The sequence below is a fragment of the Apium graveolens genome, chromosome 5, assembly GCF_009905375.1.
Source record: "Apium graveolens cultivar Ventura chromosome 5, ASM990537v1, whole genome shotgun sequence".
Classification (NCBI taxonomy): Eukaryota; Viridiplantae; Streptophyta; class Magnoliopsida; order Apiales; family Apiaceae; genus Apium; species Apium graveolens.
The window spans coordinates 286,092,186-286,164,274 of record NC_133651.1 but is presented as its reverse complement, the minus strand read 5'-3'; the positions used below and the strand labels follow the sequence as shown (position 1 = coordinate 286,164,274).

Here is a 72,089-nt window from a genome sequence, read left to right as displayed (position 1 = left end):
GTTGAATAATAGTTTAACCGTTTACCCGATTTGAGCGAAACGAAAGCCCTTCGACTCAGAAAAATGATCTGTTTTCATTAAAAATAGTTTTAAATCCTAATTTTTTTAGAAGCGAATCGACTTTCGATATTTATTTACTTATAAGCCTTATTACGTATAGAGACGAGTCCAATAAATTCCGAAAAAATAGGAAAAGAGGCAGATATTGTTCAGTAAAGCGAATAGCGAGTCAAATTTGATTCTAAAAATTATTTTAAACCTAGAATGACTATGTGACTTATGTGCTATGTGAATTATGTGGTTAATCGAGTCCTAATGGTTATTAATTATTATAAGTGTCAATAATATGCGTACTGTTAGACGATAAGGGTTATGTGAAGTTGGTTTCAAACGCGATTGAAATGCGAGATGACTAAATAAGCCTCTTTCTTTGATGGAGACGACCAACAAAACGGACCGAGTCAGGGTTAGAGAACGGTGAATTGCTTGTGGTAGATCGCGTGAAAGGCAAGTTTTTCCCCTATTTTAAATTAAGAATAGTGAATTACTTTGGATTCATATCACAATTACACACTGATAATTCATGTTCACAAACACTGATACACATTCCTTATTCCTTAGTTCATGTTTCATTTCGATTCCTGATTTTTCCTAGTTCGTTGAATCCTCTATTCATATTCCAATAATATATATATATATATATACATATACCCTGATATATTCCGATTTTGGGATACATTAAAGCATACCGATTTTTCCGATTGCTCCTCCATGGACTGGATGGTGACGATTAGGATCAGGTATATACTTGATCCTTGAGACCAGGAATTAACCGGATCCTTGTGTTGGGCCGTATAGCCTGGGTACCCGAATGGATCTATACATTGAGGTATGGATCTGCACTGTATCATGGTTGATCAGTAGGATATAGGTGTGAACTTGTGTGTAGTTTAATTTATTGATACTCGCCGATAATGGCATTTGTTCTTTTCTTGCGAGGTTATATCTTTGCAGATGTAACCAAATTACCGGTTCATTTAGTTTATTATAACACTGCTTATATAATATGGACTTGTTGAGCAACTTATGGCTCTCCCCTTTTTGTTGTTATTTACCTTATTGTTTTCAGTTAATAAGGAAAATAAAACCTATCAGAACTCGAGTGGTAAAGAAACGAGTCAAGCCACGGGACCCTCTCATACCAAAAATGCTGATCCCAATTCAGGATGAAAGTTTTGAGTTGCCTGAGCATGTCTAGTATAGATAGACAATGTTTGTGTTGAATAAAGAGAAGTGTAGTTTAAAACTTGTTAGATAATGATTTGTAATAAAGAGAATTGTGTGAGATTGTAAATTTGGTTTGTAATAAAGTTAGAATATGATTCTTATTTTCATACTTTAACCTAAAAAAATTCGGGTTAGTATTAAAGGGGTTAAATATATATCTGCCTAATTATTATACAGGTTGTACATGTTTGGAGATTAGCTAATAACCCCCTGACTTATACCCCGGGTTTGGAGGGCGTTACAGGTTTGTCATCAGAGCTGTAGGTTTGGTCCCTGAAAATAAGAACATTAGGATTAAGATAAGATAGGAAGATCACATAAGATAGGAATAGGAGTGTTAGGGTTTAGATAATTTTAGATTAGGAATGTATAAGTTTTAGGAATGCTAAGTGACCCTCTTCTTTCCTTGTTGTATTATCAGATGGCATCATCAACGTCTTTCGAGAGGACTTTTATCGGGCCGGTTGCACTAGTTATACCGCTAGTGTCAGCTGAGATACCAGTACATATACCGCCGCCACCTCCACCACAGTTACCCCAGGAATCAGCTCCACCAGCTCCTGAGTAGATACCAGATCCCATGGAGATGTTTGATCCTTTAGAGTTCTTTGAGCCGTTGCTTCCACCTCCCTTACTTGTATAATATCAGTTTATAGCAGAGGTTGAGGTAAAGTTTCCCCCAGCCGCAGTGTTACCTCCTATACCAGTATATGCTCCAGAGCCAGAGATATTCCTGATGGCCTTGGTCGAGGGGATGAATGACCATGACGTGGGATTACAGTTAGGTTTGCCACAGCAGGGTGTTGCAGGGATACCTAGGGTTCCAGCCCAGAAGTCTGTGGGACAGGTTGCAGAGCCACATATGATACCGTATCATGAGTACAGTATTGTGAGAGAGGATGTTCAGTATTGGAGATCGCAGTGCAGAGAGATCATGGGTTTGTTTGACCAGAGAGATAGGGGACCGTTAGCTGCACTTCAGCCAGATTACATGATGAGGCAGCGACTACAGCGGACAGTTTATAGTGCTCATCTTGAGTTAGATGCCTTAATGCATGATGGTCAGCATACTTACGCAGAGTTTCATAGAGCCACCTGTCTCGCACATTCAGTTATCGAGATGCTTCGTGAGTAGCTGAGACGCATCCCGCCAGGGTTTTGATGTTTGACAGTTGGGGTTAGTTATTGTATTATATGTGACATATTAAGATAGAGAAAACATAGTATGGTGTGTTTAGATATGTATGTGTGTAGTATTCAGTTTTGACATATATTAGCAGTAGCTGTGACAGATCTAATGTAGACCTTTTTGTACCAAGCACTAACACCTGAAACTGGTGTCATATATATAAAATAATTTTTCAAACTTTTTCTTTTTATTTATTTAAATTCCAGTCTTTACAGCATTTAAATTTATTTTATTGCTTTATAGTTTTCCATATCTTAAATTTTGGTTAATTTAAAATATTGTTATATTATTATCATTCAAAACTTTAAAATCATTTCAACCGATTTGTTTAAATTTTGAATCATTTAAATTTCTTGTTTTAATATTAGTCAAATTATTTTCTTTCCATTATCCATTGCTTAAATTTCATGTTTTAATATCAGACAAATTGTTTTTTTTATCTATTATCAACTGTTTAATAAATTGTTAAAAAGAATTATTTGTTATATTATCTAAAAATGGCACCAAAAAGAAAGATCAGAACTGAAAATTCTAACAGCAATTCTGAGGGACAGAATAATGATATCATGAACCAAATATTCCATCTGATGCAACAACAGATGGTAATGATGCAGCAACACATGCAGCAACAACAACAATAGATTCAGCAACAGATGTTACAATAGCCACCTCGTCCTGAACCTCAGATACCACCAGTTGTGCCTGTTGTTATCTTTTAAGCAGTTTTAGTCAGTTAAACCTCCATAATTTGAGGGTACAGTAGATCATACTAAGGCTAGGGCTTGGTTGAAAAAAATGGAGAAAGCATTTGCGCTTGTGAAAGTGGAAGAGGACTAGAAGACTGATTTTTCTAGCTATTTCCTGAAGGGAGAAGCAAATTATTGGTGGGAATCCAAGAAAGCTTTAGAGGGTGAAGGCATCGTGACTTGGGATAGGTTTACAGAGTTGTTCATGAAGAAGTATTTTCCTCGCTATATGAAGAACCAGATGGAAATCAAGTTCATAGAGCTGAAGCAAGGGAATATGTCAGTAACGCAATATGAAGCTAAGTTTACTGAATTTGCTAGGTTTGTTCCGGAGCAGGTTGATACTAAGGAGAAACGGGCTAAGAGATTCCAACAGGGATTACAGTCATGGATTCGTAGCAGAGTGGCGATTTTTGAATTGACGATTTATACCGCCGTGGTTCAGAAAACCATGATTATTGAAGGGGAAAGTGAAATGTCCCAAAAGAAAAAGGGACAAGGAAATTTTCAGAAATGTTCCAACAGGAAGCCGGGATTTCAAGCCCGGAAAAATATGAATTTTAAAAGGACATGACAAGGTAATCAGAGAGCAGATAATCATTTCCAAGCTCCCAACCAGCAGGGAATTATTAGACCCCCATTGCCATACTGTAAGACATGTGGTCAGAAACATACGGGCATCTGCAACAAGGAAAATGTGACATGCTTCAATTGCAAGCAGAAAGGCAATTACTCCAATGAATGTCCAGCAGGAAGAACCGAGGTTACTTGTTTCCAATGCGGAAGAAAAGGGCATGTAGCCAAGGATTGCAGAGGACCAGCTATGGCAGCTAGTGTTCCGAAAGTGATGGCATTACCTCCACCACCACAGCACAATCAACCTAGAGCAAAAACTTTTAATATGTCTATGAAGGAAGCTGTATAGAGTCCTAGTGTGATTGCAGGTATGCTTTCTGTGAATTTAGTAGATGCAAAAGTATTGATTGATTCTGGAGGTATAAGATCTTTTATTTCTGAAGAATTCATTGATAAGATCTGTTACGAGGTTCAACAGTTGGGAGAGACGTTAATTATAAAATTAGCGAATGACGACCAAGTACCTGTGAATCGAGTATGTCCCGAGTGCGATATTGATATAACTAGACATCATTTTTCAGTTAATTTGATACCTTTCAAGTTAGGGGAGTTTGATGTTTTTTTAGGAATGGATTGTTATCTTGTCATAATGCTAAGATCGATTGTGCAAATAAGAAAGTGAAGTCGCGAGCTGCGGAAAATGCAGCGGTAATATTTAGGGGTGGGAAACAGCGAAAGAAATTTCTAACGATGATGCAGACTAAAAAATTGCTACGACAAGGATGTAAAGTTTATCTAGCTTATGTGTTGGATACTGAAAAAAAAAGTCCAAGAATAAAAAACATCCCAGTGGTGTGTAAATTTCCTGACTTCTTTTCAGATGAACTTTCAGGATTACCGCCAGATCGAGAAATTGAGATTACTATTTATTTAGCACCAGGAACAGAACCAGTTTCGAAAGCTCCGTATCGGATGACACCAGTTGAAATGAAAGAATTGTCAACGCAATTACAAGATTTTCTGGACAGCGAAATTATAAGACCCAGTATATCCCCATGGGGTGCACCGGTATTGTTTGTTAAGAAAAAGACTACAGCATGTGACTATGTATCGATTATCGTGAGTTAAATAAGTTGACCATCAAATTTTTTTTTACCACGGATCGATGATTTGTTTGATCAGTTAAAAGGAGCCGCATGGTTTTCTAAGATAGACTTGAGGTCGGGATACCATCAATTGAAGATCAAGGTTGAAGATATTCCCAAGACTGTTTTTCGTATCAGATATGGACATTATGATTTTCTCATAATGACATTCTGTCTGACTAAAGCACCAGCAGCGTTCATGGATTTAATGAACAGGGTATTCAAGATGTACTTGGATAAATTTGTGATTGTATTTATTGATGACATCTTGATTTACTCGAAGACTGAAGAAAAACATACTGAGCATATGAGGATTGCTTTAGAAATTATAAGAAAATAATAGCTTTACGTGAAGTTCTCGAAATACGAATTATGGTTAAAAGAAGTACAATTCTGGGCCATATTATCAGCATTGAAGGAATCAAAGTTGATCCAGCAAAGATTGAAGGTGTACTAAACTAGGAAAGACCAAAGACACCGACAGAGGTCATAATTTTCTTGGGATTGGCAAGTTATTACAGAAGATTTGTCAAGGATTTCACCAAAATAGCGACACCACTAACCAGGTTGACTCGAAAGAATGAAAAGTTCGTATGGGATGACAAGTGTGAAGAGAGTTTTGAAGAACTAAAAAATTGATTGGTGACTGCACCGATACTTGTGTTACCAGATGAGTAGGGAGATTTTGTTATTTACAGCGACACTTCATATCGAGGACTGGGATGCGTACTGATGCAACATAGGAATGTAATTACATATGCTTCTAGACAACTAAAACCTCATGAACAGATTTACCCCACGTATGATCTGGAACTAGCAGCTATCGTGTTCGCACGGAAACTTTGGAGACTTTATCTTTATGGCGAGAAGTGTAAAATTTACACGGATCATAAAAGTCTAAAGTATATCTTTACGCAATAGGAACTCAACATGAGACAATGAATATGGTTACAGTTGATCAAGGATTATGATGTTTCAATCAGCTATCATCCAGGAAAAGCGAACGTCGTGGCAGATGCGTTAGGTACGAAAGAAAGATTGAATAGGTTGACTTCCTCATAAGAATTGGTCAGAGAATTCAAGAAGTTGGAAATTGAGGTTCGTATTCCAAGGGAACCTACTGAAGTGATCTATGCAATGACCTTTCAGCCAGAACTTTTGGAAAAGATTAGAAGATGTCAAGAAGAGGTGATGAGTCAAGAAGACGACAACTTAACAAGAGAAGAAATCACAGGTCAGAAAGATGATAAAGGAATTCTACGATTTTCATCAAGAGTCTGGATACCTAATGTGCCAGAATTGAAAGAAGAAATATTACAAGACGCTCACAATTCAAGATATTCCATACATCCCGGAATCACAAATTGTATCAAAATTTTATAGAAAACTTTTGGTGGCCAAATATGAAGAAGGAGATAACAGAGTGGGTAAATAAATGCTATACGTGCCAACGAGTCAAAGCATAGCATCAACGTCCAAGCGGATTACTACAACCACTGGATATTCTAGAATAAAAATGGGAACATTTAGAAATGGATTTTATGGTAGGATTTCCAAGAACCAAAGCAAATCATGACGCTAATTGGGTGATAATCGACAGATTAACCAAGTCAGCACATTTTCTTCTAATCAATAAAATATTTTCACTCGACAAGTTAGTACACTTATAGCTTAAGGAAATTGTGATGCGACATGGAGTTCCCGTATCCATTGTATCTGATCGAGATCCACGTTTCAATTTAAGATTATGTAGACAGTTTCAAGAATGCCTTGGTACCAAATCAAATATGAGTATCATTTATCATCCGCAAACGGATGGACAAAGTGAAAGAACAATTCAAACAATTGAAGATATCTTACGGGTGTGTGCAATTGATTTTGAAGGCAGTTGGGGCTAGCATTTACCGTTATTAGAATTTTGAACAGGGTATTCAAGATGTACTTGGATAAATTTGTGATTGTATTTATTGTTGACATCTTGATTTACTCGAAGACTGAAGAAGAACATGCCGAGCATATGAGGATTGCTTTGGAAATTATAAGAAAATAATAGCTTTACGTGAAGTTCTCGAAATGCGAATTATGGTTAAAAGAAGTACAATTCTGGGCCATATTATCAGCATTGAAGGAATCAAAGTTGATCCAGCAAAGATTGAAGTTGTACTAAACTAGGAAAGACCAAAGACACCGACAGAGGTCAGAATTTTCTTGGGATTGGCAAGTTATTACAGAAGATTTGTCAAGAATTTCACCAAAATAGCGACACCACTAACCAAGTTGACTCGAAAGAATGAAAAGTCCGTATGGGATGACAAGTGTGAAGAGAGTTTTCAAGAACTGAAAAATTGATTGGTGATCACACCAGTACTTGTGTTACCAGATGAGCAGGGAGATTTTGTTATTTATAGCGACACTTCATATCGAGGACTGGGATGCGTACTGATGCAACACATGAATGTAATTGCATATGCTTCTAGACAACTAAAACCTCATGAACAGATTTACCCCACGTATGATCTGGAACTAGCAGCTATCGTGTTCGCACGGAAACTTTGGAGACATTATCTTTATGGCGAGAAGTGTGAAATTTACACGGATCATAAAAGTCTAAAGTATATCTTTACGCAATAGGAACTCAACATGAGACAATGAAGATGGTTAGAGTTGATCAAGGATTATGATGTTTCAATCAGCTATCATCCAAGAAAAGCGAACGTCGTGGCAGATGCGTTAAGTACGAAAGAAAGATTGAATATGTTGACTTCCTCAGAAGAATTGGTCAGAGAATTCAAGAAGTTGGAAATTGAGGTTCGTATTCCAAGGGAACCTACTGAAGTGATCTATGCAATGACCTTTCAGCCAGAACTGTTGGAAAAGATTAAAAGATGTCAAGAAGAGGTGATGAGTCAAGAAGACGACAACTTAACAGGAGAAAAAATCACAGGTCAGAAAGATGATAAAGGAATTCTACGATTTTCATCAAGAGTCTGGATACCTAATGTGCCAGAATTGAAAGAAGAATTATTACAAGACGCTCACAATTCAAGATATTCCATACATCCCGGAAGCACAAAATGTATCAAAATTTTTTAGAAAACTTTTGGTGGCCAAATATGAAGAAAGAGATAACAGAGTGGGTAAATAAATGCTATACGTTCCAACGAGTCAAATCAGAGCATCAACGTCCAAACGGATTACTACAACCACTGGATATTCTAGAATAAAAATGGGAACATTTAGAAATGGATTTTATGGTAGGATTTCCAAGAACCAAAGCAAATCATGACGCTAATTGCGTGATAATCGACAGACTAACCAAGTCAGCACATTTTCTTCCAATCAATGAAATATTTTCACTCGACAAGTTAGTACACTTATATCTTAAGGAAATTGTGATGCGACATGGAGTTCCCGTATCCATTGTATCTGATCGAGATCCACGTTTCAATTTAAGATTATGGAGACAGTTTCAAGAATGCCTTGGTACCAAATTAAATATGAGTATCGTTTATCATCCGTAAACGGATGGACAAAGTGAAAGAACAATTCAAATAATTGAAGATATGTTACGGGTGTGTGCAATTGATTTTGAAGGCAGTTGGGGCTAGCATTTACCGTTATTAGAATTTTGAACAGGGTATTCAAGATGTACTTGGATAAATTTGTGATTGTATTTATTGATGACATCTTGATTTACTCGAAGACTGAAGAAGAACATGCCGAGCATATGAGGATTGCTTTGGAAATTATAAGAAAATAATAGCTTTACGTGAAGTTCTCAAAATGTGAATTATGGTTAAAAGAAGTACAATTATGGGCCATATTATCAGCATTGAAGGAATCAAAGTTGATCCAACAAAGATTGAAGTTGTAGTAAACTAGGAAAGGCCAAAGACACCGACAGAGGTCAGAATTTTCTTGGGATTGGCAAGTTATTACAGAAGATTTGTCAAGGATTTCACCAAAATAGCGACACCACTAACCAAGTTGACTCGAAAGAATGAAAAGTCCGTATGGGATGACAAGTGTGAAGAGAGTTTTCAAGAACTGAAAAATCGATTGGTGACCACACCAGTACTTGTGTTACCAGATGAGAGATTTTGTTATTTACAGCGACGCTTCATATCGAGGACTGAGATGCGTTCTAATGCAGCACGAGAATGTAATTGCATATATTTCCAGACAACTAAAACCTCATAAACAGAAATACCATACGTATGGTCTAAAACTAGCAGCTATCGTGTTCACACGGAAACTTTGGAGACATTATCTTTATGGCGAGAAGTGTGAAATTTACACGGATCATAAAAGTCTAAAGTATATCTTTACGCAATAGGAACCTAACATAAGATAATGAAGATGGTTAGAGTTGATCAAGGATTATGATGTTTCAATCATCTATCATCCAGGAAAAGAGAACATTGTGGCAGATGCGTTAAATCCGAAAGAAAGATTGAATATGTTGATTTCTTTAGAAGAATTGGTCAGAGAATTTGAGAAGTTGGAAATTAAGGTTCGTATTCCAAGGGAACCTACTGAAGTGATCTATGCAATGACCTTTCAGCCAGAACTGTTGGAAAAGATTAGAAGATGTCAAGAAGAGGTGATAAGTCAAGAAGACTACAACTTAAGAGGAGAAGAAATCACAAGTCAGAAAGATGATAAAGGAATTCTACGATTTTCATCACGAGTCTGGACAAATGTGCCAAGATTGAAAGAAGAAATATTGCGAGACACTCACAATTCAAGATATTCCATACATCCCGGAAGCAAAAAATTTATCGAATTTTGATAGAAAACTTTTTGTGGTCAAATATGAAGAAAGAGATAGCAGAGTGGGTAAGTAAATGCTATACGTGCCAATGAGTCAAAGCAGAGCATCAACGTCCAAACGGATTACTACAACCACTGGATATTCCAGAATAGAAATGAGAACATTTAGCAAAGGATTTTGTGGTAGGACTTCCAAGAAGCAAAGCAAATCATGACGCAATTTGGGTGATAATCGACAGACTAACCAAGTCAGCACATTTTCTTCCAATCAATGAAATATTTTCACTCGACAAGTTAGTACACTTATATCTTAAGGAAATTGTGATGCGACATGGAGTTCTTGTATCCATTATATCTGATCGACATCAACGTTTCAATTCAATATTATGGAGACAGTTTCAAGAATGCCTTGGTACCATATTAAATATGAGCACCGCTTATCATCCGCAAACGGACGAACAAAGTGAAAGAACCATTGAAACAATTGAAGATATGTTACGGGTGTGTGTAATTGATTCTGAAGGCCATTGGGGCGAGCATTTACCGTTATTAGAATTTTCGTACAACAATAGCTATCACGCAAGCATTGGAATGCCACCTTATGAAGCTTTATACGGAAAGAAATGTCATAGGGATGAAGTTGGTGAACGCAAAATTTTAGGACCATAATTGATCCAGCAAACCAAGAAAAAGATAGAACTTATCCGAAAGCGACTCGAAACAGCGCATAATCGACAACGCAAATATGCAGATCAAGCCAGGAAGGATATGGACTACCAAGAAGGAGAGCATGTATTACTCAATATATCGCCATGGAAAGGGTTGACCAGATTTGGCAATAAGGGTAAACCAAAGCCACGATACATTGGTCCATTTAAAATCTTGAAGAAAGCCGGGAAAGTTGCTTACGAGTTAGCCTTACCGCCTCACATGCAGCATATCATAATGTGTTTCACGTGTCGATACTTAAGAGATATAATCCTGATTCTAGACATGTAATAGAATATGAGCCGATAGAGATTCAACCTGATTTGTCTTATGTAGAGCAACCAATAAGAATTCTAGATCGACATGAAAGGTTGTTGAGAATAAATCTGTACCTTTAGTGCGAGTTTCATGGAGAAATCCTATGGTTGGAGAGTCAACCTGGGAACTTGAGAGTGAAATGTTGGAAAAGTATCCCCAATTATTTTCTTAGCGAGATTCTGAGGACAAAATCCTATTAAGGGGGAAGGATGTAACGACTGAGAAAATTACATTTGTATTATATCGTAATAAAGATAAATTATGTGCTTTATTATGTCATTTATGTGTAATTATATATAAAACCCTAACTGCTATGTGCTACGTGTATTCCGTATCGTCAGGGCATTTCTCGGCTATTTATCAGATATTTTATTTTGTATTAAAAGCTTTTATATCAAAAGTTATACGACCCGAACTATGTTTTAATAGCTGATATTTCAAATAAAATAATTGGCCTTATTTTTCTTAGAACGACTTGTACCATCACATTATTCTAAACATCTAGGTATTTTATAAATTTTCTTGTTTCGCGAAAAATGACTTTTTCGGGCCTTATTGGGTCTTAAAAACTCCACAAAAATCACATTTTGATTTTTATAAAATTATAGGACTTTCAAATATACCATTTCTTTGCATTTTTAAATTATTCACAATTTTTGGCATATATATTGTATATATTAAATATTTAAAAATTAAAAATTAATACTCAAAAATTATAAAATTAAGGGCCAAATAATTTTAATAGATGTATGATTAGGGCCTTAATTTTAATTAAGAGTATTATTTTACTTACTATAAAGAGTTTAATTTTTATTTAATTATTATCAATTAATTATAAAAACTCTGTAAAAATTCTGAAATTCTCTGAAGAACAGGTCGGGTTTCAATTCGGGTCGAAGAATTAAATGTTGATTTTGAGCTGATTTCTGCACCAAATCGAGTGATTCAAGTACTCAAATCAAAGATTTTGATCCGTTCTCTCTGTTTTTTATATCAATTTCAAGTTTTAATTCGTATATTTTGATTTTCGATTTCTAGGAATTATGTTCGGATTAGGTCTTTTTGATTCTAGGGTTATTAGGATGATTTGATGATTGATATAGCTTCATATGATGATTTACAGTCGATTCATGGTATTTAATTGAACGAACTATTCCTTTATATGTGAATTCGATTTGTAGGGTTTATGTTCAATTTTGATTTATACGTTTTTGATTTTGATGAATATTTGGTTCCTTAGATGTTAGGGGTTTGATTGTAGAGTTCATAGGCTTTGATTTGAGCTATTAAAATCGAAGTTTCATGTACAAACGAAGAAAATCGATACTTGGTCGGAGTTTATGTCGGTTTGATCAGGGGTTGATATTTAGGGTTGATGATTCCTGTGATTGAACGATGTGTTTGTGATGTTGAAGTGATTTGCAATCGATTTAAGTCAAGAAATAGACCAAACGATGTCGATTTTGGCCTGAAAATGGGCCACCAGAATCTGTTCCTGTGATCGGATTCTGGGCAAAATCCGGCGTGTTCTTCACGACCCGTATTTTGACCCGTTTGACCCGTCCAGTTTTTGTCAGAAGATTTAATTCTGACAAATGTTTCAGAGTTTTTATTTTGATTTTTATTAATTATAAAATTAGTTTAATTTATTTTATAAATTGATTAATTTTTTTTCAATTAATTAATTAATTTATATTATAAATAATTCTGAAATATTTTCTAAAAATCTGAATTATTTATTTCATTACTTATTTATTTATTTATTATTAATTATTTAAAAATGATTAACTATTTTGATAATTAATCAAATTATTTTCAATAAATCATAATAAATACATTTTAATTCCAAAAATAATGAAAAAATCATTATTAATTCTGATTTTTCCTAAATATTTATTTAAAAATATTTTTTAGGTTCCAATAATTAGGAATAATTAATTATAGTGAATAATAAATTGATTTATTCTTATTTGTTGAATAATAATTGAACCATTTAACAGATTTGAGCGAAACGAAAGCCCATCGACTCAGAAAAATGATCTGTTTTCATTAAAAATAATTTTAAATCCAAATTCCTTTTAGAAGCGAGACGACTTTCGATATTTATTTACTTATAAGCCTTATTACGTATAGAGACGAGTCCAATAAATTCCGAAAAAATAGGAAACGAGCCAAATATTGTTCAGTAAAGTAAATAACGAATCAAATTCGATTCTAAAAATCATTTTAAACCTAGAATGACTATGTGACTTATTTGCAATGTGAATTATGTGGTTAATCGAGTCCTAATTATTATTAATTATTATACGAGTCAATAATACGTGTACGGATAGACGATAAGGGTTATGTGAAGTTGGTTTGAAACGCGATTGAAATGCGAGATGACTAAATAAGCCTCTTTCTTTGATAGAGCCGAAACCAACAAAGCGGACCGAGCCAGGGTTAGAGAACGGTGAATTGCTTGTCTAGATCGCGTAAAAGGCAAGTTTTTCCCCTATTCTAAATTCAGAATAGTAAATTACTTTTGATTCATATCTCAATTACACACTGATAATTCCTGTTCACAAACACTGATACACATTCCTTATTCAGTATTTCTTGTTTCATTTCGATTCCTGATTTCTCTTAATTCATTGAATCCTCTATTCATATTCTAATAATATATATATACATATATCCTGATATATTCCGATATTGGGATACATCAAAGTATACCGATTTTTCCGATTGCTCCTCTATGGACTGTATGGTGGTGATTAGGATAAGGTATACACTTGATCCTCAGGATCGGGAATTAACTGGATCCTTGTGTTGAGCCGTAGAGCCTGGGTACCCGAATGGATCTATACATTGAGGTATGGATCTGCACTGTATCCTGGATGATCAGTAGGATATATGTGCGAACTTGTGTCCGGTTTAGTTTATTGATACTCGCCGATAATGCCATTTTTTCTTTTCTTGTGAGGTTATATCTTTACAGATGTAACCAAATTACTGGTTCATTTAGTTTATTATAACACTGCTTATATAATATGGGCTTGTTGAGCAACCTATGGCTCACCCCCTTTTTGTTGTTATTTACCTTATTATTTTCAATTAAGAAGGAAAATGAAACCTATCAGGACTCGAGTGGTAAAGAAACGAGTCAAGTCACGGGACCCTCTCATACCAAAAGTGCTGAACCCAATTCAGGAGGAAAGTTTTGAGTTGCCTGAGCATGTGTAGTATAGATAGATAATGCGTGTGTTGAATAAAGAGAAGTGTAGTTTAAAACTTGTTAGATAATGATTTGTAATAAAGAGAATTGTGTGAGATTGTAAATTTGGTCTGTAATAAAGTTAGAATATGGTTCTTATTTTCGTACTTTAACCTAAAAAGATCTGGGTTAGTATTAAAGGGGTTAGATATATATCTGCTTAATTATTATACAGGTTGTACATGTTTGGAGATTATCTAGTAACCCCCAGACTTATATCCCGGGTTTGGAGGGCGTTACAGGTTTGTCATCAGAGCTGTAGGTTTGGTCCCTGAAAATAAGAACATTAGGATTAAGATAAGATATGAAGATCACATAAGATAGGAATAGGAGTGTTAGGATTTAGATAATTTTAGATTAGGAATCTATATGTTTTAGGAATGCTAAGTGACCCTCTTCTTTCCTTGTTGTATTATCAGATGGCATCATCAATATCTTTCGAGAGGACTGTTACCGGGTCAGTTGCACTAGTTATACCGCCAGTGTCAGCTGAGATACTAGTACAGATACTGTCGTCACCTCCACCACAGTTATCCCAGGAACCAGCACCACCAGCTCCTGAGCAGATTCCAGATCCCATGGAGATGTTTGATCCTTTAGAGTTCTTTGAGTCATTGCTTCCACCTCCCTTACTTGTATAGTATCAGTTTATACCAGAGGTTGAGGCAGAGTTTCCCCCAGCCGCAGTGTTACCTCCTATACCAGTATATGCTCTAGAGCCAGAGATATTCCCGATGGCCCCGGTCGACGGGATGGATGAGCATGATGTGGGATTATAGTTAGGTTTGCCACAGCAGGGTGTTGCAGGGATACCTAAGGTTCCATCCAAGAAGTCTGTGGGACAGGTTGTCGAGCTACATATGGTACCATATCATGAGTACAGTATTGTGAGAGAGGATATTAAGTATTGGAGATTGCAGTGCAGAGAGATCATAAATTTGTTTGACCAGAGAGATAGGGGATTGTTAGTTGCACTTCAGCCATATTACATGATGAGGTCGACTACAGCGGACAGTGTATAGTGCTACTATTGAGTTAGATGCCTTGATGTATGATGGTCAGCATACTTACGTGAGTTTTATAGAGCCACCCGTCTCGCACAATCAGTTATCGAGATGCTTCGTGAGGAGCTGAGACGCATCCCGCCAGGGTTTTGATGTTTGACAGTTGGGGTTAGTTGTTGTATTATACGTAACATATATAGATAGAGGCAGCGTAGTATGATGTGTTTAGGTATGTATGTGTGTAGTATTCAGTCTTGACATGAATCAGCAGTAGTCGTGACATATCTAATGTAGACCTTCTTGTACCAAGCACTAACACCTGAAGCTGGTGTCATATATATAAAATAAACTTTTCCAACTTTTTCTTTTTATTTATTTAAATTCCAGTCTTTACAACATTTAAATATATTTCATTGCTTTATAGTTTTCCATATCTTAAATTCTGGTTAATTTAAAATAGTGTTATATTATTATCATTCAAAACTTTAAAATCATTTCAACGGATTTGTTTAAATTTTGATCAATCATTTAAATTTCTTGTTTTAATATTAGTCAAATTATTTTCTTTCCATTATCCATTGCTTAAATTTCATGTTTTAATACCAGACAAATTGTTTCTTTATCTATTATCAAATGTTTAATAAATTGTTAAAAAGAATTATTTGTTTTATTATCAGAAAATGGCACCAAAAAGAAAGACCAGAACTGAAAATTCTAACAACAATTCTGAGGGACAGAATAATGATACCATGAACCAAATGTTCCATCTGATGCAACAACAGATGGTAATGATGTAGCAACACATGCATCAACAGCAACAACAGATTCAACAACAGATGTTACAATAGCCACCTCGTCGTGAACCTCAGATACCACCAGTTGTTCCTGTTGTTACCTTTAAGCAGTTTCAGTCAGTTAAACCTCCATAATTTGAGGGTATAGCAGATCATACTAAGGCTAGGGCTTGGTTGAAAGAAATGAAGAAAGCGTTTGCGCTTGTGAAAGTGGAAGAGGACTAGACGACGGATTTTTCTAGCTATTTCCTGAAGGGAGAAGCAAATTATTGGTGGGAATCCAAGAAAACTTTAGAGGGTGAAGGCACCGTGACTTGGGATAGGTTTACAGAGTTGTTCATGAAGAAGTATTTTCCTCGCTATATGAAGAACCAGATGGAAATCAAGTTGATAGAGCTGAAGCAAGGGAATATGTCAATAACGCAATATGAAGGCAAGTTTACTGAATTGGTTAGGTTTATTCCGGAGCAGGTTGATACTGAGGAGAAACGGGCTAAGAGATTCCAACAGGAATTACATCAATGGATTCGTAGCAGAGTGGCAGTTTTTGAATTGACGACTTATACCGTCGTGGTTCGGAAAGCCATGATTATTGAAGGGGAAAGTGAAATGTCCCAAAAGAAGAAGGGACAAGGAAATTTTCAGAAATGTTCCAACAGGAAGCCGGGATTTCAATCCCGGACAAATATGAATTTTAAAAGGACAGGACGAGGTAATCAGAGAGCAGATAATCATTTCCAAGCTCCCAACCAGCAGGGAATTATTAGACCCCCATTGTCATACTGTAAGACATGTGGTCAGAAACATACTGGCGTCTGCAACAAGGAAAATGTGACATGCTTCAAGTGCAAGCAGAAAGGCAATTACTCCAATGAATGTCCAGCAGAATGAACCGAGGTTACTTGTTTCCAATACGGAAGGAAAGGGCATGTAGCCAAGGATTGCAGAGGACCAGCTATGTCAGCTAGTGTTCTGATGTGAATATGAAAGGAAATTTGGTTGAGGATCAGCCTATTAATCTGTTGCTCACTACAATGGGGTTTGACAATGACAAGAGACAAATATGGGTCACAAAGCTTACTTGGACAACAAAGCATGATGAAGGAATGGATGAAGCTTTGCCACACAGCTCAACAACCAATATGGGCTGACCTATTTTGGCTTATATAATTAATAATTCGACTTTTGGCTTACAAGTTTTTACCTTTCAGTTGAAAGGGTTTTTCTTGCTTTAAGCACTTAGGATTTTAGTTTTCTATTTGGATTCTGTTTTTATATGTTTTCTATTTAGATTTTAAATTTGTTTCCTGAAAGGATTCAGATATTGACTAATTCAAGCTGATATTGAATTTCTCTTAGAATTCTGTTGGGTTTAGGTTATTGGTTAAGCCTATAAATACCCCTCTCATGTAATCTTTTAAGATATATGTGATGATTATGTTTTGAGATAAACTATGATTAGTTTTCTTTCTTCTAAACTTCAATTACTGGATTGTTTTGAAGGTTAGATTCAAATTACTTAGTTTCTGGATTGATCTAAGGAATTTGAGATTCAAAGTTCACGTTTCTGGATTGATCGTGTTTGTTGAAATATCCTTTTCTTCTTGTTTTTGTTTCTTTGTGGTGCGATCCACATCATGTTCCGAAAGTGATGGCATTACCTCCACCACCACAGCACAATCAGCCTAGAGCGAAAACTTTTAATTTGACTATGAAGGAAGCTGTGTAGGGTCCTAGTGTGATAACAAAAGGGGGGAAAATCATTATCTCAAGTTAGTCAAGCAGAGCAATCTAGTGAGGGGGAGAAAGTGGTAAATGTACAAATCATCCAAGTAATTGTACCAGAAATTACTCTGCCAAAGCCACCAGTATTGGACAACATTGATCTGATCCACATAGCAGATGCTAAGCTTGAGTCAAAGTCAATTCCTAAGATGCTTGATATTGCAGCTGTGGAGAAGGAACTAGATGATAAATGGAGAAAAATAGATGCAGAAATTCAACAAAAGTTTGGGCCAATTCAGAAGCCAGACAAAACATTCATTCATCACTCTCAAGTAAAGAATATTTCTGTGAGTGAAATGAGTATTAATTATCTGGAAAAAGGCCAAACATCTTATATCAAATCTCCAAAGGCAAATATGATCATGAAGCCTAAAGGAACTACTCAAAGTTCTCAGACAAAAATCATATGGATATTGAGTATGAGACACCTAAGCCAGATGAGAAGAAGTTGTTGGCCAGGTAAATTGCATTTTACAAAGATCCAGCAGATTCAGTACTCAAAAGAAGATTAGCCAAGATTTACAGAAATGGTAAGGAAATTTGTGTGGTGGCTGAACACCCTATGTTTGTGGAAGCTAAAAGGGAAGAGAAGGAAAGAATAAGGCAAGAAAAGAATCAAGCAACAAAAGAAGAAGCAAGTTGCTATCTTAGCCAAACTTCAAGCTGTAAAAACCACAACTGAGATTTCATCCCTACCATCTGTAATTGCTGAACCTCAAGATCAAAAAGTGCAAGATGAACCACAACAGAAAAGAAGATTCAGATATAAGTTCCACTCCAAAAGAAAATTGGACTTCAGTGATGAGGAAATGGAAGACTATATTCCCAAAAGCCTACAACTTCAACTCAGACATCAAAACCCTCAGTGGTATTTGAAGAATTCAAGGTGGTGGATCCAACTAGGAACATTCATGGTGAGCCCATTATTCCTAAGGATGAGCCAGTAGACTGGGATAGTTTTCCAATTCCTGAGCTAAATTTTCCTATCTTCAACAAGCCAAAGAAGACAAAGACTAGAGCAAGCAAGATAGTGAAGCCTGTAACTCTCAGATCCAAGATCCAAACCAAAACTCAATCCAGTCAACAAGGAAGATTTATTATACATCTGTGACATCAAGGAGTTATCTGACATAAACCTCTACTTAGATGAATTGGAAGAAGTAAGAGGAATTGATGCTCACAGACATCTTTCTGAAAGGCTAGTATTTAAATATAAGGGAGGAAAAGAGATAATATGGCCACTTCACATGATTCTTCTAGAAAGCCAATCAGTTCTAATAAAAATATACTCATCTTTCAAAAAGAACTTTGGATACAATGTGATTGGAAGGAGATTAGTTCTAAAGAAGATTGAGGAGCCGAGGAGTAATAGAGTCAAAGATGCACTACCAAAAACTCTATCAATTCCCTTCACAGGAAAGAGAGTGCATTTGAGGCCCTATTGGGTGATGGAATTCAGGGATGAAAAGGGAGTAAGAAGATTCTTCAGATTGGAGGACCAGTTGAGTATCTCTAACAATGAGACTTTATTGGAAATTCAAGAAATGCTAGATCTCTCAGAAGCTGATGAACTTGAGTTCCACAGACAACTCCAAAATTAGATAGAAGAGAATAACAGGAGGCTTGGGAAGAAATCCAGACAATCAAGGAAATAGACTTATCTGCTCAGTCTAGAGGAGCACCTTGATAATGATTGTGAGCGGCTTCTTTGTATACTTTGCTTTGTTCAATTTTCAATAAGATTTGTAGCACTTATCAGTTTTATCTACTATTTTTTTCTATATCTTTTGGATGTTTTGTTATCATCAAGTTTCTCTTAATTTATGGCTACAATTCCAGTAGACGTAAATTGGGGGAGATTGTTAGGAATATGTTGTGAACTTGATGATAAATTAAACAAAACACCTTAGTAGATTTAAATTAGTGAATTTTGCAGCACTTGACAGATGATCAAATATAGTCCCGATGGATGATTCAATATAGTCCCGACGGATGATGATTTGACATCCACTGGGTGAGCAGCTTATGTAAGGATGTAAAGTTTATCTAGCTTATGTGTTGGATACTGAAAAGAAAAGTCCAAGAACAAAAGACATCCTAGTGGTGTGTGAATTTCCTGACTTCTTTCCAGATGACTTCCAGGAGTACCGCCAGATCGAGAAATTGAGTTTACTATCGATTTAGCACCAGGCACAGAACCAGTTTCGAAAACTCTGTATTGGATGGCACCAGTTGAAATGAAAGAATTTTCAACGCAATTACAAGATCTTCTGGACAGAGGAATTATAAGACTCGGTATATCCCCATGGGGTGCACCGATATTGTTTGTTAAGAAGAAAGACGGTAGCATGCGACTATGTATCGATTATCGTGAGTTAAATAAGATGACTATCAAAAATAAATATAATTTACCACAGATCGATGATTTGTTTGATCAATTTAAAGGAGCCGCATGGTTTTCTAAGATAGACTTGAGGTCGGGATACCATCAATTGAAGATCAAGGCTGAAGATATTCCCAAGACTGCTTTTCGTACCAGATATGGACATTATGAATTTCTCATAATGGCATTCGGTCTGACTAATGCACCAGCAACATTCATGGATTTAATGAACAGGGTATTCAAGAGGTACTTGGATAAATTTGTGATTGTATTTATTGATGACATCTTGATTTACTCGAAGACTGAAGAAGAACATGCCGAGCATTTGAGGATTGCTTTGGAAATTCTAAGAAAAGAAAAGCTTTACGTGAAGTTCTTGAAATACGAATTCTGGTTAAAAGAAGTACAATTTCTGGCCCATATTATTAGCATTGAAGGAATCAAAGTTGATCTAGCAAAGATTGAAGCTGTACTAAACTGGGAAAGACCAAAGACACTGACAGAAGTCAGAAGTTTCTTGGGTTTGGCAGGTTATTACAGAAGATTTGTCAAGGATTTTGTGAAAATAGCGACACCACTAACCAGGTTGACTCGAAAGAATGAAAAGTTCGTATGGGATGACAAGTGTGAAGAGAGTTTTGAAGAACTAAAAATTGATTGGTGACCGCACCGGTACTTTTGTTACCAGATGAGCAGGAAGATTTTGTTATTTACAGCGACACTTCATATCGAGGACTGGGATGCATACTGATGCAGCACAGGAATGTAATTGCATATGCTTCTAGACAACTGAAACCTCATGAACAGATTTACCCTACGTATGATCTGGGACTAGCAGCTATCGTGTTCGCACGAAAACTTTGGAGACATTATCTTAATGGCGAGAAGTGTAAAATTTACACGGATCATAAAAGTCTAAAGTATATCTTTACGCAGTAGGAACTTAACATGAGACAATGAAGATGGTTAGAGTTGATCAAGGATTATGATGTTTCAATCAGCTATCATCCAGGAAAAGCGAACATCGTGGCAGATGCGTTAAGTACGAAAGAAAGATTGAATGTAATAACCCCAATTTTTGGAAATTTTTGAAACCCTTATGAATAGTGTTTTTGCTGAATGAGAAAACTTTTCATGCCACGCTATGTAGGGGTTCTGTTATTGATCTTATGGGATATTATTAGTACTCTATGTGGTATATAAGTGTATGTAAAGATCGTCAGAATCCAATTCTGAACACTTTGATTTTCCCGGAAATCCACAAGATACGGAGAGAATTGAGTATAAGGTAACAGGATAAAAAGGATTTAAATTAAAGGATTATAAGAGAGGATCATAAAAGGAATACAATATATTGAGAAAGGTTAAGGGAACCTAAGTAATAAGATCCCGGGTATGATCCCTCAAACGATAAACGAGAACGAAAGATAAGCGAACCGTAAAACAAATAAGTGACCAAGAGACAAGCTTGTACAAGAAGCCAGGGACTGTGACATCATCAAACCACAAGGTGTGGACAAGTGGGAGCATTATGACATGTGCAAGGTGACATAGGCATGACAAAAAAAGGAGGGAGATGTGGTGACTTTTTAACCACACAAAATCAAGGGCAACTAGGTAATTTACTAAGTCAAACACAAAAATCAAGCCAACCAAGCCAAGCAAAATCATTTTCATCAAAATCAAAAAGAAACCAAGGCATGGTTCATCATGCTCTCGGCTTTTACTATTGCAAATGGGCAAGAATTTCAAAACTCAAGATCCAAGCCTCCTAAATTGGTAAGATAATTCCCTAATCATCTTCATGCTTAGTTAGGACTATATCATGAGTTTAAGCCATTAATTCCTTCTCAATCTTCTTCATTTAATCAAAGAAGAAGACTATGAATAGTGTTTTCAAGTTTTTAACTTGAAGTTTTTCTTGTTTATCTTGAAGATCCAAGCATTCTTAAGACTTCTCAAAGCTTCTTAAGGCTTCCTAGCTCCTCCCACCACTTCAAGGAAGGTATACCATCTCCAAACCCTAGATTCCTATATAATATAAGATGATTTTGATTATTAGGGTGCTATGGTAGCTTGTTGTTGTGATTAGAGTTTGGGATTTGAAATGGTAGCGAAATGGAATGGTAAATGTTGTGGTTTTGATTAAAAGAACTTAAGTATGATTAAAGTTAAGTTTAGGCATAAGTATGAATGATTAAATTAAATTGGTTGGGGTTTTTATGATGTGATAAGGATGGATGTTTGTTGTATGATGGATTTGAGGTTGGATTTGAGGTTGATTTGGAATGGGTTTGAATGGTTTAAAATATTGGAAATCGCGTAAACATAGCCGTCGTAACGTCCGATTTTCTTTGGACTGTTTTTGTGCATAGCATTAGGACCCGAGAACCCCCTGCTAGATTATGACCACTGCCATGTTTAGATAGCTCATGTTACGAGCTTCGTTTTGATATGTAGTTCGTTCGATTCCGATGCACGGTTTAGGAGAAACGACCGTTTCAAGTAACGGCGTTTCGCGAACGAAACTTTTTCCCTCGCCTTACTTTGAAACATAGGTTAAAGACCAAAAAGGGTTAATTAATGTATGAAACATTTATGGTAAGTGTGTTAGGCAGTTGGTAAGACACTCGCGAAGGAATCGCTTTAAAACTCGTAAAGGTTAAATTATTAAAAATGGTGGAGCCGAGGGTACCCGAGTGACTTAAGCGAATCAGTGAGCGCAAAACAAGCGTTAGAGTCTAAGTTAGTTAAAGTATAGATTTACAAGTGATTTTGGTTTAATTCCAACTTACTTGTTGTTTATAGGTTACCAGACTCGTCCCGAGCCTTTTATCACCCCAAGTCGCTCAGGCAAGTTTTCTACCCGTTATAACTGTTGTTGTGATGTATATATGTATTTGCATTATCTTGCGATAGATGCATGTTGGTTAATTAGCAAATGTTGCAATATATTGAAGCATGCTGCTATGGTATATATATATATGCATGCCTGTTTCGTATTCTTTCCATATATATCTGTTGATTCAGTTGATAATACCTATGCTAGAGGATAGCGGTAATTTGCATATACCCTTAGTATAGGGACCCAAAGGTGAAAATATTTTCTAAAACCGGGAGTCGAGGATCCCTAGTAGATTTTGTATATATGGATATATATATATATACTTATATATATATATATGGTCATAGTTTTCAAAACTATTAATCGAATAAGGTTTATTCGATTACTTTAACTTTATTTTATTATTGAATATTATTTCGAATATTATTCGAAGGCGTATGACTCCTTTATATTAAATGAATATTATTTTGAATATTCATTCGAGGACTTATGACTCCTTTTATTTATTTATCTGAATATTATTTGAATATTCATTCGAGGGCTTATGACTCTTTTATATTATTTATTGAATATTATTTGAATATTCATTCGAGGGCTTATGACTCAGTTTATATTATTTAATGAATATTATTTGAATATTCATTTGAGGATCTATGACTCCGATTATTTGCTGAGGTATATTCTTTATTTTATTAAAGAATAAGGTGTCAATAATCAAACTTATTTTCGATTATTCAAATAAAGATAGTACTTTCATATAAGTATATCTTTGGTTATTTAATACTCGTTTCAAGTATAAGTTTTAATACTTCTACTTCAATTATTTTTATAAAGATTATTCTTTATGGGAATATTATTTAAATAATAATATTCAGTCATTTTCTAAATATTCTGGGGACTGATTTACTGCATTAAATCATCTTTACTCCAAACACTCTATAAAGTATTTTCGAGTCTTCAAAATGATTTTTAAAAGTTAGAGCGGATCCCAAAACTCATTTTTATATTTAAGATCTTCCTTTTTAAGGGGATTTAAATACTCGCTTAAAACCTGAGGGATCCGGCTCTGTGGTGTATTTTATATTCGCAACAAGGTTGCAGTTTTGGTAAATGAATTGATTACTTACCCAACGTTCGGGAAGTAAGTCCATCTATTGAGTCGGCATAAGCAACATGGGCTCAGTGGGCGTCCATGATAGTGTAAGTGGCTCAGTGGGAGTCCATCAAATGCATAAGTGGCTGAGTGGCAGTCCAGCATAAGGTCCTATTGAGACCAGGGTGATGACCAGTGGGGAATTCGTCCATCTACTAGTAGAAAAGGTTACTTATGGGTATCTTTGCCTGATCAGCAAGATACCTGGTTTATGCCAAAATTCTTTCCTTTCCAAATTTATTGGATATTGCAATTCTGTTCATACTTTACATGACAGAGGTTTTCAGGAAACGTATATATATATATAGGTGTATATATATATCGGGACTTAATGAAGTATATCATAACTTCATTTCCTTCAAAATATTTCAAAGATTGAATCTATTCAAATCTTGTCTTGTAGTCTCATCTATGTGATGAACCTTTGAAACTGATTATAACTTGAACGGGGGTAGTTCAAGTAGTATTTGGGAAAGATATAAGTATATTGGAGTACCTTATAACTTCATCTTTTAAACTTATATCTAGTAAATGATTATCTTATGCATGACAAAGATTTTCAGAAAAACGTTGAGACAAGGTTAGATATATGAGATCACCTTGCAACGATATTTTTTATACAGTTATACACTGGAACTCTGTGTATATTATGCATGGAAGAGGACTTCCCATATTTTGAAAAGTATATATGTATATATATATATACTGAATATTTTGTGACTTCATCGCATTAAGATATCAACTTGGTTCATTTCTTTTGACCAAGACTTTCATGAGTACTATGAGAAGGCTCATATACTAGTAAGTATATACTAGTAATTATCTTACACACGATAAAAGATTCTAGTAAGTATCCATTTAGATACTTATATTATTGTTATCACTATATATTATCTTGCGAGCTGTAAGGCTCACTCTTGCTTTATTTCTTCATCACGCAACAACAGTTAGGAAAGATGGCCAGACTCCAGCAGACCCAGCGCAAGCGCGTGGGAAGCGTCCCGCGTCTTCCCGATGATGTTGTGGCTGCTATAGCTGCAGAGGTAGATCTATTGGTAGATCAGGCATTCTATTTTTGAGAATCAATTATGTATAATTATAACTTGTGGCAGATAATGGCAATTAACTGTAAATTATCAAGTAATCATTTTGGGTTGTAATAATTTTAAATTGTGGATTCAAAGACTTGTACTTATTTCAATTTCATCTCTGAGACTATAACGGGTTGTGGTGTGTGTTAGTGTGGGGTCACAGCATAAGGTTATTATTATTAATTAAGTGAAGTGATATTGTGGAAAGAAAGACCGTGACGACCCGGATCCCCGACCCCGGATCTGGGGGTGTTACATTGAATATATTGACTTCCTCAGAAGAATTGGTCAGAGAATTCAAGAAGTTGGAAATTGAGGTTCGTATTCCAAGGGAACCTACTGAAGTGATCTATGCAATGACCTTTCAGCCAGAACTGTTGGAAAAGATTAGAAGATGTCAAGAAGAGGTGATGAGTCAAGAAGACAACAACTTAACAGGAGAAGAAATCACAGGTCAGAAAGATGATAAAGGAATTCTATGATTTTCATCAAGAGTCTGGATACCTAATGTGCCAGAATTGAAAGAAGAAATATTATAAGACGCTCATGATAAGTGGCATTTTATACCACTTAGAACGTCTTAAAATGGCTTAAATTGGTGTCTTGAAATCAAGTATTTTGTGTATTTGATGCATTTTTCTAGTGTTTATGCATTTCAGGGTTTTAGTTGCATTTCGGGGGAGGAATCATCAAGAATAAGCCTTGGCATGTGTTCACCATTGCGAGAGGAAAGAAACGGGCAGATTACGGCGAAGAAACGGAGAAAAATCAGATTTTTTCCAGTAGAGGTCTGAGCGCCCGCTCAGCATTGCTGAGCGGCCGCGCAGCAAGCTGAGCGCCCGCTCAGCTATGCTGAGCGGCCGCGCAGGGTCGGGAAAAAAGACAAATTATTTTAGGACTTCTACTTCTGTTTGGTTTCCACTTCTATGTAATCTGAGTTTTATGGGACTATTATATAAGTAGATTTGAGACGTTTTCATAAGTGGGGATTAAAAGAAGATTGTGTTTTTATGTAAGAAGCGAAGGAGATAAGGAAGAAGACCGATTTAGCACACCGCAACGAAGAGGAAGCATATCTTCTTGTGATTCTTGTTTCGTTGTAACGTTGGATGCTAGTTTTCTTGCTTTGAACTTATTTACTCTTGTGACGTACTCTGTTTTAATATAATTAGTTTAGTTATTATTTTCTTGTGTTTGTTTATCATGATTTCATATGAACCCATGATGACGATAAGTTCTATTATGGGCTAATCGTGATCATGGGGTTGCAACGGATTTATTATGGAATTCTTTAGTTAATCGTTTAATACTTTAGTGTGTGATGATTGCATGATATCTAGTATTGGTTGTGCGTATTCGTCTTATGTGCGTCGCGAACATATAAGATAGGGTGTTAATCTCTTGTGAAGCGACGGTGGATCTTGAGATTTAGAACTTGCCATGCTAGCATAGGTTCATGTACGTTGTGCATGATTAGTGGGTAACTCTAACAGTTTATTTGCCCTATGTAATCAAAAGGAATAACTTGTGCTTAAATCGTTATGTTGTCAATTTCTGTAGACATATAGGAACTCAACATAATTGATGACTATTCAACTTCTATCTTAATTGTGGATGCTTGGTAGAATGGTATTAGTACAATGAAAGTTGGCTTTTATCAGTTTCGTGTTATTCGATTAATATCATCAATGTCACATGCTAAAGGTAATAACAATGGCTATAGAAGGAAGTAATAATGAAGTTGTGATTTCATGAGTATTTTATTATTGATAAATTGAAGTGTTAGTTAAGTGATTAATTAAGTAGTTAATTATAGTTAATATTTAATCAACAATTTTAAGTGTAATCATACATTGGTAAGTGAGTTTAATTAGACAATAATTTAGTCTGAGTCTCTGAGGGAACGAACTAGAAAATATTCTATATTACTTGCGAACGCGTATACTTGCGTGAATATTAGCGCGTGTTTTCGCCCTAACAAGTTTTTGGCGCCGCTGCTGGGGACTCGGCGTATTTGTTTAGTTTATGTACTTACCATCATTGGTCATTAGGACTCAGTGATTAGGACGTAGTAGTTACTTATTTTTTCCGGTTGTGTTTCAGGTACTTTAGCAAGCGTTTATGCAAACTCGTTCTCGTGCTCGCAAGAGGACTTTAGATACAGCTGAGGAGACAGACGAAGTTCTTGATATTCCGGAGAAGTTAGATTTTGAGGATTCGGATTCAGGAACTGAGCAGAAAGAACCAGTAAACATGGGAGATCGTATTGTTCAAGCTGATCCAGCTCTTATGGATTTTTCTCGGCCTAAAATTGATGACATTCAGTCAAGCATCCTTCATCCGGCTATTCAAGCTAACACCTTTGAAATCAAGCCGGACACTATTCAGATGGTGCAGAATTCTGTTTCTTTTGGAGGAGCGGCAACTGAAGACCCCAACATGCACATAAGGAATTTTGTCGAGATCTGCAGCACTTTTAAGTATAATGGTGTGACTGATGAGGCTATCAAGTTGAGGCTTTTCCCATTCTCACTGAGGGACAAGGCTAAAGGCTGGTTACATTCTGAACCAGCTGGGTCCATCACTACGTGGCAAGATCTTGCGCAAAAGTTTCTAGTGAAGTTTTATCCGATGGCAAAGACTGCTGCTATGAGGAGTGCTCTTACTCAGTTTGCGCAGCAACCTACAGAATCTATGTGCGAGGCTTGGGAACGTTACAAGGAAATGTTGAGAAAATGTCCACATCATGGAATGCCGGATTGGATGGTGATCACTGGTTTCTATAATGGTTTGGGGGCCCAATCTCGGCCCATGCTCGATGCAGCAGCTGGGGGCGCCTTATGGGCTAAAAGCTATACTGAGGCGTATAATCTTATAGAGACGATGGCTGCAAATGAGCATCAAAACCCAACTCAGAGGATGACGTCAGGCAAGGTAGCAGGTATTCTGGAAGTTGATGCAGCCACCGCTATTGCAGCCCAGCTCCAAGCGCTATCAATAAAGGTTGATTCTCTGGCTACATATGGAGTTAATCAAATAGCTATGGTTTCTGAGCTTTGTGCAAGTTCTCATGCTACGGATCAGTGTTCTCTTGTCAACGAATCTGTTCAGTATGTGAATAATTATCAGCGACAACAGCAGCCTGTGCCAGCGACCTATCATCCTAACAACAGAAATCATCCAAATTTCAGCTGGGGGAATAATCAGAATGCTATTCAGCCACCATATCAGCAAGGAGTGAGTAAACAGTTTAACCCACCTGGATTCCAGCAACCACAACAGTATGCTACAAGGCAATCATATCCTCAACAGGGAAGTACAACTGCACCTACTAGTGCTGATTTTGAGGAACTTAAGCTGTTGTGCAAGAGTCAGGCGGTTTCTATCAAGACCTTGGAAAATCAAATCGGTCAATTAGCCAATGCAGTGCTCAATCGTCAACCTGGCACTCTTCCCAGTGACACGGAAGTACCAGGCAGGAAGGAAGCTAAAGAGCAAGTCAAGGCTATTACCTTAAGGTCTGGAAAAGTGGCTGATGCTGAAAAGGCAAAAGAAGTAGAAGCTGAAATTAGAGATGAAGAATCTAAGCAAAAGGAGAAAACGGCGGAACCAAGGAAGACTACTGTTGAACACACTCTGCCTGAGGCTAATACAGGGGAGAAACAGCTCTATCCTCCACCACCTTTTCCTAAGAGATTGCAGCAACAAAAGCTGGATAGACAGTTCGGGAAGTTTCTGGAGGTGTTCAAGAAACTTCACATCAATATACCTTTCGCTGAGGCTCTGGAACAAATGCCTAGTTATGCGAAGTTTATGAAGACTATTCTTTCAAGGAAGGTGAAACTGGATGACCTTGAAACCGTTGCTCTCACGGAAGAATGCAGCGCTGTTCTGCAGCAAAAGTTACCACCAAAACTGAAAGATCCAGGAAGCTTCACCATTCCTTGCACCATTGGCAATCTGACTTTTGACAAGTGCCTTTGTGATTTGGGAGCAAGCATTAATCTGATGCCGTTGTCGATCTTTGAAAAGCTGGATCTGCCTGATCCAAAACCCACATATATGTCGCTACAATTGGCTGACCGTTCCATTACTTACCCAAGGGGCATAGTTAAGGATGTGCTCGTCAAGGTGGATTAGCTCTTCTTTCCTGCAGATTTTGTTATTCTGGATTTTGAGGAAGATAAGAAGATTCCCATAATCTTAGGAAGGCCTTTCTTGGCTACTGGCCGTACCTTGATAGATGTGCAAAAATGTGAACTTACTATGCGGGTCCAAGTTCAGGATGTGACCTTCAACGTATTCAAGGCAATGAAATTCCCTACAGAAGATGAGGAGTGCTTAAAATTGGATGTGATTGATTCTGCGGTTACTTCAGAACTCGATCGCATGCTAATGTCTGATGCATTGGAAAAGGCCTTAGTGGGGGATTTTGACAGCGATGATGAAGATGGCAACGAGCAATTACAATATCTGAACGCTTCTCCCTGGAAGCGAAAGCTGGACATACCATTTGAATCTCTTGGTACTTCTGACCTTAAGAATGCTGAAGGGAAGCTCAAACCATCAATAGAGGAAGCACCTACCTTGGAGCTCAAGCCATTACCTGAACACTTGAGGTATGCTTTTTTAGGTGATTCATCTACGTTACCTGTTATTATTTCATCTGACCTTTCAGGTAGTGAGGAAGACAAGCTCTTAAGGATTTTGAGAGAATTCAAATCGGCTATAGGATGGACCATAGCAGACATCAAGGGGATAAGTCCTTCATATTATATGCATAAAATTCTGCTAGAGGAAGGTAGTAAGCCAACTGTGGAACAGCAGCGAAGACTGAATCCCATCATGAAGGAAGTGGTGAAGAAAGAAATTCTGAAATGGCTGGATGCAGGCATCATTTATCCTATTTCTGACAGCTCGTGGGTGAGCCCCGTACAATGTGTACCTAAGAAAGGAGGTATCACTGTGGTCGCAAATGAAAAGAATGAGCTCATCCCTACTCGAACAGTTACAGGATGGAGAGTATGCATGGATTATAGAAAATTGAACAAAGCCACAAGGAAGGATCACTTCCCTCTTCCATTTATTGATCAGATGCTTGACAGATTGGCGGGTCATGAGTATTTTTGTCTTCTGGATGGTTATTCCAGGTATAATCAGATTTGTATTGCACCAGAGGATCAGGAAAAGACTACCTTCACTTGTCCATTTGGCACGTTTGCTTTTCGCAGAGTTTCGTTTGGGTTATGTGGCGCCCCGGCCACTTTTCAGAGATGTATGATGGCTATATTCTCTGACATGATTGGAAATAACGTCGAAGTGTTCATGGATGACTTCTCCGTCTTTGGACACTCATATGATGAATGTTTGAATAATCTGCGCGCCGTACTCAAAAGATGCGTGGAAACTAATTTGGTGCTCAATTGGGAGAAATGTCATTTTATGGTGCGTGAAGGCATTATCCTTGGGCATAAGGTCCCTAGCAAGGGTCTGGAGGTGGACAAGGCCAAGGTGGGAGTCATTGAAAATCTTCCCCCACCTAATTCTGTGAAAGGAATCCGTAGTTTTCTTGGTCATGCGGGTTTTTATCGGCGATTCATCAAGGACTTTTCAAAGATATCTAAGCCGTTGTGCAATTTGCTTGAGAAAGATGTGCCTTTCAAATTTGATGATGAATGTTTGGCAGCATTCGAGACTCTCAAGAAGAGTTTGATCACTGCACCAGTTATTACAGCACCAGATTGGACAGAACCGTTTGAGATGATGTGTGATACGAGTGATTATGCGGTAGGTGCAGTTCTGGGACAGCGCAAGAAAAACCTCTTCCATGTGGTCTACTATGCGAGTAAGACTTTAAATGGTGCCCAATTGAACTACACCACTTCTGAGAAGGAGCTTTTGGCTATAGTCTTTGGTTTTGAGAAATTTCGATCGTATCTACTTGGTACGAAAGTAACAGTATTCACTGATCATGCAGCTATTCGCTATCTAGTTTCCAAGAAGGATTCGAAGCCGAGACTCATTCGTTGGGTGCTTTTACTTCAGGAATTTGAGTTAGAGATCAAAGATAGAAAAGGTACTGAGAATCAAGTAGCTGACCATCTCTCTAGATTGGAGAATCCCGATTCTACTTCACAGGATAGGACGTTAATCAATGAATCTTTTCCGGATGAGCAGTTGTTTGCAATTCAGGAGGAAGAACCATGGTTTGCAGATATTGTAAACTATCTCGTCAGCAATATAATGCCTCCTAATTTGACATCCGCTCAAAAGAAGAAGTTTCTGCATGAGGTGAAGTGGTATATGTGGGATGAACCATATTTGTTTAGACAGGGAGCTGACCAGATCATCAGGAGATGTATCCCGTTCTGTGAGACGGAGGGGATATTACTAGACTGCCATTCCACGGTTTATGGTGGACACTATGGTGGTGGGAAGACGGCAGCTCATATTCTGCAAGCAGGTTTTTTCTGGCCTACTTTGTTCAAGGATGCTCATCAGTTTGTTTTAAGGTGTGATCGTTGCCAAAGAGTGGGAAATTTATCAAGGAAGGATGAGATGCCATTAAATGTGATGCTTGAAGTCGAGGTCTTTGATGTGTGGGGAATCGATTTCATGGGGCCTTTTATCTCGTCTTGCAATAATCAGTACATCTTGCTGGCAGTCGATTATGTCTCAAAATGGGTCGAAGTTAAAGCTTTACCGACAAATGATGCAAAGGCAGTGCTAAATTTTCTTCATAAGCAAATTTTCACAAGGTTTGGAACACCTCGGGTAATCATAAGTGATGAAAGATCGCATTTTTGCAACCGTAAGTTCACTTCTATGATGCAGCGTTATAATGTGAATCATCGAGTAGCTACTTCCTATCATCCGCAAACAAATGGTCAAGCGGAAGTGTCTAACAGAGAGATAAAGCGCATTCTAGAGAAGGTTGTTTTTCCGTCAAGGAAGGATTAGTCTTTAAAGCTCGATGAAGCAGTTTGGGCTTACAGAACAGCATACAAAACTCCACTTGGGATGTCACCATTTCAGTTGGTGTACGGTAAGGGATGTCATCTACCTGCGGAGATGGAGCATAAGGCCTACTGGGCATTGAAGAAGTTGAACCTGGATTTAGATGCAGCTGGTAAGAAAAGAATGCTGCAGCTTAATGAACTTGATGAATTTTGACTTCAAGCTTACGAGAATAACAAAATGTATAAGGAAAAGGTGAAGAGGTGGCACGATAGGAAGCTACATCCTAAGTTATTTGTGCCAGGGCAACAAGTTCTTTTATTTAACTCTCGGCTCCGACTTTTTCCTGGGAAGTTGAAATCAAGATGGTCTGGACCTTTTATTGTCAAAACTGTGTTTCCACATGGAGCGGTGGAAATTTTTTAGAATGATCCGGACCAAGCATTCAAGGTTAACGGTCAGCGGTTGAAGCACTACTATGGGGACATGGCAAACCGAGAAGTGGTTAGTGCCATTTTGTTGACTACTTGAGAAGGGTACGAAACGTCAAGCTAATGACGAAAAAGAAGCGCTGCGTCGGAGGCAACCCATGAATTGTTGTTACAGGAACCCTTAGAAGTTAATAACCTATCCAAAAACACAAAAAAATCAGAAAACAGGGGCTGAAAAAAAAAATCCAGTGACCCCCTGAGCGCCCGCTCAGCTTTCCTGAGCGACCGCTCAGGGGTCGAGTACCAGAATTTTTTTTTACAGTTCAGAAAAAAAAACACAAAAACAGTTTTAGCCCATAAACCCACGATTTGTTCCCACTACCCCATCATTTTACCCCTTAATTCCCAAACCCTAATCTAATCCACACCCTATATATACATACACCTATCCTACATATCTCCCACAAAACTTCCTACACTTAAACCCTCTCACAAACATCAAAAATCAGTTCTTACACACTTTTATTCATGAATCAATGGCACCCAAGAGAGCACGCACTATTGACAGCAGCAGCACAGTTCCTACTACTGATTCATCGAGGGGTACCGCTGTCAGGCCTCGGTTAACTGACAGAGCCGCGGAGGAGGAGTACACTAGGCTGTTGGGGAAGCCGATTCTGAAGGAGAGGGGGTTTTTACCATCGGGGAGGGATGGTGAGTTGCTGCCCATGATTGCAGAGAAGGGGTGGATAGCTTTTTGTGAGTCACCCGAAGTGGTACCGATGAGCGTTGTTCACGAGTTCTACGCGAACGCGAAGGCCGAAAAGAATGGGTTTTCTGTGGTCCGTGGGCTGACGGTTGATTATCATCCTGCGGCGATTCGCCGTGTGATTAGACAGCGAGAGAGGAAGCCCGAGGAGGAGAACTGGAATGAAAAGACTGCTGAGGATTTTGACTTGGATTTGATTTGTGCGACTCTCTGTCGACCGGGCACATTTTGGACCTTCAGGACCGGCACTAATGAGTATCGTCACTTTCCGGCGATCGCCATGAACAGGTATGCCCGTGCATGGAATGCATTTATTTGTGCTAATATTTTGCCTTCTTCGCATGCACACGAGGTCACAGTTAAGAGAGCATAGTTGTTGTGGGGAATTCTGAATGAGGAATACTATGTGGACCTTGGTGAGTTTATCTACCAAGGAATTCTGAAGTTTTTGAGGGGAGCGAAGCATATGAACATCCCTTATGCATCTACGGTTACGAAGCTATGCCGAGCAGTGGGAGTGAACTGGCCAGCTCATGAGCAGTTGCAGTTGCCAGCAGCTCCGATTGATTCTGGCACTCTGAATGGGATGCAAGAGTGGACCGGTGGTGAGCCTGAGGAGCATGGACTGGGTTATCGTCTTATGGGAGGGCGTCCAACACGAGGTGCTACTATGGCTAGGCCAGGGTGTGATGAGGCTGGTTCTTCGAGAGCTCAGGAGGGTGCTGGGATGGTTGATGCCCAGTATAGGAGGCTTTCACGGCGGATGGATGCCATGTATGAGATGCAGAGCAGGTTTGCTCAGGAGCTCACCCTTGCGTTAGGGACTGCTTTTCGAGGCCTTGGAGCTGATATCCAGTGGCCAGTTTTTGGTGAGGACTCTGCATACCCGCCGCCTGATACTCCACCCACTGAGGGTGATGATGATGATGACTCCGAGTAGGTATACCCTGTGTTCCTTTCTACTACTTTCACTGAGGACAGTGAAGATTTTTAGTTTGGGGGTGGTAGTTAAGGAATATTGTGTGTGTGTCATATAGTTGCATATTCATGATAGTTTAGTTCATATAGTTGCATAATTTATGCCATATAGTTTTTTTTGTTATGAATGTCATGTAGCTCATGCATTTACCATGATCCCTTTTGTAATGATTTATCGACTGAATTGTGATATTGATGCGAGTGTAGTGATAGCATTAAAGTGATATTAAGTCGTGTAGGTTGATATGCATGCTAGAAGCAATTATAAGTCCACTAAGTCTTAGAGAATGCGTAAGGGCTAGATTGTTGTTATGATTTGGTTGTTTTCAAGGTCAATCTACTTATTATGCTTAGAATTCGATTATAGGTTCTTAGTGATAAAGGCATGAAAAAGAAAAAAAAAATTGGAGAAAAAAATATGGAAGTTGTTGCTAGTTGTGGCTAGGCGTCAAATGGCTAGTAGTCGGCTCGCATATGGTGCGAGTAGTCTAGGGTTGAGCAAGATGGAGCGAAACGCCCTTGCTCAGAAGTTATTAAAAAATAAATAAATAAATAAATAAATAAATAAAAATTTAGTTTATGCATAATTGATCAAGAGTGTGCTCTTTGGTATTCGAGTTATTAAGTTCTTAGGGGACTTTGTGCCTAGTGACCTAAGGCTTTTAGAGTCTGGGATCCGCTAACCTAACGCTCGTTACATAGATACCATTGTATAAGTCTTTTGTGGACCTCACTCATTGCACGGTCAAATAAGCATTTGAGTTGTAAATAAAAAGCACGATTCCGTAATAAGCTCCAGAGTTCTTGTAGTGTTGTATATCACTTTGTGCCTAGAATTTTTTATTCTTTGTATAATCGTAGGATTGCCTTGAGGATAGTCTAGTCATAGTAATTGGTCTAGTTCTGAAGCATATCTGTTAAGCATTTGCACACACCACGTTTCTGGCTGTATGTCCGTTTGCATGAGTTTATTGATCTTTAGTTGTCTAACTGCATTCGTTGAGATGTGGCAATTTGGTTGGTTAATTGTAGTAAGGGGGATCGCTGCATTTTCATATAGATTGCATTCATGCATGTTTTTATTTGTTTTTGAGTCTGTGACGCTTGAGGGCAAGCATCGATTTAAGTTTAGGGGTGTGATAAGTGGCATTTTATACCACTTAGAACGTCTTAAAATGGCTTAAATTGGTGTCTTGAAATCAAGTATTTTGTGTATTTGATGCGTTTTTCTAGTGTTTATGCATTTCAGGGTTTTAGTTGCATTTCGGGGTAGGAATCATCAAGAATAAGCCTTGGCATGTGTTCACCATTGCGAGAGGAAAGAAACGGGCAGATTACGGCGAAGAAACGGAGAAAAATCAGATTTTTTCTAGTAGAGGTCTGAGCGCCCGCTCAGCATTGCTGAGCGGCCGCGCAGCAAGCTGAGCGCCCGCTCAGCTATGCTGAGCGGCCGCGCAGGGTCGGGAAAAAAGACAAATTATTTTAGGACTTCTACTTCTATTTGGTTTCCACTTCTATGTAATCTGAGTTTTATGGGACTATTATATAAGTAGATTTGAGACGTTTTCACAAGTGGGGATTAAAAAAAGATTGTGTTTTTACGCAAGAAGCGAAGGAGATAAGGAAGAAGACTGATTTAGCACACCGCAACGAAGAGAAAGCATATCTTCTTGTGATTCTTGTTTCGTTGTAACGTTGGATGCTAGTTTTCTTACTTTGAACTTATTTACTCTTGTTACGTACTCTGTTTTAATATAATTAGTTTAGTTATTATTTTCTTGTGTTTGTTTATCATGATTTCATATGAACCCATGATGACGATAAGTTCTATTATGGGCTAATCGTGATCATGGGGTTGCAACGGATTTATTATGGAATTCTTTAGTTAATTGTTTAATACTTTAGTGTGTGATGATTGCATGATATCTAGTATTGGTTGTGCGTATTCGTCTTATGTGCGTCGCGAACATATAAGATAGGGTGTTAATCTCTTGTGAAGCGACGGTGGATCTTGAGATTTAGAACTTGCCATGCTAGCATAGGTTCATGTACGTTGTGCATGATTAGTGGGTAACTCTAACAGTTTTATTTGCCCTATGTAATCAAAAGGAATAACTTGTGCTTAAATCGTTATGTTGTCAATTTCTGTAGACATATAGGAACTCAACATAATTGATGACTATTCAACTTCTATCTTAATTGTGGATGCTTGGTAGAATGGTATTAGTACAATGAAAGTTGGCTTTTATCAGTTTCGTGTTATTCGATTAATATCATCAATGTCACATGCTAAAGGTAATAACAATGGCTATAGAAGGAAGTAATAATGAAGTTGTGATTTCATGAGTGTTTTATTATTGATAAATTGAAGTGTTAGTTAAGTGATTAATTAAGTAGTTAATTATAGTTAATATTTAATCAACAATTTTAAGTGTTAGTGTCTTAACATTGAGAAGTAATCATACATTGGTAAGTGAGTTTAATTAGACAATAATTTAGTCTGAGTCTCTGAGGGAACGAACTAGAAAATATTCTATATTACTTACGAACGCGTATACTTGCGTGAATATTAGCGCGTGTTTTCGCCTTAACAGCTCACAATTCAAGATATTCCATACATCCCGGAAGCATAAAATGTATCAAAATTTTATAGAAAACTTTTGGTGGCCAAATATGAAGAAAGAGATAACAGAGTGGGTAAGTAAATGCTATACGTGCCAACGAGTCAAAGCAGAGCATCAACGTCCAAGCGGATTACTACAACCACTGGATATTCTAGAATAAAAATGGGAACATTTAGAAATGGATTTTATGGTAGGATTTCCAAGAACCAAAGCAAATCATGACGCTATTTGGGTGATAATCGACAGACTAACCAAGTCAGCACATTTTCTTCCAATCAATGAAATATTTTCACTCGACAAGTTAGTACACTTATATCTTAAGGAAATTGTGATCCGACATGGAGTTCTCGTATTCATTGTATCTGATCGAGATCCACGTTTTAATTCAATATTATGGAGACAGTTTCAAGAATGCCTTGGTACTAAATTAAATATGAGTATCGTTTATCATCCGCAAACGGATGGACAAAGTGAAAGAACAATTCAAATAATTGAAGATATGTTACGAGTGTGTGCAATTGATTTTGAAGGCAGTTGGGGCGAGCATTTACCGTTATTAGAATTTTTGTATAACAACAGCTATCACGCAAGCATTGGAATGCCACCTTATGAAGCTTTATACGGAAGGAAATGCAGATCACCTGTGTATTGGGATGAAGTTGGTGAACGCAAAATTTTAGGACCAGAATTGATCCAGCAAACCAAGGAAAAGATAGAACTTATCCGAAAATGACTCGAAGCAGCGCAGAATCGACAATGCAAATATGCAAATCAAGCCAGGAAGGATATGGACTACCAAGAAGGAGATCATGTATTACTCAAGAAATCGCCATAGAAAGGGTTGACCAGATTTGACAACAAGGGTAAACTAAAACCACGATACACTGGTCCATTTGAAATCTTGAAGAAAGCCGGGAAAGTTGCTTACGAGTTAGCATTACCGCCTCACTTGCAGCATATCCATAATGTGTTTCACGTGTCGATACTTAAGAGATATAATCATGATTCTAGACATGTAATAGAATATGAGCCGATAGATTTCAACCTGATTTGTCTTATGTAGAGCAGCCAATAAGAATTCTAGATCGACAGAAAAGGGTGTTGAGATATAAATTTGTACCTTTAGTACGAGTTTTGTGGAGAAATCCTATGGTTGAAGAGTCAACCAGGGAACTTGAGAGTGAAATGTTGGAAAAGTATCCCCAGTTATTTTCTTAGCGAGATTCTGAGGACAGAATCCTGTTAAGGGGGGAAGGATGTAACGACTGGGAAAATTACGCTTGTATTATATCGTAATAAAGATAAATTGTGTGCTTTATTATGTCATTTATATGTAATTAAGTATCAAACCCTATCTACTATACGCTACGTGTATTCCGTATCGTCAGAGCATTTTTCGGGTATTTATCGGATATTTTATTTTGTATTAAAAGCTTTTGTATCGAAAGTCATACGACCCGAACTATATTTTAATAGCTGATATTTTAAATAAAATAATTGGCCTTATTTTTCATAGAACGGCTTGTACCATCACATTATTCTGAACATCTAGGTATTTTATAAATTTTCTTATTTCGCTAAAAATGACTTTTCCGGGCCCCATAGGGTGTTAAAAACCCCACAAAAATCACATTTTTATTTTTATAAAATTATAGGACTTTCAAATATACCATTTCGTTGCATTTTCGAATTATTCACAATTTTTGGGAATTTTTGGCATATGTATGTTTATATTAAATATTTAAAAATTGAAAATTAATACTCAAAAATTATAAAATTAGGGGCCAATTAATTTTAATAGATGTATAATTTCGGCCTTAATTTTAATTAGGATTATTATTTTACTTACTATAAATAGTTTAATTTTTATTTTATTATTATTAATTAATTATAAAAATTCTGCAAAAATTCTGAAATTATCTGAAGAACGGGCCGAGTTTGAATTCGGGCCGAAGAATCAAACGTTGATTTTGAGCTGATTTATGTACCAAATCGAGTGATTCAAGTACTCAAATCAAAGGTTTTTATCTGTTCTTTAGGTTTTTGATATCAATTTCAAGTTTTAATTCGTATATTTTGATTTTCGATTTCTAGGGTTTATGTTCGAATTGGGTCTTTTTTATTCTAGGGTTATTAGGATGATTTGATGATTTATATAGCTTCATATGATGATTTACAGTCGATTCATGGTATTTAATTGAAGGAACGATTCGTGGATATGTGAATTCGATTTCTAGGGTTTGTGTTCAATTTTGATTTCTATGTTTTTGATTTTGACGAATATTTGGTTCCTTAGATGTTAGGAGTTTGATTGTAGAGTTCATAGGCTTTGATTTGAGCTACTAAAATCGAAGTTTCATGTACAAACGAAGAAAATCGATAGTTGGCCGGAGTTTATGTCGGTTTGATCGGAGATTGATATTCAGGGATGATTCCGGTGATTGAACGATGTGTTTGTGATGTTGAAGTGATTTGCAATCGATTCAAGTCAAGAAACAGACCAAACGATTTCGATTTTGGCCTGAAAATGGGCCACCGGAATCTGTTCCGGTGACCGGATTCTGGGCAAAATCCGGCGTGTTCTTCACGACCCGGATTTTAACCCGTTTGACCCGTCCAGTTGACCCGCCTTTGATCCATTTTGTCAGAAGATTTAATTCTGACAAATGCTTCTGAGTTTTTATTTTTATTTTTATTTTTATTAATTATAAAATCAGTTTAATTTATTTTATAAATTGATTAATTAATTATTTAATTTATTTATTTATATTATAAATGATTCTAAAATATTTTCTAAAAATCAGAATTATTTATTTCTGTAATTATTTATTATTTATTAATTATTTAAAAATGATTAACTATTTTGATAATTACTCAAATTATTTTCAATAAATCATAATAAATTCATTTTAATTCCAAAAATTATGGAAAATCATTTTTAGTTCTGATTTTTCCTAAATAATTATTTAAAAATATTTTTAGGTTCCAATAATTAGAAATAATTAATTATAGTGAATAATAAATTGATTTATTCTTATTTATTAAATAATAATTGAACCATTTACCCGATTTGAGCGAAACGAAAGTCGTTCGACTCAGAAAAATGATCTGTTTTCATTAAAAATAGTTTTAAATCCTAATTTCTTTAGAAGCGGGTCGACTTTCGATATTTATTTACTTATAAGCCTTATTACGTATAGATATTGTTCAGTAAAGCGGATAGCGAGTCGAATTTGATTCTAAAAATTATTTTAAACTTAGAATTGTTAGGAATATGTTGTGAACTTGATGATAAATTAAACAAAACACCTTAGTAGATTTAACTTAGTGAATTTTGTAGCACTCGACGGATGATCAAATATAGTCCCGACGGATGATTCAATATAGTCCCGACGGAAGATGATTTGACATCCACCGGGTGAGTAGCTTATGTAAGAAATAAGTATTGTAGCACATTTATGCAAACAAATTTATGTAGATTCAGTAGGGGCATATGAGTCATGTTGACTACTAGTAGATATGCAGAATAGGTTGATTAATTTTAAATATGTGATGTATTGTAATTCTGCATAAGTGAAATGGAATCAAGTGACAAATAGCTACCCAACGGATGATCAACAAAGCTACCCGACGGATGATCAACAAAGCTATCCGACGGATGACAAGCCTGTACCCGACGGATGATCAAATTTAAATATCTGTTGATAGTGACAACACAGTCACATGCGTTGGGTGTTTGCAAAAAGAATGTGGCAGCCTGTTTAGCAGGGATTTGAGAATAAAGAAGCATTACCATTTCCATGCTATTATGAAGATATTCAAAGATGCTGGAATATAGTAGTGAAGTAGCATGGAGTTAGACTAGATATGTCTTATTTTATTATCTTGTCTTAATATTGTCATGTAAACTTGGTGATATATAAACCAAGTGTAGCTAGTAGAGCAGCATGTAACTAACTAAGCACACACATTTTCAGAGAAACATTTTCAAGCTGTATTCCGTAGCATTTCTCTGTAAGTTTAGTTGTTCTACTTGTAAGCAGTTGTGAGCTATTCAAGCTTCATAAGGTTCATATATATATATATATATATATATATATATATATATATATCTGGTGGATACTTTCAAATCCACCATAAAGTTTTAAAAGCTTGTGTTTTTATTACTTTGTGTTTTGATTCATATAAATCATTTATTCCACACTCTGCAAATCAAACACATATATATTATCAAGTAAGAACTGTTTTAAAATCTTGAAAAATAAGCCAGAATTACATTCAACCCCCCTTCTATAATTCTTATCGTATTGTTAAGGAATAACAAGAATGACTATGTGACTTATGTGCTATGTGAATTATGTGGTTAATCGAGTCCTAATTTTTATTAATTATTATACGAGTCAATAATACGTGTACGGGTAGACGATAAGGTTTATGTGAAGTTGCTTTGAAACGCGGTTGAAATGCGAGATGACTAAATAAGCCTCTTTCTTTGATAGAGACGAAACCAACAAAGCGGGCCGAGCCAAGGTTAGAGAACGGTGAATTGCTTGTGGTAGATCGCGTGAAAGGCAAGTTTTTCCCCTATTCTAAATTCAGAATAGTGAATTACTTTGGATTCATATCGTAATTACACACTGATAATTCATGTTCCTAAACACTGATACACATTCCTTATTCCTTAGTTCTTGTTTCATTTCGATTCCTGATTTCTCCTAATTCGTTGAATCCTCTATTCATATTCTAATAGTGTATATATATATACATATATCATGATATATTCCAATGTTGGGATACATCAAAGCATACTGATTTTTCTGATTGCTCCTCTATGGACTGGTTGGTGACGATTAGGATCAGGTATACACTTGATCCTCAGGACCGGGAATTAACCGGATCCTTGTGTTGGACCGTAGAGCCTGGGTACCCGAATGGATCTATATATTGAGGTATGGATTTGCACTGTATCCTGGCTGATCAGCAGGATATAGGTTCGAACTTGTGTCCGGTTTAGTTTATTGATACTCGCTGATAATGGCATTTGTTCTTATCTTGCGAGGTTATATTTTTGCAGATGTAACCAAATTACCGGTTCATTTAGTTTATTATAACACTGCTTATATAATATGGACTTATTGAGCAACCTATGGCTCACCCCCTTTTTCTTGTTATTTACCTTATTGTTTTCATTTAAGAAGGAAAATGAAACCTATCAGGACTCGAGTGGTAAAGAAACGAGTCAAGCCGCGGGACCCTCTCATACCAAAAGTGCGGATCCCAATTCAGGAGAAAAGCTTTGAGTTGCCTGAGCATGAGTATTATAGATAGATAATGTGTGTGTTGAATAAAGAGAAGTGTAGTTTAAAACTTGTTAGATAATGATTTGTAATAAAGAGAATTGTGTGAGATTATAAATTTGGTATGTAATAAAGTTAGAATGTGGTTCTTATTTTCATACTTTAACCTAAAAAGATCTAGGTTAGTATTAAAGGGGTTAGATATATATCTGCTTAATTATTATACAGGTTGTACAAGTTTGGAGATTAGCTAGTAACCCTCAGACTTATACCCCGGGTTTGTAGGGCGTTACAAAAACCCTTTCAAGTGAAAGGTAAAAACTTGTAAGCCAAAAATCTAATTAATAAATATATAATAATCAGCCCATGTTGGTAATTAAGTTGACTATTGGACTTGTAAAATTGTATAACTGGTTCTCACGAATAATGAATGTAGATCAGTCCAAAACAATGTTTGTCTTCATGAGAACAAATATATCAGCGCATGATGCCCATGCATCATTCTTCTCTTCTTCGAAAAATAATTGTCCTCAATTGATAATAAATGCATATGAATAATTTTTAAGGTCATGCTCCGCATCATTCTCTACTTCTTTAAAAAAAACTCGACCACGAGTTTTATAGAATCGAAGGATCAACACACAAAGATGGGATATATTACAGAACTTGAGAACATTATATTTTAGACCCATGATAATTACCTTTGGTAGCAACAATGAAAGAACAAGAAATTTTGAGTTTGTATTTGCTCCCAATAAGCTGTCCGCGCCTAGAAAATCAATAGAGTTCTTTTCCAGAACCAGAACAGCCCCAACACCACTTGCATCACATTCGACTTTACAAGGATTAAAAAAATCAGGTATAACTAGTGGAGGAGTAATCAACAAGTTACCATGATCCACTTGTTCCAATCCATGTTCAATTTGCTTCTCACACAAGCAAAACTTATCCACAAATATCAGATGTTTGAATGATTTTTCTATTTCAAATTCAGATTCCTCTTCATGTTCAACTTGCTCCTCTTCTTCATCTATTTCTCCACCGTTGAAAATAATGATTGTAGTAATGTTCTCAGTGTCACGAATATTCATCATCAGGTCACCAGTGGATTCTTCTTGTACATGTTCATAACCTTTGTACTTCAAATCAACTAATTGGTCTTCAATTGCTAAAGGAGTTGTGATATCGTCATCTTTCTTCAAGGCATCATATTTAAGAGAAATTCCAGCACAAGAATGAGCCACGTTTTACACCTTCTTCTCAAAACCAATTGTGTAGTCATCAAATGAGATTGCATCTTGATTGACACCATATGATTCTATCAATATATTCTGCAAATAATTAGTTGGGATAAAATATTTTTTCATTCTCCTCTTAAGAACTTTCCAAGAATCAATTCGTGCTTTACCTTCTTCTCTCCTCTTTTATTTCAGAAGTTCATACCACAAATTCGCATAACCTTTGAGCTTCGATCTCGCTACTTTAAATCTCTTATGATCGTCATAATTCTTGTAGTCAAAGACCCATTCAACATGTTTCAACCATTCAATAAAAATTTCTGGATCCATGCTCCCATCAAAATTTGGAATATCCAAACGCAAGCTATTACCATCATCCTTAGATTTATGAATAATATGTATTGAATACTATTCTAAATCTGAAATATGTGCATATTTGTTATCTTTTTTACGAGGACTATGATAAGAATCTTTTCAATTTAATTTTTCTAAAACGTCCTTCAATTGCTCCCTTAATTCGTAGATCTCCGTATCTCTTCGTGCCTTTATTATAACATTCAGTTCTTCATCAACGAACAAATCAGCCATGTTACCTTTGTTATTATGAAGAAAACCCTTCGAAGAAGTCTCTAAACAACCAATAAATAAATCAGCCATGATACCCACTTTTTTCCTTAAAAAAAATAACTCAAAAACGTCTTCGAACAACCATAAAATACACCAGCCTTCTGTCCAACGTTTTTTAAAGAAAAAACCTTCAAACAAATTGTCGAACCGAGCTCTTGATACCAAGATGATATATATTTTCTATATAGATAAGATCTGTTGCGAAAAAATAACTTTAGCTTGGTTCTATAAAGAATTTAATCACCAAGAAACAAAACTGAAGGATCGATTTGTTTATATTGCTTAAAGAATTTAATCACCCACAAACTAAATAAAATCCGGATAATAAGAAAATATAAAGGAATTAACCACCAACTTTCAAAGGTTTGCAAGTATAAACTCACGGTTTTAATCTCATCAAATTTTTTATATCAAAAGATTACAATATAGGGGTATATATAGGCTACAAAAATAACCTAAGCCCATTAGGAATCCCAATCGGATTCAAAATCAGCTAGTTAGCTAATATTTGAGTCCAACTTGAAAACTCACAAAAACCTAATCCAAATAGGAAATTTACATGAAAACCTACTCTGAATAGGAAATTACATAAAATCCAAATCCAAAAAGAAAATAAAATCCTAGGTGCTTAAAACAAGTAAAACCCCTTTCAAGTGAAAGGTAAAAACTTATAAGCCAAAAATCTAATTAATAAATATATAATAATCAACCTAAGTTGGTAATTAAGCTGACTATTGGGCTTGTAAAAATGTATAACCGATTCTCACGAATAATGAATGTAGATCAGTCCAAAATCATGTTTGTCTTCATGAGAACAAGTATATCAGCGCATGATGCCCATGCATCACTTTCTATAATTTATGTTGACAAGATGTTGTATCATCATTAGTACTATTATATTACTAGCTTAAATCTCGTGCGATGCACGAGTTTGTTAATATTCAAATAATTTTTAAATTTTGTTTATTCGATTATATAATAACTTTAATTTATTAATATAAATATATAATAAATACAGATTTATAAGAAAAATAATAAAGAATTAGGAAGAAGCAGTGATCGTAGTTTAGTAAGGTAAGTTTTGATCGTAGTTTCGCAAAACAAGGATACTAAATCTAGTAATTTAGCAATTTAGTAATTTAACATATATATATAACACTATTTATCTATTTTTAATAATTAAAATATGGAATATACGTTGAAACAAAATATACCCCATTCTGATTATTATATTATTGTATTGATAATATAGATTATTATAGTTAAGTATAGCTAAGGACAAACAGTAATCGAGTTGGTTCAAATTACAAATATGTTCTAATTCCATGTTGTAGCATTTATCTACTTTATCGATATCTACATTATCGTCTAACTTGAAATTAGTTGACAATGATCTCGGACAATAGAATGATGCCCGCGTGAGAATGGTTTAAGGTTCATGAGTGATTTAATTTTATAACATATTTTCCTTGTGGTTATAACTGAAGTAAGGAAAATAACATAAAAAATTGATTTTAATAAATTAATTAAATTAGATATTTATTTAAGTAAGAGTAATTAAATAAATTCAGTAAGTACCAACCGACCGACCGACTCGTAAATTTTTAATATTTCGTTTATAATATAATACAAGGTTACACGTGAAAATAAGTGGAACACACGTAAACTTTTAGTCCATTTGATTAAAGTTGAAATGAGAATTTTTCTTAAATGGATGTTATAGTAATACTACTGAAAGTGACACGTGTAATTATATTAGGTTAAAAAAATTCTGGGATGTCGCGGGACTAATTTTGTATCAAAGTTTTCTCTTTAAATTAGCAAGTACAGGCACCACCTATTACTAAACTGTATGTTTCTCCATATGTTTGTATTATATGGATTAGACGAAGAAAATAAAGCTTTGCCGTTGTTTTTATTTATAAATTTACTATCAGACATGTTTCATTTTAATAATTTCTTAACTAAAAAAATCCTTCTTAGCTAAAAAATTCTTTGTGAAATATAGTATATATAATTTATGTAATTTGGGACACTTTAATCATGTAAAAATTATAGCTAAAATTCTGATATTGACTAAGTTTGTCAAATTTTTAAAAACTGTAAACATAAATTTTACACCCCATTATCATATTTACCTTATAGTAACAAATTTTATATAACTATTATTTTATATTATTTTAAACTGAAGAAGCTTTAAGGTAGAGATGCACAAAAAATTCGAATCCAAAAAACTCGTCCAATTCGATTCGGATAATATCTGGTAAAAATCGGATCCGAAAAAGCCCGGCCTTGTCCGATCTGGTCAGCGGGCCTTAACGGGTCACATTTTTCGTAAAATTCTGATCCGGCCCGATCCGGACAAAAGCTCAGCCCTACTTGGAAAAAAGACCGAGCGGACGTGATTGGACCCGTTTAAAGCCCAAATTTTATATTAAATTTTAATAAATATTTAACTAAAACACTTGAAAAATTATGCCTGATCCAAATTTATTTTATAATTGAATATGATTTTGAATAAAAGTACTAAATTTCTATTAAACTCTTTAGAAAATTGATAATTACACATTTTTTACTTATACGTGAATAGCTTTTGTTAATATTAAGATCAAATTAACTACTGATATATAAATTTAAAATTTTAAATTATTTTAAAATATAATATGAATAATTTGTTTAAAATTCTAATTAATATTGTGTACGTATAAATAAAGGTCTAAACCTATAAATATAATTAAAAATATGAAAATCATAAATTATTACTAAAAAATTAATATAATTAAAATTAGATTTTTTTTTAAAAAAATCCAGCGGCCTGGACCAGTCCCATCCGGCCCAAGTCGCGGGACTAAACGGACCTAATAGTTTTAAACGAAATCCGGCCAACAAAGCCCAATTTAAAGAAAAGCACGGCCTGATACTTGTCAGAAAATCCAAAAATTGGAAAGACTCAGTCCGAATTCGGCAATCCAAATTTTGTGTATCCCTGCTTCAAGGTATATATAGATATGTAAGGTACGAGAACTCTAAATACCCTGGTTAAAAAAAAAAAATCGTGTCACTGTTGTCGTCAAACTCTCTTTCAAACCTACCGAGCACCGACTATGGTTGTTTGACTGAAATTTTAAATACTGCATTTAGCAAAATGCAATAATGTTAAATAATGAATAATATAAATTAGTAAAAAAAATGAAAAAACGTGGATAATGTATCATATTCATACCACACGAAAGGGGGCAACCCAACAGTACAGGAATCTCTGCGGAGGCAATGGGGGGGATGAGTGATGAGATAACAGCAGCAGCAATTGTAGTATTTTTATTATTGTGTACTACAGCAATTGTACAAGTAGCATTATCTTCTTCTCCTGAGCCAAAGGAATGGCCACACCAGTTTCACTCAATTCTAATGATGAATTACAGCAACGAGCTTCAAATTATAGATCTCTGGTACGACTGGACCAACGGCCGTAACTTGAACATCATTCAGAAGCAACTCGATGATAATATTCTCTACGACCTTGAGTGGAATAACGGCACTTCTTTTTACTACACTCTCCCCAATAATTTCTCGCCTTCTTGTACTTCTGCTCAGCTCGACGTTGGAATTCTCCGCCCTAACTGGCTTGACGGCGCTAAATACCTTGGTCAAAGACATATGAATGGTTTTCTGTGTAATGTTTGGGAGAAGGTTGATTTTATTTGGTATTATGAGGATCTTCTCACTCGCCGACCCGTTCACTGGCTCTTTTACACTGGTACCTTGTCCTAATTCTTCTTTTACCATTTCCACTAATTACTTTTTCATATTTTAGTTTGTTCCTTTTGGGTTTTGACCCAGCCGTAACTGGAATTAATTGATTTAGTATCCACAGAAAAGTAAACTTGTTCTCATACCACATCAACAATAACAAAGAAAGTATCATAATTCTACAACTATCCAACAATAATATTAACAATTTTGTAAATTTGATTAACAAATGGAAGCTAATTATACTAGTACTAACTTAAACATCATAAAATAATACTATAGGACAGTTATAGTAAAGGGTAAAACTTCTCTTGCTATTCTATGTTGTATACTGTAGGACGGCGAGATTGTTCTCTCCTTTTGTTCTGGATTGCAATCTTAACAAACTTCTCTTCTGCGATTGAGAAATCCTAAGGGTAGTGATTCTTCTTCGGTTGGATCATCTTAGGCGTGAGTTTCTGCGGTTAATCCACAAATATAGATCCTTTTACTTGTTTTTAACTCTTGCCTTTGCCTAAACCTTTTAACAAATACATTGCCCGCAATTAAAAAAAGAAATGAAAAACACATCTCAGCAGCCTCCAAAAGCAGCGATCAGCCACCATACACTGCCAGAAGCCGCCAGAAAGCTAGAAAACAGCCCCCAGGCGTACTAAAAGTGATAAACAACCCCTAATTTTCAGAACTTGCAGAACTGACCCTGAAGTTTAGACAATGGCTGCTGCTAGCGAAGTAAACAACCGTTTTTGTACTTATCTCGTTCTCGTGTCAAATAAACAAGAATTGATTGAACAGTAGAACTGTGTCCTTTCTCGTTGAGAAGAGCCCTTTTTTATACAGTAGAATACATGCTAATTATAGGCACATTATAGGCTAAATACAAGTTGATTACGCTAATTACAAGCTAATCTATCATATACTACTAATCAGTCTGACAATCAATCATGACATAATATATACTTTTATATCTCTAATTAATTCAAGGATATCCAGGAGTTAGTTATGCCACGAAATATTCTTTGAGATCATCAATTAATTCCTTTGACAACCCCCCCCCCTCAAAGTGATGCTTGGGAATCTGGAAGCATCAATTTGCTAACAAGAAAGTTATGTTGTAAAAATGACATAGATTTGGTGAAGATATCTGCAATCTGTAAAGAAGTGGATATGTGTGGCAAAGTGATAACTTGATGATCATTTGCTTTTCAAATAAAGTGAAAATCAACCTCGATGTGCTTTGTGCGTTCATGATAAACATGATGGGACGCGATTTCTATTGCACTTGTATTATCGGCATGTAAGCAGTAGGTTGATTCTGACCGAAACCAAGCTCTGCTAGAAGACCTCGCAACCAAATAATCTCTGAGCATGCATTAGACATAACGCGATATTCAGCCTCAGTGGAGGAATTAGAGATAAAGTCTTGCTTTTTGCATTTACATACTTAGCAGTCATGTGTTCTATCATCTTAATTCTAAATACCTAATTTTGATTATCCCTCCCCACTAATAGTCATGGAAACTAAGATGTTAGGTCCCGAAATATCGTAGAAGGGGGTTTATTACGATACTCACTAAATTAAAAAATTCTTTCGAATCTTGTACGGATAATTAATTCAGTTTTTGGTTAGTGGTTTCGTGTTCTTGAGGTGAACAATGTTTAGGACATTAAAGCAAGGAACACACGATATTCAGGAAAATATATATATTTATATATAAATTCGCGAGGGGTTGCTATACTCTGGTAAATAAATGAACCGGTTACAATCCAAGAATAACAATGTTCTTGCTACTACAAAAATCAACAAATTAAATCTTATACAAAGATCTAACTTTTGTTTGTTTAAGGATTTAATTATCGGGTAACGTTTATAATAGCCCCTATGAATATACAAGAGTTAAATCGGGCATTATAACGTTACTCCGGTGAGAAGATTAACGGATATAATTTTGAGCTTGTATCTTCTCTTTCTATCTTTCTTTTATTTCTTCAGCTCCATTGGAGAAAAGATGAACAAAACAACTGAATGAATCTGCTTCTTTATGTAGACTTTGTACATAAAATAATTTATGTGGTTGATTGTAAGCCTCACAAATTAATTTATGTTTTTAATAAAGTAGCTGCTTGAGGCATTGGTTGCGCCAAGAGGGAGTAGTAGTGTAGGCGCATCAAATACTTTTGTTTTCTTTTCAATAAGTTGCGCCTACTGGTGCATTTGGACTTAAAATTTGTGGCCTCAAATTTGGTTGCGCCAAGAACTAGTCAAGTACTAGTACTTAGTTTTTTTTTCCTCATCCAAGTTTAGTTGCGCCATCTTACGAATGCATTACTATTTTAGCTTATAATTGGTGGCTCCTACTACTAATTCTACTACTTGGTTGCGCCTAGAGGGGTGCTTCGTTGTAGTAGTAATTAGTTTATTTGAAGGTGCCACCTTGTACCACTAAGCCTCTGAGCCGTTAGCTGTTGAGCTATAATTAGATATATATACAATCTTCAACTCAAACGTTATACCTATAACAACTTGGTTGTTTAGCTGTACACCATCCACACATCTTCTCGTACTTAATTAAATAAACGCTCATTCCAAGTTCGTTCTCCAACTTAACAATTCTTCTATAAATAATATTCAAATTCCTTTCACGAACCGCTGACGTCTAGTGCAACTGGTCTAGTTCACAAACGACTAACTTCGATTCAGGACTTCAAAACATCTTCTGATGTTTTGATTTTTTGTATTTACCTTGTCTTCATTCCTTCCTGATTTCTTGTGTAGACGTAGTATTATTTATTTGTCATGTTCTAGTGTTGAGTTATCACGTCTATTGTTCATACAGTTTCGCAATCTCACCAACATAAGACAAGAGAAAAGGACACATGAGTAACTCTAAAGAAAAAAAAGTTTGAGCTGACAGAATATACAATTTAGCACATGGAATATGATACTTGCAAACTAAGGCACTCGGTGCTTACCTAAGCCTATATCAACATTTTGTCGGTCATGCTGCTTAAAAAGTCCAAAGATGTTGCAAGCTTTGAAAAGGCTGAATGCAGAAAGTGGCAAAAACCTGTTGCTTAAGTGTTAAAGTAGCAGCATAAGAAACGTTCGTAATGGATTAATACCTTTAATCTACAAGGAAGATATAAACCTCATAGGCTAAGTTTTAGATCAAGATCTCCAATTTTGTTATTTGACAATTTTTTTAATGGAATAAAAGATTACTTCAGTATAATTACTAACTAAAACTTAAGAAGCAAGTAGAGATTCCAATCTAAGACAGAAGCTAAATCTTATAATATTCTAGAGAAGCTACAATAAACAAGTGAACTGATATAAAAGGACTAATAAATAAAACAAATTTAAGTTAATTTGATTTATCGAACTATTAGTCCATTACATGTATCTTCTTTTTAAATGTGCACACACTTTTGTTTTTCACATTGAACCTGTGTCCTTTATGCGGAACATAATACTACAAACAAGAAAAGGATTCTCGTCAAGATGGTTGGTTCTCAAAGCCAAAAACACGCTTCTCTAGATCTGCCATATATGGTCCTATACTCCTATCACCTATGCATGTACAAGTTGTAGTATATATTACCTTTAATTTTTCAAAAGTAAGGAGAAACTTTCTCTTCTACAATGTATAATGCCGAGTCACTCACTGCATCATTCATATCTTGCGTTGTTAGATTGTATGGACTATATAGCAAAAGCAGCTTGAAAAAAAATCATAATAATGAGTTGAACAAAGCTACTCTAATTCACTTTAAGTATTATATCTTTGAACAGGGCTTGTGACAAGATTAGCAATTTTTTGAAAGCTTATCTGCAAGACTTAAAAAATCTTCAACCTCAATAAACAGTCAATTGCTCAATCGGCTGTGTTTCCAGAGGCAGTCTGTTTGTTGCTAGGTGTGTCTTAGAAAGTAGTTTCTTATTCTGTTGCACTAAATTGCATAGTCTCACCTTCTGAAGCCCAGTATAGTGTGGGCGACAGGACACTTTCTTTATGTGTAGAAGTTCAATACAATTCAGAATGTGTCCAACTCTTTAAAGTACACCTGGACACTCATTCAACTCCATATATTGTAGGTCATAAACGGGTTTACCCTTTGGCTTCAGACCATATGTATTCATGTGCTTTTTGTTATCTAATCTCTGCAGGACGGGGTGCCCATGTCATGACATTTGAGGTAGGGGCTGTTCTTGAGGACGAAAAGTGGCAGGCCCCTGCATATTGCTTTGGGACGAAAGATCATATAGCAGAGCTGCTAGCAGATAATACAACAAAAGCAAGTTTCTAAAGGATGTGTAATGGAGAGTCTTATGAAAGGTTCCTTCACGTTCTAAACAGAGTCTTCTTAGAGGTTCACTGACATTCTAAACATGGTTATGCATCTGCCATAATTTAATCTGCTTTCTTAGAAATATGATCAATTATATGTTGTTATAATCATTTAAATGTGTCCATACTGAAATAACAAACTTTTAAACAATTATGAAACTTGTGTATTTTCAATGGACACGCTAGGATCTTCTTGGTGCTTCTCACAGAAAATTGCACCTATATTGCATGGTTCCTGCGAGTTTAAAATGACTGTAAATGCCAACCAAGGCTTAAGTGACTGAAACTACATTGCCAACCAAGGCTCAAGTGACTGACACTACATGGATTCATATAAACACTATATTCTGAACCAAGTCCAGCCTCCAAAAGTCATTTTTACTTCTTATTACGAAAAATACAGTAATTTGTTTACCAGTTATTATGACCCGAGTTCATTTACCAAGAGCATCTCCAACAACTTTTTAGTTGGTTCCCTAAATTTAATATAAAATATTGAATTTTAGTAACTTAAAACATCAATATATATTTTCATCTCCAACAACATTCCCTATATTCATTCCTTATATAATAATTTATCATTAAAATGTATTTTTTTTGACGAAATTAAAAATGTAAAGTGAGGAAAAAGAATGTAAAGTGAGGAAAAAGAATTTGTTTCTTTCTAATATAGTATATTATAAAATAAGAGTTAGAAGATGAGAGAGATTAGTTAAAAATAAGGAATGTGAAGAAGATTTTAGTGATTTAAAAAATCACTAGGATATTGTTGGAGTGATTTTTTTCTTCATGTTCCTTATATTGTAATTAAACACTCTAAATAACTAAGCTATTAGAGTTCCTATAATTGGGGCAGCCTATATTTATCCTTATCATAGGTCTCTTTATTTCTCAACTATATATGTCGAATAATCTGAATATATAAGTATCATGAAGTAGTTTTTGCTGATATGCATCACATTTAAAAACGTTGACATGCTCTTAGGGGAATGAAAGTGCCACCATATTCAAAATCATCACATCTTTTATAATCCTATTACAAAATACAATCAAAACATCTTCCCAGCAGGATTTAAAACCCCATTGGATATTATTAAGTCACGCACCAAAAGAAAAACACAAATTCTAGAGGCTGACTAGTTTAAGAGAGTTCGCCTTCTCTTGCAAACTATCAAGCAGACTGTCAAAGCTCTTCTTGAAAGAGTCAACTCCTTCAAGCTCGAGCTGAGAACCAACAAAGTTCCAGTCAATTCCCAACTTTTCTAGGGCACTATAGATACCTTCAGCCTCAGAGACATTAGAATCAATTGTCCTTGCAACAGCACCATGGTCAATAAATGCTTGCAGAGCTTGGTCTGGCATGGTTGAAACCTGTTTGGAAAAAAAAACCATGGCCTTAGAAATGTCTACAGAATTCAAGGTTAAACAAATGTTAGGCTATAAGTAGTTAAGGTAAGGAACATATATTAAGATAAGAATAAGCAATTAGCTATGCATATATAATCAAGAATGCCAACTTTTAGTTGATAGTGACTAGAGAAAGGGTATGCAAGTAAAGATACCGTATCTGGACCAATTAGAGGGGCAACATATAATGTGTCGGGGTAGGCTGGGTTTTTTACACTAGTTGAGGCCCATAGTAATCTCTGCTTTTTGGCACCTTTCTTAACCAGAGCCTCCCATCTTGGGCCAGAGAATTTCTTCTGGTAGAGCTGATATGCTAGAGCTGCTTGAGCATTTGCAGCCTGATAAATTACAAGAGCAACAACGGTAAGTCTTGATTAAGCTTTTGGATAATCTTCTAACAATCAATCACATCCTACTTACCTTTCCTCGAATATCAAGAGCTTCTGGAGTTCCAATCTTCTCAAGCATTTTGTCGACAAGTGTGTCCACACGACTAACAAAGAAGGAAGCAACACTTGTAACTCTAGACAAGTCATCTAGCCCCGATGACTCGAGGCCATCCAGGTAAGCATCGATGACTGCTTCATATCTAGGAATTGAGAATATGAGCTGTTCATATACATAGAATCAAAATGACAATTAGAATAGGTTGACAAAAAAGTAATTGGAAGTAACATGAGGAATGAAAGTAACATGAGGAGTTGGCAAAAAAAGAAAGTAACATGAAGCCACAAATTTTCGGTACTAAACATAAGGGGGTACAATGTTGTCCAGACAAATTCAAAACCATTTATTACCCAAATCTAATTCAACAAATTTTATTGGGTACCTATAAAATAAAACATGATGTGGGCTATTTATTATTGAACCTCTAATATGATTCATATTATTCAGCAGGTCCAGTCTGGTGGAATTAATTCTATAGCTCATAGTGCTTGCTTGATGCCAAAGGACTAAGAATAGATCAAAGACATCAGGAGCTTGTCAAGTAGAACAAAAGATTTAACTGTGAGAGATGATGGCAAAATTTTGGTTTTTCCATCAACTAGCAGTCTCGTCTTTTGAAACATAATTGAATTCACACGCAGGCTCTCGCATGCTAGTTTTAAGAAGGTGGAAAACCAAATGTTTAGATGAATTACAAACTCTTATCAACAATCAGATAGTATCTTGAAGTTGTGTTTACAAACCTAATATACAACAATTATTATGCTTGGTTACTCTAAAGTCTAAACTTATCACATTTCTACCTCTAATAGCACACAATAGTCTAAGCTCATTGAGAGAATCCCGTAATGTTGGATGGTATAGTTAATTTTTATTTGCAGTGGAAGAAAGAGAATATCCTTCCAGAGAACTCCAAGAAAACAATAGGATGCTAAATAGACTTAAAGTTATGCCTTTCATGAAAAAAACAAGCACATCCAACCAACTAGGAGAAAATCAACTTTGTGTTGTGATTAGAATATTAGGGTACATCATACCCAAAGAACGAGTGTTTTCAGCTGAATTGATGCATATGTTCGTATGTTGGCATGGTGTTTATATTACAAGAAGCAATAATATTTACTATTGATATAAAACATGTTCATGTGTAGATGACCAATTGTGATAAAAGCTTTACCTTTAGGAATAAGAAACAAATAGATAACTTAAAATATCCAAGGAACTAAAGAACGATGATAACTTACAGTAACATTGACACTAATGCCGAGTGAAATCACTTTCTCAATCGAAGGTACACACTCTGCTGTGGCTGGGATTTTTATATAGACATTGGAACGATCTACGACTTTATGAAGCCATTTAGCGGCTTCCACAGTCCCTTCAGTATCGTCGGCAAGTCTAGGGGAAACTTCAACAGAAACATAACCATCACCGCCATCTGTCTGATCATAAATTGACTCAAAAAGTTTGCACGCATCTTGAATGTCCTTCACAACAAGCTCCCAGTATGCACTTTCAATATCTTTTCCTGCTTGTACAAGTTCCCTACGAGATGACAACAGTCGAAGTAAAATGTAATCAAGTCCAATGATAGAAAATATAAGCTATGAAGGATTTGAACCACTAAGTTGTCAACTTTTGAATTGCAAACTTATAAAAAGAACAGACTCCACGGAACAAAGCCATCAATATAGAGAGAGAGAATTAACCCATTACAAACAATCAGAAAGGGAGTCATTCTAATTAAGCTATTAAATCCTCATTTGTTTTATTACAATGATAGAAATATAAGCTATGAAGGATTTGAACCACTAAGTTGTCAACTTTTAACATGCCAAATTATGAAAAAAGACGCAGACTCCAGGGAACAAAGCCATCAAAATAAAGAGAAAATTAAATCCATTATAACCAATCAAAATGGGAGTCATTCTAACTAATAAGATATATCTATTGTGTACATAAATAGGAAAAATAATGCATCGATATATGGAAACTGAAGTGTACTAACACTCGAAGCAGACATAAACAGCGAAAGGGACATTAGCAACACGAAAACTTAAAAAAAAAAGAGTGTAAAACCTCTAAATCATGCTTGCAGAATTGACCTAGGCATCCAAGAAATACTTAACAAATGGGAGTACCTGAATTGTTGATTGTAAGCATTTGAAGTGGAAATAGCTTTCTGGAAGATCTGTAATAAAAAAAAGTCAAAGATGAGCAAAAGGAGGTAGATGATAGTGATCTGGCCTTGGATTTTAGTTATAAAAAAAAAAAGAGGTTTTGAAAAAGAAAAGAAGTGTTTAATATACCGCTGGGTTGCTAGTAACACCCCTTACACCATTTGCAATGAGTGGAAGCAGATCAGTAACAGGACGACAGAGATTATCATACCAAGGACTCTGTCCTTGTTTTTCGTAAAGATCGTGAAGAACCGTCCTCTTAACATGATTTTCATTTCCACCAAGCTCAGAGCGTCTATCTCAATAAAAGCAATTAGGAAAGATGAAATGTTGGAATCAATTATAGTAATTAAAAATGATTATGAAAAGATGAATAAGAAGCAAGAGAAATAAATGTGGTGAAGAAATAAAAACAAAACAAACAAATAAGTCAAAGATGGTTCAATTAATACAAAGTAATAAGAAGATGGATAAAAAGTAAAAAGAATTAGTATGGATTGAATTGAATTGAGGGAGGGACTACTTACATGAAAGAATTAGGTTGGAAGCGAGGGGATTGAGAAAGAGATAATCTGAGTTTTGGAGATGAACAAGGGAAGGAGGGGATTATACATTTCTGAAGCTGGCGCTGGTTGTTGGTGTTGGTGGAGAGGGAGATAGTTGAGGTTGGACCAAAACAAAGCTTGGAGATGCAAGACATGATGCTGCCTTTTGCTGCTGTTTGTGCCTTGATCAGAGAGAGATTCAGAGAGAGAGAGAGATTGAGAGAGAGATTGATACAAACGAGGGAAGGGGTGTTTATTTTATTTATACAGCGCCCCCCCCCCCCCCCCTTTCTACCGTTTTTACCTACTACTACGTACGCACCCCCATCACCCTCCTCTTCTTTCTTTCTTTCTTTTTCTTTTTCTCTACTCTATGTTTTATTATTAGACACCCCCGCCCCCCCCCATTCTAATTTATTTATTTTTGCGGGAAACACCCATCATTCTAATTTATGTACCCATTGTCTCATAAATTTCAATTTCGAATCAAAATTAGTTGATTCTGAAATTTCAGTCAGCTGTTTAACTTTTAAGTGGAAATTAATTAAGTATTCTTAATATGATGAGAGTATAGAATTCAAATTCTATTTATTTATAATAAATATGTTTCGTTCAACAATAATCACAACTAATATTTATAATAATGAAATCATTAGTAAGTACAGTTGCATTATAAACACCATACACTCCACAATGATTAATTAACAACACTTCATACCGGATTTTTATTATATTACCCACTTTACAATTGTGAAACCTATATATTTTCCAAATTTCACGAAATACTAAGGATAAATTCAACGGTGATCCAAAAATTCAAATTTGGTGCAGATTACCCCAAATTCCATTACAACACTGATCCAAATGGTGATCCAAATTTGGATTAGTTTGGTTCACTACTGTTCACTAATCCAAATTTGGTTCACTTAATTTAATATAAAATAATGGTTTTGTTATTTGCAGGTTATGAGATTTTAAATTGATTTTTGATTATTTAGTTATATAATAAATAACAGAATATAATTAATAGTTAACAAAATTTATTTTTAAAAATAAAACTTAAAATAATGAGAAAACATAATTTTATCAAAATTTAAAAATAAAAAATAAAAAGGCACATATTTCACTTAGAGATGCATTAATTGAGTATTTGTTGGAAGAATATACTAATTCGAAAAATTAGTGTGTATCAATGATATTTTGTATGTTAATTATTGTAATAAATGTGTTTTTCGTGAATTAATTGCATAATTTTAATATTTTTATGTGTATTATTTTTTTGATTTAATTAATTTATGAAATATTATATAAATTGTTAATAATGATTAAATGATAAATTTAAGATAAAATTGCTTAATATGATATTTATATATTATTATATGTAAAAAATAATTTGGATCAAATATTTGGATCACTGTTGGAGTTGATCAGAAATTTAGATTAATATTTGAATGTGATTCAAATTTGGATTTTTGGATCATAACTGTTGGAGATGGCTAAAAGATACTCCCTCCGTCCCGTTAAATATTTCCCTTTTTGACTTTCGGTACTGTTTACGGTAAGCGATCGACTATTAATTTACGTCTAATCTATAATATCAAACATAGTCATGAGTGATTTCGTTGGATTCGTATTTATCAGTAAGTGAATTTTTTATATTTAATACTAATACGAATTTAAAGATATTAACAATTAAAAGTATGCATTGACAAACGTGTGCAAGACAAATAGGAAACGTTCTTAGAAACGGAGGGAGTAATAGATTCGAATTTATGATGGGGGCTTGAGTGGCTTCTAACTAGCTGAAAAGACAAGTCTGGCTGAGATTATAGAATCATGTTACTAAATTTTTTTTTATCATACATGTGCTGGGGTTTCTTGTCTAAATATTTAAATATACTTTAAACAAATTCAAAAAGCTGAATTTCAATTTTGTTGAAGAAGCATAGAGAAAACTATCATCATAAACATTAAATGCTATTACGTGTTATGAACAAAATGTATTTTTTGAAATTTATTGAGTAGAGTCAGATAACGTAAAGCTTGCTCCATCTATTTGACTTTTAACTGGATGAAGAGGCAGCATGGCGGGTTTGATTATTTGCGAAAACACAATTCAGAGAAATTCAAGAATATTTTGGGAGATGTCTTATAAATAAATACAATAAAACTTGTGATTCTAATAATTTAGGATAATTTTTTAGTAAAATAAATCCGACAATATGTCATTATTATTGTGTCTTATAATTGAAATAATATGACATTTAAATTGTAATCGGAGAGAAGAGAAAATATGAGAAGGGAGATATATAAAAGATAATGAATTTTCTTTTTTATCGAGAGAAATGAAATTAAACATGTATTTGATGCCTTAAGAATGATGCATGTTATGAAAGTTATAGTATATTAAGACAACAGTAACATATTGTTGAAAGTTATAGTATATTAAGACAACAGTAACATATTGAGGGAGGCTTACAATATTCATTTTTTAAATTGCCAGGTTCACTACTTTGGTAAGGAGAACGTGGGCACCACATTCAGGACGAGTACTAAAATTTGTTTGTGAAATAAAAATTAGAGTTCGGTTAGTAATTAATTTTAGATGAGTTATGAGTTTCAATGACTGCTCTCGCGTTCGGGATTATCGGTTCTTACATGATGCCTACTTATTTCTGTGTGGTAGAGAATTAAGTTAAAAACGTAGTTCTAAGTTGAGGGGTAGAATCCTTTATATAGAGGTGAGTGTAAGGACGAAAACACGCGCTAATATTCACGCAAATATACGCGATCGCAAATAATATAGAATTAATTCGAATTCGTTCCCACAGAGACTGGTTTAGGTTAAATTCAATTTATGCACTTATGCAATAATGATATGGTTTTTATTTAGTGCTAAGATGATAACAAGTTGAGATTGTTTATAACTACGATTAACTAAGAGATTATACTAACTAATCTTAGCTAAGAGGATTAAGGTTGATTTACTTATATAACACAAACATGAGATTCTAACTTCATTAATACTTCATTCAATAGCCTTCGTTCTTAACATTAGCATGCAATGGTGATGACATTAATCAGGTAACATGAAACTAGTAAACGCCAACTTTCGTTGTACGAATACCCTACTAGCAGACATCCACAAAAGAGATAGAAGCTGAATAGATACCAATTATATTGAGACCCTATATGTCTATTGTAACGTCTGGGAAATATTACGTAATTATTTTTATCAATAAATAATTATTATGTGATTTTTATGTGAATTTTGGTGAATTATTTGATGATGGATAATAATATTTGGATGTTTATTTCTGATAAAATCTAGATATTTTAATCTTTAATTATCCAGAATAAAATATAGATACTTTTGGTATTTTTCTGGGAATTTTTTGGATTGTTATGTGAATTTATAAGAATTTATAAAATTAATAATGATTATTCTTACATAATTATAAAATTTCTTTTTAGAATTAGAAATCGTCTCACTTCAACTGTTTTTGCGTTTTTACAACCCGGAACTCTTCTGAAAACTCCTTTCTAACCCAATCTGATAATTCTGAACACTTTCCGTGTTTTGACTTTCTCGATCCGGGGTACGGGTTGACCCGTACGAGTCCCGGCATGAAATTTTCGATACGCTAATCATTTTATAGATCAATAAAAAATTCGTATTCTCAAAAGGCGAGATATTATTATCTCATTTTCGTATAAAATGTTTTATAAGAGTCTCTGTTTTAATAATTATCCAAATCTGGTATTAAAATTGTATCGTCTTTATAGTTACTTAGCGGCTAAGTAACCTATTTTTGGATCCGATTTGTAAATATAATTATCGAATTATTAAATAAATAAAATACTTGATGAGTCTGTGAGTTGTGCTTTGCTTTATTACAAATTGTGTGTGATCTGTTGGGTACAAAGATTAATTGTATAGTTAATTATCGAGTTGTACGAAATGTTTTGCTTTTAAAATGATTTTATTAAATATTTATTCTTATAAATGCTAAAATTATCTCTAAAATTATCTTTATTGTTTTATAATCTTATTTATTATTTTTGGGAGTTTATAAAATTTAGAAATCAATATTTTACTGATTATTTATCTTTAAATGATTTTCTGATTTTATTTAATTATAAAATCAGTATTAAATTTAGAAATACTTCAAAAATCATGAAAATTTTAATTTATTAACTTTTAATTATCTCGGAAATTTTAAAATTATTTCGAAAATTTTTGGATTAAATCCGCCTGCAAGTTCATTTGTTAAATCATTAATTTTTGACATATTACGTATCACAATAATATCTTAAAAATTACGAAATTGATGTTTTATTTGATTTGGAATATTTGTAAATTTAAAAACTATTTTAAACGATAATTTGAGTTATCGCTACTCACAAATTATACCGTAATATCGTTAAATAGGGAATAAATCAGAAAAGAAAAAAAACAAAAACAAAAACAAAACCCTAAATTTACCCCTGCACCCCTCACCTCCTTTCCCTTGACCCCAACCCCAATCTCTCATATCTCTCCCCGGTTTATCTCTCTCTCTGCGATTTCTCTCCCAAATCATTCCATCTCTCTCGTTTTTCCAATTAACTTATCCTCTATTCCTTTTCCTTTTGCTGCTTTCTCTCCTGGTTGCCCCTGTTCTCGGCCTTGCCACCGCGTTTTTGATTTCTCCGGCGAGTAGTCGGCGCCTGCCTCCTGCTTCCTCGATATATATATATATATATATATATATATGAACGTATGTATATGTTTGGATGTGGTATTCTTGTTTTACTAACTGTTGCCGCCGCCCCTCGCCGTTTCCGGTGAGAACGGTGGCGCGTGGCTATCACTCCTGCGTCTTTTTGTTTCCGGCTTGTGTTATCGGTACATGTGCGTGCGCGTATTGTTTCTAATGGTTGATTCTTTATGGTTTCCTGATTTTCCGATGAATTGAAAATGGTGGAATTTGAGTAATTATTTTGGGTGATTTATTTGATTAATTTTACTGATTCGAAGTAAATATTTCAGTATTTATTCGAATTATTGGGTATAATATTTCAAATAAATTTTCATAATTATTCGAATTATATTTTAAAGGTTACAACAATTAATCAGTGAAATTCGTGTCGGATGTCCGTTATAAACGAGAACCCGCTAATTTTATCGCCCTCGGTGATGAGTCTCGGTGAGCCGACGGTGGGCGATGATGATTTTTATCTGAATCCTACATTTATTAATTAAATAAAATTAGTTCGGTAAAAATTAATTGCGAACGAAAAATACAAACAAAAACATAAAATTACGGATAATAATAATAAATAATTGAAGTTGTACTGGTGGTTAGGATTGCAAATTGGATTGAATGTTGTTGTTGTTGATTGTGATTGACGTCGAATTGTTCGACGGGTAGGCGGATAAACAAAGGAGACGCTGCCCGATTTTTGGGAAATTAATTTCGAAAATACGGGAACGTAACCTATAATTATCGGAGACGTCGAATAACCATATATAATTATATTATATGAACTTAATTGTGGTTGAGACAAAATAAGTTATAAATAATCGATTACCTTGTTTTTCAAAACGACAAGTATACGTATTTTCCGAAAATAAATACCAAACTGAGTTTTGAAGGTGCAAACCATAATTGCTATGTGTATTTCAATAATACCTATAAATACGAGACGGGATATGAAACCATATAGGTAGAAGTGATAGCGATTTGATTTTCTGAATTAGGGTACTTCAACCCTGTAGGTCCTAGACGGAAAACCCGAGTATCGACATCGGACTGGGAATGATCTAGTAATTAGACGTCGAGATCAACGAAGTTCCAATCGAAGGACATAAAGGATAGGATTGTATCTAGAATAGGATAGTGGTTTGACGATAAAGCCAACCGTTAAAAGCAATTCAAAAGTCAACCGATAATAGTGGTTAAAGCTTATCGAGGTAAGTATTCCCGAACTTTCTTTTAAAATACTGCAATTATATCTTCGATCATATTCTAAGTTCAGAATAGTCAAATGTTTTACAGTTCGCTGCAATTACTCTTATTATGCATGTTCTTTTCATTATTGTTCATATAATTCGATTGCTCTCTTGAGCAAATACCCATTCTTTCGGGTTATTTGCGAACCCTGAGTTGGGATGTTTTAAATTTAAAATGATTTGATATCAAAATACTCTACGGGCTGGATGGTTATTGTGAGGGCCAGCAATGAGCTGTACCCTATGGGCCGGGAATGGACCGGACCCTTGGGCGATAATGCCTAGGTACTTGAATGGATCTATACGATGGGGTATAGATCTGCACTGTATCCTGACTGATTGGCAGGATATATGTGCGGACTAGTGTCCAGTCTAATTTGTTGTTGATCGCCATTAACGGCATTCTCTCTTGAAAGTTTTATGATTCCAAAACCGGACAAAACCCTGATTCAGGAGATGAATCTGGGAATCACTTGACACTTTTGGACTTATAATTAAAGGCTGGTAACAACCGATGTTTATTCGCTCAACTCCTTCAAATAAGTAGAACTGTTTAAAGATTTTGTCCGGAAATTTTCCTTTGTTATTAATATTTGAAACTCAAATTATATACTTGTTGGGCATTTTTGGCTCACTCTTGCTTTGTAATTCTTATTTCTTCTAGAAGCAGATAATGATAGAAGTGAATAGCTTTTGATAGACAACAGAAGTTAGAGAGATCTCCGCTGCGAGAAGACGAAGATGTTAGAAAAATAAGTCAAGAGCATTAGCATAAAGGTATTTACACTTGTATTGTAATTGATGTGAATTGTAGAAGGTTAGATTCTTGTTTCATACCATAACCTGTAAACGATCCGGATTCAAGGGGGTTAATTGAATATTCTTTTATTTTATGTAAAGATTGTTTAGTGACATCAAATCTTGACCCCGGATTTGGGTTGTTACATCTATAGAATTTGATAACATAACGGTTTAATGCACAAGTTATCTATCGTGATTACGTAGGGCAAATAAGCTTGTTAAAATTACCTACGAATCATGCATATCAAATACATGATTCATGAACCTATGCTAGCATGGTAAGTTCTAAACTCATATATTCAATTTCGCTTCAATAAAGATTAACACACTATCTTATAAGTTCGCGGCGCTCATAAGACGAATAAGCACAACCAATACTAGGATATCATACAATCACCACACACTAAGGTATCGAAATAAATTAACTATTGAAATCCATAAGTAAATCCTCTAGAACCCCAGAATAACGATTAGCCTATAACGAACTCATCATCACCGTGGGTTCCGATGAAAGCATGGTATAATAAACTAAGTCTTTATAAACTGAATAATAATCAAAGTACGTTAAACAAGAGTAATAGGTTCAACGAAACAAGAAAACTAGCATCCAAGATTATAACTTAAAACAAAGAATCACAAGAATAAACTAGATCCTCTTCATATTGGTTGTCTTTGTGCTCCTAGGTCTTCTCGTTGTCTTCTCCTTAAGCTCCGTTATGAAAAACATCTTTAAGTTGTCTTTATATAGCAACCCAAATCGTCCAATTATACATAGCACTTATTTTTTTCTTTCTTTCTTCCATTTTTTCTCTTTTTTTCACATGATTTCTGAACGAGTGCGTTTCACTCCATCTCGTTCAACCCTAGACTACTCATATAAAATGAGCTGGCTACTAGCCATTTGACACCTAGCCACAACAATTAGTAGTGAAATCTAATGTTTTCTCCAATTATTAAATATTCATGTTATTATACCATTGAGAGAATATCCTAAATTCTAAATATAAACAAGTGATTAAACCTTTACAACAAACAAACCCTGATCATGATCTAGCACTCAAGCAACCTATAAGACTTAGTGAAATTTTATTGCTTCAAGCATGCAAATCAACTCGATAGGACTTAACATCACGATATACGACATCACTAAACTAACATCAATATCACAAATCAATCGAAAAAGTAAACTTAAGGGATCATATTATAATGCAAATGCATGAAACTATTTGCAACATACTAATATGCAAAATAAATAAAAAAACTACTACATGGAAAATATGCAACTATATGAAACTAACTATCATGAATATGCAACTATATGGACTCACACAAACATATTCCTTAACTACCACCCCCAAACTTAAAATATTCATTGTCCTCAGTAAAGTTAATAGTAAGGAATCAAGCATACCTACTCGGAATCAGGATCATCACCCTCAACGGGTGGAGTGTCGAGAGTGTCAAGAGGCGAGTACACAAAGTCCTCGCTGAAAACTGGCCACTGGATATCTAATCCCGTGGCTCTGAATATAGTCTCCAACGCCTGGGTGAGATCATGTGCACATCTGCTATGGATGTCATGCAACGCATCCATCCTCCTCATCAAGCGCCTATACTGCGCTGAACCCAAACCAGCACTATCCTCAACATCCTGCTGCTGCGACTGTGAAGGACCGTGTTAGGAATATGTTGTGTACTTGATGATAATTTGAACAAAACACTTAGTAGATTTTATTTAAGTGAAATTGTAGCTTTCAACGGATGATCAATTCAACATACGTTGAAAGAGTAGCTTATGTAATAATAAGATTAGTAGCACATTTCTGCATACTTAAAGTAACTTAGTGAACTAGATGTTGTAGAATGTTTAAGTCATGTTGACTACTAGATTGATATGCAAGATAGGATGGTTAATTGTAAATATTAGATGCCTTGTAATCTTTTATAAATAAAATGGAGTCAAATGTAAAGAAGACAATATCAATGGATGATTCACAAAGTTTCAACGGATGATCAACATAAGTCTCGATGGATGATCAACCTGAATTTCAACGGATGATCAATCTGAGTTTCAACGGATGATCAGATTTAAAAGAGCAGTTGATAGTGACTCGACAGTCACATGCGTTGGTTGTATGCAAATGGAAGGTGGCAGCCTAATTCAGGTTTTAGAGAACAAAGAAGCATTTCCACTTTCATGCTAAACTGAAGATATTCAAAGATGCTGGAAAGAGAAGTGTAGCAGAATGAAATTAGACTAGAAATAATTTTTCTTATTATCTTGTCTTTTTATCATGTAAATTGGTAATATATAAACCAAGGGTAGCAAGTTAAATAGTATCCAAGTTAGTAAGCATTTTTACTAGAGAAATAGATAAGGCAAAATCTGTTAAAAATTTCTCTATTTTTATTGTTCAACTTATAAGCAGCTGCGTACATTTTGTAACACAGAGTTCTCTACATAATATATATCTCTGGTGGAAAAGTTCAATCCACCAGAAAGTTTTTAAAAAACTTGTATTTTAAATGCTTTGTGTTTTGATTTCTACTTAACTTTCATTCCGCACTATTACAAAATCAAACACAGTTATTTATTTATAGAAGAACTGTTCTTGAAATCCAAAAAGAAGCCAAAATTCCATTCAACCCCCCTTTCTGTAATTCTTGTTTAGATTGTTTGGGAATAACAATTGGTATCAGAGCAAGCTCTTGAAGAACAAAGAGTTTAAAGATCACAACAACTAACAAGATAAGCAGAAAAGATGTTGGAGTAAAGGTTCCATTTCTGGATAAAGATAGCTATCACCATTGGAAGGTGAAGATGCACCTGCATCTCGAATCCCAAGATGAAGCATTTGTGGACTGCATTGAGAAAGGTCCACATGTCCCTATGAGAGCTGTTACAGGAAATGAACCATCTGTCCCAAAGCCTAGGGCATAATGGTCTGATCCTGATATTGAAGAAGTTCATAAGGTTAAAAAGGCCACAAACATTTTGTTTAATGGTGTTGATGGTGACATGTTTGACAACATCATAAACTACAAAACTGCTAAGGATGTCTGGGACACAATTCAAGTTATATGTGATGGAACTGAGTAAGTAAGGGAAAACAAAATACAATTGTTGATTCAGTAATATGAGCATTTCCACAGTGAAGAAAGTGAATCACTCACTTATATTTTCAGTAGAGTTCAAAAATTACTGAATGCTCTAAAACTGCATTGAAGGATCTATCAAACAAAAGATTCAAACCTCAAATTCCTTAGATCTCTGCCAAATTAATGGAAGCCTATGACAGTCTCATTGAGAAATTCTCAAGATTACAAGGAATTCACATGGGATAGATTCTATGGGATTTTAAAGACCTATGATCTTGAAATAGAGCAAGATGAGAAGATGGAGAAAGGAAGAAAGAAGGGAGGATCCATTGCATTAGTTGCTGAGCAAGAAAAGGAGAATAAGATAAAGGTTGAAGCTGTTGAATCTGCACCAAACCTTAGAGTTTGTGAAGGCAAGGGAAAAGGGCTAGTAGCTGAACATGAAGACAATCTTAGTCAAGATGACATAGATGACATAGATGAGCATCTTGCTTTTCTATCCAAGAGATTTTCCAAGCTCAAATTCAAGAATAATTTTGGAGCATCCAAGTCAAGCAGAAACATGGTTGATAAGTCTAAATTCAAATGTTTCAAGTGTGGCTTGGCAGGTCATTTTACTAGTGAATGTAGAAAGTCTGATTCTGGAAAAAAGAAGTTTGAGTCTGTTGATTACAAACAGAAATATTTTGAGTTACTCAAACAAAAAGAAAGGGCTTTCATCACACAAGAAAATGACTGGGCTGCAGATGGATTAGAAGAGGATGAAGATACAAGCTATATAAATCTAGCACTTATGGCCAAATTAGATGAAACAGAGTTCAGTTCATCCAGTAATCAGGTAATCACCACTAACCTAGCACATTTATCTAAAGCTGAGTGTAATAATGCTATAAATGACATGTCTACTGAATTATACCATCTGCGTGTCACACTCAAGTCTCTCACTAAAGAAAACACCAAACTTAAAGAGAACAATTTGTTTTTAAGTGAAAGAAACAATGTGCTAGAGACTCAATTTGTTGAGTTTGAAAAATTAAAGATAGAATGCAAGATTGCTAAAGATCAACTAACTGAGTCCTTAAAGAAAGATGAGATTTTTAAAAAAGTAGCTTGAATGAGAACATGAAGTAATTAAGGCATGAAAATCATCTAGAGATGTCCATGCTCAAATTACTAAAGTTCAAGGTATAGAATCCTTCTGTGATGAATCCTGGAAAAAGAGCAAGGAGAAACTAGATTCTAATTTGGTAGAAGGACTTTCTACGGATGTAGATTCGACAGATGATGAATGTCATCCGTCGAAAGATCCAAAGGATCATCCGTTGAGTGAGAAACTAGCTAATCTAAATGAGAAATATAGATCAGTTTCTAAGAACTTTGTTCCTGGAGAAATAAGTCAAGTGAACAAGAATAAGAAAGTCAATATAGGGCATCTGTCTATCAAGCAATTGAATAACAGATTGGAGAAAATTGAAGTAAAAGCAAAATCTAAAAGGAAAAATAATAGAAATGGGAAAGTAGGAATTAAAAAACATAACAACTACACACCTGATAAATATGCACCAAGAAAAATATGTGTTAAGTGTGGTAGTGTTAATCACTTGTTTGTTAATTACAAAATTGTTATGCCTGCTCCCATGTCTGCACCACCTTCATTTACCAGCATGCCTACAATGCCTGTAAATGTTATATCTGCACATAATTTGAATGCACAGTTTGCTAATATGCCATTTGCTCAGAATCCTTACTAAATTGCATTTAGTATGCCACAAATGCCATTTAACACGCCATACTGGAATAACATGTTTGCGCATAATATGACCTTCCACGTTAATCAACATGTGCATGATAATTCTGCAATGATGAATGGTTTCAAGGACTCTACTCAATTGACTAAGGATTAACTTTAAATGCGTAAGTCAAATGAGGACAAGCCTAAGAAACCTAAGAAAAAGGCTAACAAAATAGGACCCAAGGAAACTTGGGTACCAAAATCAACTTGATTTGATTTTATTGTGTGCAGGGAAACAAAAAGAATCTTTGGTATTTGGATAGTGGGTGCTCAAGGCACATGACTGGAGATTCTACCCTGCTCACTGAGTTCAAGGAGAGAGTTGGCCTAAGTATCACTTTTGGAGATGACAATAAGGGTTATACTGTGGGATATGGCTTGATTTCAAAGGATAATGTCATCATTGAAGAAGTTGCCCTAGAGGATGGACTCAAGCATAATTTGTTGAGTATCAGCCAACTTTGTGACAAGGGCAACTCAGTAACATTTAACTCTGAAGCCTGTGTTGTGACCAACAAGAGAAGCAACAAAGTGGTTCTCATTGGAGTGAGAAAAGGGAATGTGTACTTAGCTGATTTCAACTCATCAAATGCTGAATCTGTCACTTGCCTATTTAGCAAGGCAAGTCAAGATGAAAGTTGGTTATGGCACAAGAAGCTGTCCCACCTTAACTTCAAGACTATGAATGAGCTGGTCATGAAAGATTTGGTAAGAGGTATTCCTCAAGTGGAATTCCCAAAGGATGGACTGTGTGATGCATGTTAGAAAGGAAAGCAAATCAAGGCATCATTCAGAAAGAAGCTTGATTCAACAATTGAAGAACCATAGCAACTATTGCACATGGACTTATTTGGACCAATCAATATATTGTCCATCTCAAGGAAAAGATACTGCCTAGTAATTGTGGATGATTTCTCAAAGTTCTCTTGGAAATATTTTCTAAAATCCAAAGATGAAGCTAGTGAAATCATCATCAATCACATAACGCAAGTCAACAATCATCGTGATTTCAAAGTAAGATGAATCAGGAGTGACAATGGAACTGGGTTCAGGAATTTTGTGATGAGATCATTTTGTGAAGAGACTGGGATCATGCATGAGTTTTCAGCAGCAAGAACCCCACAATAAAATGGTGTGGTGGAAAGGAAAAACAAATCTCTTATTGAAGCTGCAAGGACAATGCTAGAAGAATCAAAGTTACCAACATATTTTTGGGCTGAAGCTGTAAATACTGCATGCTACACTCAGAATATTTCTTTAGTTAATCAAGCAAAATGCATGATACACTACCAATTGTTCAAGAATAAGAAGCCAACACTAAACTTTCTTCATGTCTTTGGCTGTAAATGCTATATCTTAAGGAATCAAACTAATCAGCATGGGAAGTTTGATGTCAAAGCAGATGAAGATATTTTGTTTAGATATGCAGTTGAAAAAGCATATAGAGTCTACAATCTCAGAACCAATATTTTTATGGAATCTGTACATGTTGTGTTTGATGATAAAAAGATTGAAGGACTGCAAAATGGAGATTTCCATGAAAACCTCAAATTTGACAATATTGAGATGATTTGTGAAGAGAGTGATGATGAAAGTGATCAAGAACAAATATCTAAGGACAATGCAGAAAAGTCTACAATTAATGAAGCACAGAACTTAACATCCGTCGAAAGACAGAGTGCATCATCCGTTGAAAGACAGACTGCGTCATCCGTTGAAAGGCAAAACTCAACATCCATTGAACCATCAATATAAATTGAGGGCCAATACAGATCACAATCAGAAAGGACCCCAACTACAAGTCAAAGATCCACAAACTCAGGGGAAGTTTCTCTCAATCAAATCTCGGTCACACATCAAGACAATAATGAGGCCTCTTCATCTAGAGCTAATATACCTCAACTGAGAAAATGGACTAGAGATCACCCATTTGAACTAATCATTGGTGATGCATCTTCAAGAGTGCAGACAAGAAAAGCAACTCAAGAGGAATGTCTATATAACAACTTTCTATCTCAGGAAGAGCCTAAAAAGGTAGAGGAAGCTCTGTTGGATCCTGATTGGGTTTTAGCTATGCAGGAGGAGCAGAACCAATTTGAAAGAAATAAAGTATGGAAGCTGGTACCCATGCCTAAAGGAAAGAATCCTATTGACACTAAGTGGTTATTCAGAAACAAGATGGATGAAATGGCATAGAAGTCAGGAACAAAGCTAGATTGGTTACTAAGGGCTATTGTCAAAAAGAAGGAATTGATTTTAGCTATGCAGGAGGAGTAGAACCAATTTGAAAGAAATAAAGTATGGAAGCTAGTACCCATGCCTAAAGGAAAGAATCCTATTGACACTAAGTGGGTATTCAGAAACAAGATGGATGAAATGGCATAGTAGTCAGGAACAAAGCTAGATTGGTTACTAAAGGCTATTGTCAAAAAGAAGGAATTGATTTTGATGAAACCTTTGCTCCTGTTATAAGACTTGAAGCCATCATAATCTTCTTAGCCTATTCGGCCCATGCCAATTTCAAAGTCTATCAAATGAATTCAAAAGTGCTTTTCTAAATGGAGACTTGGAGGAGGAAGTCTATGTAAGTCAGCTTCCTGGTTTTGAAGACCCAAATTTTCTAGAATATGTCTACTACCTCTTGAAAGCACCTTATGGATTGAAGCAAGCACCTAGAGCCTGGTATGATACTTTGTCAAAGTTTCTCTTAGAAAATCACTTCACAAGAGGTACTGTTGACAAAACTCTATTCTTTAGAAATGTTAATGGCTCTAGTACACTTGTTCAAATTTATGTAGATGATATTATATTTGGTTCTACAGATGAAAAACTTTGTAAAAAGTTTGCCAAACTAATACAAAGTAAAGATGAATGCGCATGATGAGAGAACTAACTTACTTTCTTGGTTTACAAGTTAAGCAAGTTAGTGATGGAATATTCATTAGTCCAACCAAATACATTTATGATCTTTTAAAGAAGTTTGACTTAATGGATTGCACATCTACAAAATCTCCCATGACCACTACAAGTAAACTTGAATTAAACACTACTGAAAAGTCTGTGAATATTTCAAGTTATAGAGGCATAGTTGGCTCACTTTTATATTTAACAGTCAGTAGGCCAGATATAATGTTTGCTACATGTCTTTATGCTAGATTGTAGGCTGATCCTAGAGAATCTCATTTAATAGCTATTAAGAAAAAATTTCCGATATCTCAAAGGAACACCAAAACTTGGAATTTGGTATCCTAGAGATTCTGGTTTTGATCAAACTGGTTATTCAGATGCAGATTATGCATGTTGTAAAATTAATAGAAAGAGTACAACATGAACCTGTCAATTTCTAGGAAATAAGCTAGTATCCTGGTTCAGTAAAAAGAAAAATTCAATTTTTATTTCTACCATTGAAGCTGAATATATTACAGCTGGTAGTTGGTGTGCTCAAATTTTATGGATGAAAAATCAACTGTTGGACTATGGTCTACAGGTGAATAGGATTCCTATTTTATGTGACAATACAAGTGCCATTGCAATTACTGAAAATCCAGTACAACATTCAAGGACCAAGCATATTGACATCAAGTACCACTTCATTAGAGAACATGTTATGAATGGTACTGTGGAACTTCATTTTGTTGTAAGTGAGAAGCAACTTGCAGAAATCTTTACCAATCCACTTGATGAATCCACCTTCACTAGGTTGGTACGTGAGTTAGGCATGCTTAATTACTCTTAATCTATATTGATGTC

The 72,089-nt window shown here is 35.4% G+C and overlaps 2 protein-coding genes and 1 non-coding gene across 3 annotated transcripts; 1 reads left to right on the top strand and 2 right to left on the bottom strand.

Moving 5' to 3' along the window:
* Nucleotides 1-27,699: 27,699 nt before the first annotated feature.
* LOC141662348 (small nucleolar RNA R71) lies at nucleotides 27,700-27,806 on the bottom strand. Its single transcript, XR_012550469.1, has one exon. It is a non-coding gene; the product is annotated as a small nucleolar RNA R71 (small nucleolar RNA).
* Nucleotides 27,807-47,178: 19,372 nt separating this feature from the next.
* Nucleotides 47,179-52,251, top strand: LOC141659099 (uncharacterized protein At4g14100-like). The gene is made up of 2 exons (XM_074465850.1): nucleotides 47,179-47,731; nucleotides 51,893-52,251. The coding sequence occupies exons 1-2, from the start codon at nucleotides 47,245-47,247 to the stop codon at nucleotides 52,030-52,032; spliced, it is 627 nt and encodes a 208-aa protein (XP_074321951.1). The 5' UTR covers nucleotides 47,179-47,244; the 3' UTR covers nucleotides 52,033-52,251.
* An 826-nt stretch (nucleotides 52,252-53,077) lies between these two features.
* Nucleotides 53,078-56,927, bottom strand: LOC141659098 (uncharacterized). Its single transcript, XM_074465848.1, has 7 exons — nucleotides 56,635-56,927; nucleotides 56,237-56,402; nucleotides 56,069-56,118; nucleotides 55,172-55,472; nucleotides 53,901-54,089; nucleotides 53,636-53,818; nucleotides 53,078-53,444 (listed from the first exon to the last, which is right to left on the bottom strand). Exons 1-7 carry the CDS (start codon nucleotides 56,805-56,807, stop codon nucleotides 53,199-53,201), a joined length of 1,308 nt encoding a protein of 435 aa, XP_074321949.1. The 5' UTR covers nucleotides 56,808-56,927; the 3' UTR covers nucleotides 53,078-53,198.
* Nucleotides 56,928-72,089: the final 15,162 nt, after the last annotated feature.

Excerpts from the sequence above, each read along its gene's own strand:
- LOC141659099 (XM_074465850.1), top strand. The coding sequence starts at position 47,245 with ATGGGGGGGATGAGTGATGAGATAACAGCAGCAGCAATTGTAGTATTT. Across the intron at positions 47,732-51,892 it reads TCACTGGCTCTTTTACACTG|GACGGGGTGCCCATGTCATG; the intron begins GTACCTTGTCCT and ends TAATCTCTGCAG.
- LOC141659098 (XM_074465848.1), bottom strand. The coding sequence starts at position 56,807 with ATGTCTTGCATCTCCAAGCTTTGTTTTGGTCCAACCTCAACTATCTCC. Across the intron at positions 56,119-56,236 it reads GTGTTACTAGCAACCCAGCG|ATCTTCCAGAAAGCTATTTC; the intron begins GTATATTAAACA and ends TTTTTATTACAG. Across the intron at positions 53,819-53,900 it reads CTCTTGATATTCGAGGAAAG|GCTGCAAATGCTCAAGCAGC; the intron begins GTAAGTAGGATG and ends GTAATTTATCAG.